The 69392-nt window shown below is 52.7% G+C and overlaps 3 protein-coding genes and 1 non-coding gene across 5 annotated transcripts in view; all 4 read right to left on the bottom strand.

Moving 5' to 3' along the window:
• DNAL4 (dynein axonemal light chain 4) overlaps window positions 1-8371 on the bottom strand; it is an 11831-nt gene extending 3460 nt beyond the window's left edge. For both annotated transcript variants that reach the window (XM_027540759.1, XM_027540758.1), the window contains exons 1-2: window positions 8273-8371; window positions 575-782 (exon numbers count right to left, since the gene is read on the bottom strand). In XM_027540759.1, coding sequence (XP_027396560.1) covers window positions 575-643 — 69 coding nt within the window. In that variant the 5' untranslated portion in view covers window positions 644-782; window positions 8273-8371. The remainder of the gene's footprint in view (window positions 1-574; window positions 783-8272) is intronic.
• An 8988-nt stretch (window positions 8372-17359) lies between these two features.
• Window positions 17360-17466, bottom strand: LOC113893884. Its single transcript, XR_003511397.1, has one exon. It is a non-coding gene; the product is annotated as a U6 spliceosomal RNA (small nuclear RNA).
• A 1228-nt stretch (window positions 17467-18694) lies between these two features.
• NPTXR (neuronal pentraxin receptor) lies at window positions 18695-48495 on the bottom strand. Its single transcript, XM_027543388.1, has 8 exons — window positions 48404-48495; window positions 48192-48242; window positions 47922-48046; window positions 39684-40795; window positions 27271-27496; window positions 26114-26361; window positions 23280-23459; window positions 18695-22922 (listed from the first exon to the last, which is right to left on the bottom strand). The coding sequence occupies exons 1-8, from the start codon at window positions 48493-48495 to the stop codon at window positions 22698-22700; spliced, it is 2259 nt and encodes a 752-aa protein (XP_027399189.1). The 3' UTR covers window positions 18695-22697.
• Window positions 48496-58182: 9687 nt separating this feature from the next.
• Window positions 58183-69026, bottom strand: CBX6 (chromobox 6). Its single transcript, XM_027540757.1, has 5 exons — window positions 68864-69026; window positions 68641-68684; window positions 68409-68474; window positions 68199-68265; window positions 58183-63808 (listed from the first exon to the last, which is right to left on the bottom strand). Exons 1-5 carry the CDS (start codon window positions 68930-68932, stop codon window positions 62810-62812), a joined length of 1245 nt encoding a protein of 414 aa, XP_027396558.1. The 5' UTR covers window positions 68933-69026; the 3' UTR covers window positions 58183-62809.
• Window positions 69027-69392: the final 366 nt, after the last annotated feature.

The raw sequence follows: 69392 nt of genomic DNA, 5'->3' as shown, positions 1-69392 counted from the left end.
GCTGGCCTGGCTGTCACACTGACACTCACGTCCTGTGCCCCCTCACTTGGCACTCATTCCAGCCACACTGGCCGCCTTCCTGCGCCTCCCAGATGCTGAGCTTGCTCAGGCTTTCCATGCCTGCTGCTTCCCCTGCCTAGAGAATGTTCTCCAGACTCTCATAAGGCGTGCTCCCTAACTTTATTTAGGTCTCTGTTCAGAGAACTCGTTCCAGAAGCCAATATTTACTCTCCAGCTCCTTACTTCTGCTTTATTTTTCTTCAGGGCACTTGTGACCTGAAATTATGTTCTTTAAACCTTTTTTCCACATGGGCCAGGCTTCTGTCTTGTTCACTCCCGTATCCACAGTGCCCAGAACAGCGCCCGGTATGTAGTAAGTGGCCTAAGTAATTGTTGAATGAATGAATGGATGAATGAATGAATCACTGTGGGCGCCCCCTCAGTCTCTAGACTGGCCAGCAGAGCCCGTCATAATCTCCTCCCAATGCTATCCTGCGGGGATAAGCTCCCCCTCACCTCTCTCTCTAAGGCGCTTGGGCCCTGCTGGCCACTGCCTCCCTCCCCCGGGCCTTACCCTGACCAGAGGGAAGGTCTGCAGTCGTTTATAATCAGCCTCATCTTTCTTCCCTTCTGTTTCTCCCATGATATTTCCACTGTGACCAGGAGGAGAGAGGGATGCTTTCAGGAGGTGCTGGGACTGGTAATTAAGACACACCCAGGAGATTCAGGAAGCAGGCCCTGCCAGCTTGGTGGAAGCAGAAAATGTCTTTCCCCAAGGGGTGCTGTAGAAAACAGGAAAAACCAGGAGAAACGAGTTGGCTTAAAAACTATACATCACAAATTAGAAATGTCTCAGTAACAATCTGACACCTCCCCGTCTCAACTCCTCCACATCCCTTTCCAAATGGCCAGCAAGTCTGGAGACGGGAGGATGAGTCAACATGAGATGCTGGGACCCAGTTAAGAACACGCTGGTACGATGCTGCAAGCCCACACTGTCATTATCAAGACAAATACTGACTGCCGGCCAGGCTGAGGGTGGAGCCTTCAGCCTGCAATTAACGAACTTGGCTTCTCTGCTAGGCTACTATGTAAATCGTCCTTGCTTCCCGGCAGATGTGGTCAGGAAGTGAAATGTCAGGTCGTGTTCAACAGTTCTGGGCTTATGGGCAAGCAAGTGCCTCCTTCTGCAGGTCCTGGCTCTAGAGGAGAAATGTGACCAGTGACGCTCTGCGCCCTCCTTGGCGTGCCAGGCAGCCCGCCTCTTCTCGTCCACTCCCTCCGGCCACCCTGTCCTATCCGGCTGGCCCAGGAGTTGGGAGGCTCAGGCCTTAGTTACTGGTCCTTCCGCTCACTAGTTATGTGGTTTGGGGCCTCAGATTTCTCATCAGTAACATGAAGGTGGTTATATCTACCTCGTGGGGCTGTTACGAGAATCAAATGAGATGGCGTAGGCCAGGCACGTAGTAGGCACTCAGCAAACACCCAGCAAACTGTTTTTCCCTCCCTCTGGCTCCTCGGAGATTCACATAAGGATATGATGGAAAAGTTATAAAGCCTAATACACATGCGTAGATTTCTTTTTTCTTTCCAAATCTTAAGGAAAAACAGATGGGGCTTTTCCTTAAAAGATGGGCCTGGATCCTAAATGACTGGAAGCAGTGCTTGAAACTCAGTGTTTCTCTCTATCCTACAAGTCAGTTTATCCTATAACTCAAAGAACTTTTAATCTCAGAAGTACAACTAATATAAATGAAAACGAACCACCACATCATTAAGCCCCTTTTAACTATCCTTACTGGACAAATGGGTGTCCCTGATGGCTCAGTAGTAGAGAATCTCCCGGCAATGCAGAAGCCGCAGGTTTGATCCCTGACTTGAGATGATCCCCTGGAGGAGGAAATGGCAACCCACTCCAGTGTTCTTACCTGGAGAGTCCCACAGACAAGAGGAGCCTGGCGGGCTATAGTCCATGGGGTTGAAAAGAGTTGGATAGGACTGAGTTGGTATGCAAATACAGCCAAATAATGTTATCATATTCCAGCATCGCTCACATTTCCAAATAAATTTAATTTTCATTGCACAGCCCCTGAACCCTGAAGATGCCCAGCGTAGTAACGGGTAGGTAATGACGGGTGACATCGGTTGGGTTTCCTGCGGGCCAGACACTGTTGCAAGTACTCCACGTGCACTTACTTGGTCCTGCGCCACCAATCACCCCGTGAGTTAGGTCCTGCACGTAAGGGAGGCATCACCACTCTGGAGGTCACTCAGCTACTGAGCGGCAGAGCTGCAGCTGACCTGGGATGGCCTCCGACACAGGTGATCCTAACACCGTCCTCACATTACAGGGCCTGCACACAGCAAGCACACGAGGTGGGCGCCCACACACCTCGCCCCGAGGCATGACCACTAGCATGGCTCCCACAATCCCAGCAGTGAGAGGAATGTTAAAGCGTCCCTTTCGGTGTCTCCCTGTCCAGCGCTAACTTGATCCTTGTTTGGTCAAGCCTTGAGCTTTCTGGGCACATTTTTTCTGGGCGGTGCTTTCAAGTTTATCCCTCTCTCTGGTGCTGCAGAAATCCTCAGTGCTACTCCATGTGGTTGGCTCCCTCGAGCGAAGCTGGAAGCCTGGCATCACCCTCTGCCCGGCAGAGGGGGGGGTCCTCCCCCCATTGCCCGGGTATGCTCTGGTTTCCCAGCAGACAGACGGCTTCTTATCTCACCATCCTGGGCATGAGATGGTGAGATCCTGGGTGGTGAGTACCACCCAGATATTAGCTGTGTCTGTTTGTCTCTACATATAAGCTGGCAAATGACCAAGTACGATCTCATTGTCCTTTCTGCTCAAATTTCTTTATTTCACAAAAGGCAGTGAATCAACTTGTCCTTTCTCGTTCCGATTAAGGCCCCATCCCCCGTCCTCCTTGAGGTATTTGGTAAAGGCCACTTTGTTGCCTCCTCCCCCACATCATCAAGGGGTGACAGAAGGTGGGGGCTACACTGATGTAAAAGGATTACATCCTTTGTAAGCTTTGCTGTCTCCTGAGACTTTCAAGTGGGAACAACTTATGATGCTGAAGCAGCTGCTTTAGGCCCCTTCCACCCGAATATTTCAATCCGATTCAATTCGGCCTCTGGGCTAACAAGAGCCAGCGTGGAGGGGAGCTCAGAGGCAACCGTGCACACGTCTGCCCTCGGGGACCTCAGGGTCCGTGACCACTGCTCGGACTCTGCTTCAGCATGTGGAATCCTGGATGAAACCACACTTCAGAGGTGTTATCAAAGCCCATTCTTCAGGAACAAAGTGGGAAAGCCACTGGGACAGTTTTTTTTTTGGGGGGGGTGGGGTGGGTGGGATATCACCTGATAGAGAAGATACAAGACTATGAGGTGGGGCATTGAGGCTAGAGTACCAGCTCTAAAACCGAAAGCAGTTCTGCCCTCTTCCCTGCTTTGCAGCCTGAGGCAAGTAATTTAACCTCCTGAGCCTTGGTGTCCTCCTCTGCGAAATGGGATGATCCCACCTTGTCCTTCTCAGGGAGCTGTCGTGAGCACCAAGTATATATGCACACGAGCGTTTGGAAACCGTAGGGCCCTCTGCACCCAGCACTGCGATGCTCTAACCACCACCACGTTATCAGCTGAGACTTCGTCCACATCTTTTGGCCACATTTATTAAACATCATGACTGCAAGTGGCTTTTGCTAACCTCTACACACACTTCTGGGGATCCAAAAGGGATGAGACTCAGAATGAAAAGGAACAGTTATAGACAAGGTGTCTCCAAATGTACGAAGGTAGAATTTTTATGACACTGTACCATTATAGTACAGCTATAGTCATTCAGCTCCGATTTTAAAACCCTGCTGAATGTTACCCAAAATAGCACAACTCAAGTTTTAATAACCTTATCAATCTTCCATGCAAACGAGTGTGTGCCTGACAGGTCCAGGCCAGAAAGCAGTTGCGTCAGGTCTAAAAGAGAGCCCTTTAATAATTTAAGTGTGCTCCCGGCCAGGGCACGCGAATCTGCTGGGTAGCAGAGCTCGACTCTCCCCGGGGCCCGTCTGGGCACACAGAGCCAGCGTCAGCCTTGCTCCCGCTCTGCCCTTTATTCTCCTTCTCACCCAAAGGCCCTTATGGAGCCTTACACAGCCTCGCCCATGTCTGACATGAGGCTTCTCCTCGGCAATGAGCTGGGCTCCTCATCTCATCATCTTGTCAAAGCCTGTGTCCTTTGTTCTTTTGTGGACACTGACCTCAGTCACTGTTTATTCTTTTGCTTCTGAAATGTTTGGGAAGAATCCTTAAGTGGGTTAGGGGATGTAGGAAGGAGGAAGGAAAAATGAATGAATTCTGGGAAACAAAGCCCCCTCACCACCCCCTCCAGCCACTCAGCACCTGGAATAAGCTTGGTTCGCAGACCACAGCTTGCCGCCTTGACCTCTTTCCAGCATCGGAGAGATGGGAGGACATGTGTGGAGCATAGCTTTATGGTTGTGAGTACAGGCTCCACAAGAAGGTCTGGCTTCACACCTCGGACTGTCTCAGATAAGTGTTTAACCTCTCCAGGCCTCATTTTTCTCATCTGGAAACTGGGTCTAAAAACAGACTCTACTTCACAGTCAATGTCAGCTTTTGTTACTGGCGCGGGAGGAAGTGTCCTTTGAATCCCAGCCAACTAAACAGCGAAATGCTCAGGCAAACAAACCAACACTCATCGAGCTCCCGCTCTGTGCCGTTAGTACTGAGGCAGGAAGGAGTCACAAGTGAATTCTGCAAACACAGGTGGGCTGGAGGAGCTCTGGTGCAGTGAGTGATACATTGCTTTCACACCTGCTGTCTCATTTCATCCCAGAACAACCTGTGGGGGCAGCACCCACTCGCAGTTCTCAGACAAGGCACCTCAGAGAGGTCTGGGGGCTGGCCTGGAGGGACACAGCCAGGATCTGAATCCTTATCTACTCTTCTCTACCTTCTGTGCTTTCTCTCCTGTCCCGAGCAAGTAGGAGGCAAGACAGTAACACAAACAGTGTCCATCCTTGGCAGCCAGCAGTCCAGACTCCTGCCCACACGGGCCTGCTGGTTCCGGCTGTAGTGAGGCCACACACACCCTCGGCACCTCGGACATCCTCCCGCCCTCCCCTGACAAGTCCGCCCTCCGCCTTCTGGCAAACAAAAGGTGAGGCTCGTAAGGTGAGGAGAAAGGAACGGAGGACTTGAAGGCTTTCACCTAAGATATCAGGGAGGTCCGGAAACAACACGGACCATCTAGGTTTCACCATCAGTTTGAAATGCATCATCTACTGTAAAAGAAAGTTTCAAGAGTAAGAAAGTGATGATTGCAGGATAAAGAACAGTCCTCGAGAAGACAATTACCTTTCATGTACACAAAGGGTTTTGGTTTGTTTTTTCACATCCCCCTTATATTTTTTCATTTCACTGATGTCTGGTGAAAACTTCTGATGTGCCTTAAACCAGGGGGAGGGAGGGAAAGAAAGATGGAGAGATGGAGAGATAGAGATCAAGACATTTTCTTTATGTATAAGATGATGTAATAAACCATACTGACTCATATGGTTCTCCCTCATGGACATGGCCAAGTTTGGATGCCATCCGCACACTTTAGTCAAGATACAAAGCATTACCTATCACAGCCATCACAAGGGGACAGCTGCTTACTACAGACAGTGGGTTACTAAGTCTCTTACCCGCCTCCTCCCCACCCCCGCCTTTCACACCTACTCCCCCGTCTCCCACTCAAGGGAACAGATTTGAACGTAAGTGACTAAGAATGATGTTATCACAAAAATAAACTGAAGTTAGCACTGAGTTACTTTTTAAAAAAATCATTCATAATCACTAATCACTGGTGACGTCTCATAGCCAGTCACGACTCAGCAGTGTGTCGTGAGTCCAGACAATCTCCCGGGGATGAAGGACTTGCTCTGCTCTTCTGTAGATGCCCCCAGAGCAGCGTCCAGTGTCTGGCACGTGGCAGAAGCCCAACAAATATCTAAACTCTAATTAAACTGTATTTCATTTGCCCCCTGGGAAGGGGGGCCCTATCAAATCCTTTCAATAATATCTATTGAGCACCGACCTTGAGCAAGGCAACAGGATGGGTGTTTTATGTAGAGGATCTCATTTACTCCCCCTAAGAACTCCATCAGACAAGCACTATTATCCCTACTTCCCTGATGATCATTCAGGCTGAGCAAAGCAAAGCGACTTCCCACCCAGCTGATAAATGGATGAGCCAGGATGCACTCGGCATATATGACTTTAGGACTAAGCTTTCTCAGCTGCTCTGCTATAAGCAAGAGAGAGTCTCCGCTTTCAAGGAGCATACAATCTAATATGAGGGAACAACACACATACCCAAGGAACTAACTATGGTTCATGGCAGAGAACAGGAAGTGCCACCAGACAGACATGGAACTAGAAGGAAGAGGAGAATTCTGGAGGACAGGGGAGAGGACAGTGAGTGTGTGGTGGCAGGGGCAACATTTGAGTCAGACCTTAAACAGTGAGTGGGAATCCTGACTGGTGTGCAAGGCGAGGAAGACATTCCAGGCAGAGTGATGAGCAAACACAGTGATGTCGAAGCAGAAAGCTCAAAGGGTTTTATGGGAAAGTCCAACAGTCCAATTTGGCCAGAGGACAGAACCTGGCAAATGAGAATAGAGGAGGCATGCTGGGAAAGAGGCTGGGATAGGGTTGTGGATGTGGAAAAGAGCCCTGAGACCCAGGCTTAAGAAATATGCATATTTTTAGTGGAGAAGGAGAAGTCCTTTGGAGGTCTCCTGGGGGCTGGTGACATGGCTGTGTTTTGACAATTACTCTGGTGGACTGGGTTAACAGGAGGAGAGACTGGGGGTAGGAACACCAGTTAGGAAGCTATAGAGATGGCCTGGGTGACAGGCATTAAAAACTTGAACCAGGATGATGGCTTCAGACATGGAGAGACTATGAGATCCTTGCAAAGGCAGAAACAAAGATGTGACACTGCCTAGGTGGGATAAGCACGGCAGAGGGGCAGAGGATGCCCCAGGAGGATGGTGATCTCACTGAGAGAGACAGGAGAATTCAGGTAGAACAGATGGACAGACAGAGAATGCGGGACACTTTGATGTTTGAATTACTGAGTTTAATTTGTTGGTGAGATATGCAAATGGAGGTATCTCCTCAGGAGAAGGGGATCACAGAATCATGGATATTACCAGGGGGAGGAGGGGAGCCATCAAGTCCAATCACTACATCAATAAAGCAATCTCTATTTCAACCCCCACCCCCAAAGTCTCACTAACGATGGAAGCCCAGGAGAAGTATCTGAGCTGGAGATGTGAATTGGAGGGTGAAACGGAGAAACAGGGTGATTCTCAGAGGGAGGGAAATGCGTGGAAATATGAGACAAAGGAAGGAAGTTCATATTATTCTCAGAATCCCCCGAGGAGATATGCTATAGTATCCTAATTCTGTATATACTCAGGCTGGACTCCAGGGAGATTAGAGAACTTGCTAGGGTCCTGTAGCTGGGAATCCAAATTAGGTTTGCCAAGTCCTTTTCTCCAGGAGACGGTGAAGGACAGGGAAGCCTGGTGTGCTGCAGTCCATGGGGTCGCAAAGAGTCGGAGGACACGACTGAGCGACTGAACAACAACAAAGTCCTTTTCACTATACTCCAAACTTCCCATGAAGATCACGTCCTCGGGGAAGTCTACAGTTGGGTCAAAGAATCACATCCTGGAACGTCAGAGTCAAAGAGACTTTAGGGATCATTCAACCTAACTTCTCATTTACAAATATGGAAACTGAGGCCCAAAGAGGGAAATGACCAGCCTCGACTCCCAGACAGTCGTCAACTGTCCAACTCAAGCGGTCTGGGAGGAGGCGATGGCGACCACCCGCCCAGCCGCGGGAGGAGGGGGTTACTCTGCGAATGATGGGGGATCAAGGTGCAGGGGGAGTCGGGTTAGAGAGGACGGGGGAACGTGAAGCTGGAGGGGATCTCAGAAGGGCCTGCAGAGTAGCGACAGCGAAACTGTCTCGACAGAGCTCGCAGGTCCCCGAAGTGTGGTGGCGGCGCGGGGGGGTGGGGGCGTGGGGAGGATGGGGGTTGGGAGGATCTGGAACTGGGGACCAACAGGCAGGAGGTTGAGGTGGGGCCTCTGCGGTGGGCGAGGCCCCGCCCGCCCCGCAATGCCTCCCGGTCCCGCTTCGGGCCGGCCCTCCCCGCCCGGTTGCCCGCCGCACCCCGTGGCCTCACCTGCTCCCGAGGGGGCCGGAGCTAAGGCCTCAGCGAGCGCACCCCCGCCAGGGTTGTCAAGGAGCGAAACAAGAGTGTCTTAGCAACAGCGAGGAAGTCCTGCCCCCTCACCGGACGTTACGGGACTTTTACTTATTATTGGTGAACCAAGATGTCAATCAACACTGAAGGGCCCTACAACGTAAAATGTAGGAAAAGAGGCGTGGCTTACAGATTGAGGAGGCGGGGCTTCACTTATAGTTGTCTTAAACGGGCCTGAGGAGTCGGGCATAAACAGAAGTTCTCATTTTAGAGAAATTTGGAAGAGCGGTATTATCTGGAGAGTGTATTTTAGTCATTTGAAACAGCAAATGCAACTTGTTGGTGTCCTGACACTAATAGGCCATACTTACGGCAGAAAGCGAAGAACTAAAGAGCCTCTTGATGAAAGTGAAAGAGGAGAGTGAAAAAGTTGGCTTAAAACTCAACATTCAGAAAACTAAGATCATGGCATCTGGTCCCATCACTTCATGGCAAATAGATGGGGAAACAATAGAAACAGTGACAGACTTTATTTTCTTGGGCTCCAAAATCACTGTAGATGGTGACTGCAACCATGAAATTAAAAGACACTTGCTCCTTATAAGAAAAGCTATGACCAACCTAGACAGCATATCAAAAAGCAGAGACATTACTTTGCCAGCAAAGGTCCATCTAGTCAACACTATGTTTTTTCCAGTAGTCATGTGTGAATGTGAGAGTTGGACTATAAAGAAAGCTGAGCGTGGAAGAATTGATGCTTTTGAACTGTGGTGTTGGAGAAGACTCTCGGGAGTCCCTTGGACTGCAAGGAGATCCACCCAGTTCATCCTAAAGGAAATCAGTCCTGGATATTCATTGGAAGGACTGATGCTGAAGCTGAAACTCCAATACTTTGGCCAGCTGATACAAAGGACTCATTTGAAAAGACCCCGATGCTGGGAAAGATTGAAGGCAGGAGGAGAAGGGTATGACAGAGGATGAGATGGTTGGATGGCATCACTGACTTGGTGGACATGAGTTTGAGTAAGCTCCAGGAGTTGGTGATGGACAAGGAAGCCTGGTGTGTTGCAGTCCATGGGGTTTCAAAGAGTTGGACACGACTGAGCGACTGAACTGAACTGAACAAAAGCCTAATATAAAGTAACATCATGTAGGGCTTTTGCATGAGTATTGCACCTGATTCTCTCCACAGTTCTTTTAGGTAATAGTATTCGTAACCACATCCCTCTGAACTAAGGTTCAGAGAGGTTACATAGTTTGTAAAAGGAAAAAAAAATCAAGGTTAGGTTCCTAGAGAAGGAACCCAGGGCTCTTGCACTGCGGCACACCCTCATAGAGCTGCCTCAACCTGGTCCGTAGGAGACACTGTAGCATATGACTTAAAGATATAGTTTTCCAGAGCCTGCCTTTTCTTTCCCTTAGGAGAAATTAATCTGAATGTATTAGTACAATTAGGGGGAAAGGAAGGGGGGGAAGGGAGATAACCCTGCAGATTCAAGGTTTTGACTGGTAGATCAAAGGGTCAGTGAAGTACTTCATATTTTAAACATTTACCCTCTCATGATGGGTACTCTGGGTGGATCTCCACTTCACATTCTTTGGCACTTGCTGGGAACTCAGCCCTTGCCAGGTGCTGATGATTCAGAGAGGAATGAGGGGATAAGGAATAAGGAATAATGGGGACCTTGGTCCCATAGCAAGCATGGTCCAGTGTGGGGAAAGCCATGTCAACAAATAGACACAGAGTAATTCATTCTACCTGAGTTCTGATCGAGGTGTGGGCAAGGTCCTGCTTCTCTCCAAGGAGGGAGTAGCTAACTCAAAGGAGGTGGTGTTTGAGTAGACTGAGTCTAAGATGACTAGTAGGCTAATGAAGGTGGGAGAGCAGAGTTCACTGGGAACTTCTGTGGCTCCAGGAGGCCTGGGTAGAGGATGAGGGGGTAGTGAAGACTGTGGAGGTGAAGATGCAGAGGGAAGTAGAGTTTTTTGTTTGTTTGTTTTTGGCTGTTCTGCACGGCTTGTGAGATCTTTGTTCCTCGACCAGGGATTGAACTCAGACCACAGCAGCAAAAGTACTGAGTCCTAACCACTGCACTGCCAGGGAACTCTGGAAAGTAGGGTTTTGAATGCCAGTTCAGGGAGGTGAGGTGAGAGTGGGGAAAGTAGCTGCTGGGGGGTTGTAGGTGGGGCGGAAGCATGGGCAGATTTGAGTTATGGACGATTACTTGGATGGAGAAGATGGCAGACTGGATTTGGAATAGGTAGATAAAGGCAGGTACAGCAGGTTTAGTTTTGAGACTTGTAAGTTTAAGTTTCCCTAGGCCTTTGGCGACTCCCAGCTTGCCTCCCTGGTGTGATCTGGGGTCCATGGAACATCTGATTCAGCCTCCAGATTTTCCCAATCCTCTTTGCCAAGTTCCTCCAGGAGATGGAAGGTGGCCTTTGAGGGGGATGAAGCTCTTGCTTCCGCCTCTCATCCAAACTTCTCCCCAAAGGGGTCCACGTTTTCTGTCTTCTCTTTCTCACCTCCCATTCATTCTGCAGCCCACTGCAATCTGGCTTACACTCCCACAATGCCACCAAAATTCTTTCTTCCATGGTTACCAGTGACCTCCTGAAGAGCAGAATACAATAGACCCTTGTAGTTTGTTTCTTACAGGACCCATCCACTCTGCTGGGATAAAACTGTTGACTAAACTCATCTTCAAAGTAGGCTGCAGAGCCACCGAACTGACAATGATTCTATTGTCAATGTCCCTGTAGATTTTGATGGCTCCTGTGTTTCTCCAGATTAGGCTTCTCCTTGGAGTTATAGGCCTAAATATCCAGCTGCCCCTTGACTGTCTCCACCAGAATGTCCCACAAACCCTCTATACTCAGTGTAATCTGAATCCATCATCTTCCTCCAAACTCCTCTCCTGCATCCCCATCTTGATCAATGGCATTAACCCCACTCCCAGTTGCCTCCATCAGAAATCAGGGAATTTGAGACTTCCCTGGTGGTCCAGTTGTCAAGAATTGTCTGCCTACCAGTGCAGGGGACATGGGTTCAATCTCTGATGGGGGAACTAAGATCCCACTTGCCTCATGAGGCAACCAAGCCTGCCCGCCACAATTACTGAACTCACATGTTCTGGAGCCCCTGAGCTGCAACTAAGACCTGACATGGCCAAAAATAAATAAATATTAAAAAATAATAGAATAAAAAATAAATCAGGGAATCTGGTCCTTCTCCTTTCCCACGACCGTCACCCACCTGAAATCAATCACGAGCCTTCTGATTCTGACTCCTGTGTTCTGCTTACATCCCCTTCTGATGGCACTCCTCATAGACGCAGAACCACCATCCCACCTGTATTATTGCAATAACCTCCTGATAGGAATGCCTGGCTGCAGTCTAGCCCTTCTCTGATCCACCCTCCATACCACAGTCAGCGTGATACTTCTAACACCCAAATCTCACCATTTTGCATTTCTCTCTCTCTTTTTTAAAGTATTTATTTATTTTGGCTGCACCAGGTCTTAGGTGCAGCATGTGGAATCTAGTTCCCCGACCAGGGCTTAAACCCAGGTCCCCTGCATTGGGAACTCAGTCTTAGCCACTGGACCACCAGGGAAGTCCCTCCCTTCCTCTCTTTAACAACTGCTTCCCTCCCTCCACAGTTGCCCATTGCCTACCAAATGACATCCAGATGCATGGCCTGGCATTTGAGGCTGGCCCCCACCATAGTGTGGCCTGTGGGCACCTCCATCTCCTCTGTGCTTTATGCCCAAGCCACCCCAGCTCTCATGGCTCTCCACACACTCCATGCCGTTGCTCACCTCCCTGCATCCTCTCTGCCCACATTCTGCCTCTAGCCATCCCTCCTTTTGACTCTAGTAGCCCATACATTTTTGGTCTTCTCTTGCACACGTTGGGATTCTATCACTTGCAACCAGAAAAGTCCTCTGTACTCCCTTCGCATCCAGGGCACGTGCCTGTCACTGCTCTTCTCCACTGTTTTCTACCTGACTTTAGTTCCCCGTCCTTCCCCGTGAGCTTCCTGAGAGCAAGGACTTTGTCTTGTTCATCTCCACATTGCTGTGTTTCACTCAGGACCTAGCAGAGAGTAGGTGCTTAGTAAATGTTTCATAAATAAATGAGGTAGATAGGATCCTACCCTGCTTCTTCAGACTCAGCTCACATTGATCCCCGAGATCCAGCCTGTGTTCTGGCTGTACCCTTTCATGCACTGCCCCTGCTGTTTAGGATGGTTAATGATGGACACCCTGGAATCAGCAATTGCATTGGCTGCAAGTCATAGATAATGGAAAAATCGTGATTTAAGATGACATACATTGTTATTCTTACAGTTCTGGAGTCAGAAGTCTGAAATGGGTCTCAGTAGGCTAAAATCAGGTGTCCCCAGAGTTGTGTTCCTTCCTGAGTCTCTGCAGAAGGCTATTTCTTTCCCTTTTCCGGTTTCTAGAGACTTCCTGTCTTCTTCTGACACGGACTCTTCAGCCTCTTTATTTCTGAGGACCCCAATGATTACCTTGCGCCCAACCAGATAATCCTCATTAATCTCTTTATCTCACGGTCATCTGATTAGCAACATTAATTCTATCCACAAACTTGTTTCCCTCTGCCACATGAGAACATAGCCACAGGTCCTGGGGATCACGATGTGGACATCTTTTGGGGAGAGGCATTATTTTACTCCCTATAGTCAGTATGGGTAAAATTTTCACACATAATTGGAAAGAATGTCTATTCTGTAGTTGCTCTGTTAGGCCAAGTCTGTTTACCATTTTGTTCAGATGTTCTATCAGTTCAGTTCAGTCTCTCAATTGTGTCCGACTCTTTGCGACCCCATGGACTGCAGCATGCCAGGCTTCCCTGTCCATCACCAACTCTTGGAGCTTGCTCAGACTCATGTCCATCAAGTCAGTGATGCCATCCAGCCATCTCATCCTCCGTCGTCCCCTTCTCCTCCTTTCCCAGCATCAGGGTCTTTTCAAATGAGTCAGTTCTTCGCATCAGGTGGCCAAAGTATTAGAACTACAGCTTCAACATCAGGACTGATCTCCTTTAGGATGGACTGGTTTGCTCTCTTTGCTGTCCAAGGGACTCTCAGGAGTTTCTCCAACACCACAGTTCAAAAACACCAATTCTTCAGCACTCAGCTTTCTTTGTGGTCCATTGGAAGGACTGATCAACAATACTTTGGCCACTTGATGTGAAGAGCTGACTCATTTGAAAAGACCCTGATGCTGGGAAAGACTGAGGGCAGGAGGAGAAGGGGACGACAGAGGATGAGACGGTTGGATAGCATCACCGACTCGATGGACGTGGGTTTAGGTGGACTCTGGGAGTTGGTAATGGACAGGGAGGCCTGGCGTGCTGCGGTTCATGGGGTGGCAAAAGTCGGACACGATTGAGCGACTGAACTGAACTGAACTCACATCCATACATGACTATTGGAAAAACCATAGCTTTAACTAGACAGACCTTTGTTGGCAAAGTAATGTCTCTGCTTTTTAATATGCTGTCTAGGTTAGTCATAGTTTTTCTTCCAAGGAGCAAGCGTCTTTTAATTTCATGACTGCAGTCACTATCTGCAGTGATTTTGGAGCCCAAGATAATAAAGTCTGTCACTGTTTCCATTGTTTCCCCATCTATTTGCCATGAAGTGATGGGACCGGATGCCATGATCTTAGTTTTTTTAATGTTGAGTTTTAAGCCAACTTTTTCACTCTCCTCTTTCACTTTCATCAAGAAGCTCTTTAGTTCTTCTTTGCTTTCTGCTGTAATGGTGGTGTCATCTGCCTATCTGAGGTTATTGATATTTTTCCTGGCAATCTTGATTCCAGCTTGGGCTTCATACTTATACTGAAATTTTTTTTCTGCTAGCCCTATAAATCATTTAGATAGGTATGTTAAAATATCTCACTACAACTATGGATTTGTCAACTTTTCCTTTTGTTTCTATCAATTTTTACTTTATATAACTATAAAGCTGTGTTGACACACACATGCAAATTTATAATTATCTCTTCCTAAGAGACTGACTCTTTACCATCATGAAATGGGCCTTCTATCTCTAGCAGTGCTTCTTGGCTTTAAGTCTACTTTGAGTATAGCTACATCAACGTACTTTGTTCATTTATTTGTTTTCGGCTGAGCTCTGTGGCATGTGGGACTGAAGTCCCCTGACAAGGGCTGGAACCCAAACAACCTGCATTGAAGCCCAGAGTCTTAACCACTGGACCGCCAGGAAAGTCCATAGACAAAATTTCTTTGAATTAGTGTTTGCATGGTACATATTTTTCTATCCTTTTAATTTCAACCTTTCTATAGACTTAAAGTCCAATTTGACAATATTAATATTTTCATTGGAATATTTATCTTTTCACATTTAATTAACCACTGATGTTCAATTTAGGTTTAAATCAATGACTTCACTATTTCTACTAATCCCTCCCTTTCTGTGTTCCTTTTTCTTTTTTTCCTTTTCTGGCCTTCTTTGGATTTTTATTATTCTATTTTATTCTCCTATAGTTAACTTGTTAGTTACATTTTTTTTTTTTTACAATCCTTTTACTGATTACCCTAGGAGAATTCAATATTGATACTATGCTTGTTAAAATCAAACATAAAATTAATACTTTAACTATTTCCAGGACCATGCAGACATTAGGATATTTTAGTTGCATTTACCCACTTTTTAATTCTGTTGCTGCCATGAATTTTAAAGCTCACGAGACATAATTTTTTCCCAATCAATATTAACTTAGATTTATCCACATATCCCCCCTCTCCTTTGTTCTTCATTGGAATTTCCATATTTCCTTTTCCTTTCCATTTTCCCCTTCTCCCTAAAGCAGTCTGTCCTTTAAGAGAAACTTTGTTGATAACAAAAAGCCTTGGTGATAAATATTCTGTTTGTTTTTTTTTTTTGTATGAAAACATCTTTTTGTCATCTTCCTTGTGGGATCTTAGTTCCTCGACCACTGATTGAACCCAAGCCCCAGCAGTGACAGCGTGGAGTCCTAACCAGTGACTGCCAGGGAATTCCCAATATCATCTTCATTTTTGAAGGGTCTTCAGTGAATGTGGAATTCTAGGGTGGCAATTACTTCCTTTCAGCATTTTATTGTCTTCCTTTTTCCATCCCTTCTCTTGAGAAGTTAGCTGTTGCTCTGGTCCTTGCTCCTTGGAAGATCATGTATCTTTTTTCTCTGGGATCTGTTAAGAATTTGTCTTTGATTTACAGCTGTTTCACTATCAAAGTCCCAGTTACGGTTTTCTTTGTGTTTCCCATCCTTGACGTTCCCCGAGATTCTCTTTATTTATTTTGGCTTGCTGGGTCTTCGTTGCTGCGTGCGGGCTTTCTCTAGTTTCGGTGAGTGGGAGGCCCTCTCCAGCTGCTGCGCAGGTTTATCGTTGCTGCGGCTTCTCTTGTTGGGATCACGGGCTCTAGGGCGCATGGCCTTGAGTAATTGTGGTGCAAAGGCTTAGCTGCCCCATCGTGTGGAATGTTCCTGCACTAGGCATGGAAAGTGTGTACCTTGGAAACATTGTCTATTCAGATTTGATTTCTGCCCTATTTGCTCCCTCCCTTTCTGTAGCTCCTCATATTAGAGCTTTTCATTACTTTCCATATGAATCTTGTGCTTTCCCCACCCCCTGTACTTTCTCTTCTTTCCCCTCCGTCTTCATTAAGGATTATTTCTTTTGAGATCACTGATGGAGTGCACAATTCCTTCTTCAGCTGTGTTTGATCTGCTGTTACACCTATTTATTAAGCTCGTAAGTTCAGTTAATGTATCTTTCAGTTCTGGAATTTTCATTTGATTATTTTTTAGTTTACAATTCTCTTTCGAAATTCTATTTGCCATCTGAATTCTTAGATATATTAACCATGATTATTTTCGAAGCGTGGGTCTCATAACTCCACTATAAGAATCTCCTATAGAGATTTATTTAAAATTAGACTTTTAATTTTGAGACAATTATAGATTCACATTAAATTGTAAGAAATGATAGAGAGAGCCTATGTTCCCTTTTTAGTTACCATCAGTGGTAACATCTTGCAAAGCTATAGTACAGTATTACCAAGATACATCGATACACTATTATTCCAGTTTCCACAGCTTTCCTTGTTCTCATGTGGATGTGTTCATATGTGCCTGTCTTGAATATAGTGTATTTGTTTACTTCCGTGCAACTCTATCACATGTGTAGGGCTATTAGCCCTTAAAAATGTTTTTTCACTCTTGATTTTCAGTCATTCAGTTTGTCTCCAGATATGTCTGATCATTTGTTATGTACTGCCAAACCTCATGTGGCAAAAATATGTGAGTTTGGTTTTTTTTTTTTCCCTAATTTTATTTTATTTTTAAACTTTACATAATTGTATTAGTTTTGCCAAATATCAAAATGAATCCGCCACAGGTATACATGTGTTCCCCATCCCGAACCCTCCTCCCTCCTCCCTCCCCATACCATCCCTCTGGGCCGTCCCAGTGCACCAGCCCCAAGCATCCAGCATCATGCATCGAACCTGGACTGGCAACTCGTTTCCTACATGATATTTTACATGTTTCATTGCCATTCTCCCAAATCTTCCCACCCTCTCCCTCTCCCACAGAGTCCATAAGACTGTTCTATACATCAGTGTCTCTTTTGCTGTCTCGTACACCGGGTTATTGTTACCATCTTTCTAAATTCCATATATATGCGTTAGTATACTGTATTTATGTTTTTCCTTCTGGCTTACTTCACTCTGTATAATAGGCTCCAGTTTCATCCACCTCATTAGAACTGATTCAAATGTATTCTTTTTAATGGCTGAGTAATACTCCATTGTGTATATGTACCACAGCTTTCTTATCCATTCATCTGCTGATGGACATCTAGGTTGCTTCCATGTCTTGGCTATTATAAACAGTGCTGCGATGAACATTGGGGTACACGTGTCTCTTTCCCTTCTGGTTTCCTCAGTGTGTATGCCCAGCAGTGGGGTTGCTGGATCATAAGGCAGTTCTATTTCCAGTTTTTTAAGGAATCTCCACACTGTTCTCAAAAATATGGAACGCTTCACGAATTTGCGTGTCATCCTTGCACAGGGGCCATGCTAATCTTCTCTGTATCGTTCCAATTTTAGTATATGTGCTGCCGAAGCGAGCACAAATATGTGAGTTTGGATGATGCTATCTTCCTCCAGAGAGAATTTACTAGCTGGAAAGGAAGAAACGCCCCTTGGAGACCTCTGATCATGAATGTAAAATGAGAGTCAGCACACATCAGAGCCCTGTGCTTTTCCCCATCAGTGTTCAGATGTGCAGGTGCTGGCAGGAAGCAGGTGGACAGCGGGATTTAACCATGGTTGGATGGTGCCAGTTGAGTGGGACAGAGGGAAAGAGGGTGTTGTAGGTAAACTGGTGGAAGAGAGGATAAACAAAGCATATCTGCCTGCAGCTTCATTTTGCTCAGTGCTAAGTAATGAAAAGCAATGTTTTAAAACAAATCTGGATTTGTTCTGGAGTAGAATGCAGAAAGCACAGGAGATTTTCAGATTACTCAGTGCACTTCAAACATGGTTTTCCTGTTTGAAGTGCTGCTTCCAGCTATACCCTTTGCTTCATGGGGGTGAATTCCTCTTGTTGGAAGTTTGGGAAACTTTGGAAAAGCCTGAGAAGGCTGTTCTGCTGGTGTGACTTCCTGTAACCCCAGACTGGCCCCCTGGCATTTCCCAGGGATCATCTGAGGACAAGGTCTAACTAGGAGCAGTGACAATATTGATGGGGCAGGAGGGTGGAGGCTGTGCCCCTGAGGTGGTCTGCACGGGGAGAGCTGGGGACCAAGTCAAGACCTCTCAGGGATGGGTTGAGCCCTGGAGGGGTGGGCGGGGGTCTCACCCTGACGCTGAGAGTCAGTCTAGTCTCTGACGCGAGTCACAGGGGTCCAGGTAGACCGCTGAAATACAACAGGACTCCTCCCACTCCACCACCCCATCTCCCCAGGACCCCAAGGGATGCTCTGGGGACCCAGGCAAGTAATTCAGGCAGATTGGGTCTCAAGGAACAAGTCAGGAACTGGGATCCCGTAACTGGGGCACGAGGTGGGGATGAGGTGTTAGGAATGAGGCCAAAGCCCAGTTATCAGAACTGGGACACTCTCCATGTGGGATGCGTGTTCTTTACATCCTTCCTGCAGAAATCCTGGAAACAGGGGTGTGTCTGTCCCTGGTACCTGGCAGAGCCTGTCAGGTTAGGGGGGCACAGGTGGAGTTGGGTGAGGCTTTGGCATAGTGGGGTGGCACCCCCTCTGTCTTTACCTACTGCCCTGCTCCAAGTAGTAGCCACTTCATTCCTGCCCAATACCCCCAGGGTAGCCCCACCTTTGCAAGAAGAGCCTCAGAGTAAACATCACGTTTATTTTGGACATTCAAATTTACAAAAACAAAAAGTAACAAAAACCATGACATAGCATACACACACGCGCGCGCGCACACACATACACACACATGTTGCATCTCATGTCACTTTATGTACAAAATCAGGCGGGATCAGGGAGGCGGGTTGCCAGTAGGATGCACTAATTTCACAGAGTCTGACAGCTTGACATGCTCATTCACTGCTCAGCCTGGGCCCACGTGAGCCTCTTCCCCACCCAGCAGGGTCAGGGGCCAGGGGGACGGGTTTGGAGTGGCAGGCAATTGGGACAAAGACGGTTAAGAGAATGATTCCATCTTTTGGGGGTGGGCTGTGTCCCTTCCCCGGTTTGCTCAGAGCAAGGATGCTGGGAAACACAGTGAAGAGGGGACCCATTTGAGGGGGGGGCTAGGACCGCTGCATCATGGAGCGAGCACTGAATGCAGAGTCAGAATGCTGGGTTCAGGTCTCCCAGTATTCCGGCTGGGTAACCCCAAAGACTGCTCATCCTCCCTGGGCCCTGGCATCTTCATCTGTAAAAAGAGGGCTTCGGAGCCCTTCCTGTCCACGCCTGTGGTCCCAGGTCTTGCACAGATGTGGCAAGATGATCGGCCTCTTGGGATGTTGGTTAGGGGCGCCATGTGCCACAAGGTGGGAAAGTCTGGCAGATAAGAGCTGTGAAGCACCTGGCGCAGGGCTGGGCCCAAAGCAGGGGTTTGAGAAGGGTCAGCTCTCTCCCCTTTGCAGCCTGGGACTCTTGGGAGACACCCAGCTTCCTCTCCCTTCAGCTGTCCTGGAAACTCCAGCCAGTGAGAGAAGGGCTGGGCTGTGAGCACCCCTCACAGGGACGTGCTCCCTGAAGGGGCTAAGAACCCTCCCTTGGACTCACTCAAGGGGACTCTGGCCCAGGGGCCAGTCCATCCCTCACCTCTGTGTTCCTCTGGGTCAGGGTGAACAGGCTCAGGAGCAGTAGATAGCCAAACCCCACTCCACAGGCAATGGTAGCGCCTGTCCCCTCAGGCTGAAGGGTGGGCCCTGGATGTCACTGGCTTTGAATGTGGGGTTCCATCACTTGTGGGTTGATTGACATGGGCAGGTTACTTAACCTCTCTGGGCCTCCATTTCTCTACTTGTACAATGGGACTAAGAACAGTCCTACTTAGAACTGTTGTGAGGGTGAATGAGTTGATCCCTGTGAGGTGCCCAGCATGGCAAGGTTACAAGGGTGTAACAGACATGGGTCCAGACTCATTTTCAGCTGGGAGTAGCTCGAGGATGCAGCTGAGCACCTCTCTCCTCCCCATCTTTTTGGCTGTGCCTGGAAGTAGCTGAAGGTCAAAGCTGGAGTCCAAACAACAGGCATTCAGCAAAGAAGGATAATCAGTAGACGGAGGAGTGGGGACTTAGGACATTCATCATTCTGGAATGTAAATAGGTACCCAGGCCACTCACCGATGGCCCAGACTCAGAGCCTACATGGCAACATCTCTGGTTTTGTTCCTGTTCCCTCTGGAGGGCTGACCAGGGTGATTCAGCACAGGTCAGAAGTCTCATGATCACCATGACAAAGCATAAAGGACTTGGGATAATGTTTCTGGGTGGGCTCGAGTGACCAAACAAGTTCTATCACCTCGTTCCTAAGATTCTTTCTTTCCCCTCAAGGCCTCCACAAAAGCTGCTCCCTCAAAGACAATACCATAAACCCAATAAAGCCCAGTGTTTCTGAAATCTAAATTCCAAATTTCACCGTCACCCCAGCAACAGCGTATGTCATCATGAGATGCTTGACCCAGCAGCGGGGCTGATGTCATTGGCTGTTACCAGGGCAACTAGATCTCGGCAGGTTCTGGCTAAAGCGCGCCATCCCTCCTTCTAGGGGGAGTTGGGCTGGAAGTGGTGAATGGTCTATTTGCGCTCTTGAAATGGAAACGAGGATCTGGGGGCTGGAAGCAACAAGTCTTGGAAAAGCCTCCATGGCCCTGCGCCCCACAGTCTGTAGCTCGGGCATCGTGCCTCAGGCTAAGTGGATGTGGGGAGCAGAGACAGGGAACTAAAGGAACAAAACGCCACCAGTGCCCATCTGACTTAAGTAGCCAACATCTGTCCAGACACCCGGTAGGTAACTGGGGAGGGACCCCAGTGTTCTCAGCTCCATTCCTGCCAGAGTGCCGGGAGATCACACTTCTCCCACCCTACCTTCCAGGGATCGGGGGTGGATGTCTGTATGTTTCATACAGGAAAGTGGTCCAGTGTTGGAAAGCATTGTTGGAATGTTGGAAAGCATTCTGACCCCTCAAATGTCCATCCTGTTAGGTTTAGGCTGGACTCAAAAGACTCTCACAGGCAAGAAGTATGGTGTGGGGGAAAGAGCACTGGCTTCTAGTCCTGGCTCAGCTCCATTGAGCTGTGTGATCCTGTGCAAGTCACTTGCCCTCTCTGAGCTCCTCCTCATATGAGCAACAAGAGGTCAGACTGGGGTGGCTTTTCTCAGCTCTGATATTCTTCCATTGTCTTGGGGGAGCCGGTGGGGACTCAAGGGTAGGGCCCAGGTTAGCCACCAGTCCTTTGAAACACTCAGATGGGCAAGGGTGCCAGGCTGGGGGTGATCTAGAAGAGCTGACCTTAATCTGTGTATGAGTTTGGTCTGCCTTGACCCTTCCCCTTGCCCTTGACTCTCTGGAGCCAGCTGCTGACCCTGACCCATGCCTGGCCAGATCCCATCTGCTGCCCAGTCCCAGGGCCTGCCCCTGCTATGCACCTTGACATCTAGGTAGGTTCTCAGGCTTGTCCCACCCTATCCACCTGGAATCACAGACCATCCTACTTTTGATCTGGAGACCTCTCAGAAATGACCAAAGCTCACAAATGAGGATCGCCAGCCAGGGGAGAGTAGGGACTGACAGCAGACTACACAGCAGGCTGGCAGCAGAGACCAGGAACCAGGGGCTCCTTCTTCTCATCCAGAGCTCTGCACGCCACTCCGTGCTTCTCCTTGCCCTCTCTGCTTCTTTCCTTCCCCAAAGGCTGCAGGGCCATGCAGAGCAGGTCAGTACTGTGGCTCTGCCAGAGCCTGGGTCTCCTGGGGCACATGCCTCTGTCCCACGCTGTCCCCAGCCCAGGCTGAAGTGTTCCATGCCCTGTTCTGGTCACAGAAGGGGCAAGGTGACCATGCCAGTGGACGCAGCCATGATGGGCCTCCTGAGATCTTGGTCCCCAACCCTCCAGGCTGGAGCTGGGAAGGGAATGTCCTGGAAATTGAGGTGGGGCTGGGCCAGGCATGGAACCAACATTCAAAGCAACCATTCAGCACACAAAGAAACAAGGAAAGAGGAGGAAGAAAGGGTGCAGGTGGGGGCAGGGGTTGGGGGGGAGAAGCTTCACCAAGATTCCCCTGCCTGTGACTGGCAGCTGGTGGAAAGAGGGAAGGGGGTGAGTCTGAGTCTCCAGTGTGGTTCTGTCATTCCCTCTCAGCTGGGGGACAGCTTCACAGCCCAAGATGGCCCTGAAGAGGAAGGGGGCACGCCTGCCTCACGGAGGAAAGGGGACAGATAACCATCCCTGCCACTGAGACAGTGGGCCCTTCGCCTGTACACAGCCCCATGGATGGTGCTGTGAGATCAGTGGAATCAGCTGTGGTTGATGGGTAAGGGGACATGGGGTGAGATACGGCTCCACTCTAATGCCAGCGGTGGGGCAAGAGTCATGGGTACTGCGATGCACCCCCTGCCAGGCCCTGGACTCACCCCAGGCTTGACCTTTTGACTCAAGCTGCTTGTCCCCATTCAAGTGGGATCAGGGGACAGCCATCAAGGGCAGGGCGTTCTGGAGGTGTGGGTACAGGTGGGGGAAACGGGAGGCATGGCCAGGAGTGGGGCAAAGAAGGAGACCAGTGCATGTGTGGATAGGCTAAGGAGGGAATGTGCTCCCGCCCCGGAAGGTCCCCGAATTTGCAGGCAAGGGAGGGGCCCCTGGACGAGGTGGCCCCTCATGCCTTGGCCCTGCCTTTACAGACATCAAAGGCGGCCTTTGTTGCACCCCCAAAGGCCTCCACTAGCTTGTCCTCCCATGGGAGGATGTTGCCCAGCAGTGGCCCCGTACAGTTGGCAATGCCCAGGACCTGGGCTGGTGTCAGGGCGTGGTCCCAGAGGTTAAACTGGGCAATGTCACCCACGAAGGCCTGGGTGGCATCAAACCGGCCGCCTAGGGTATCCTGGACCAAAAGAGCAGAAAGAAACAAGAAAGACATGGAGTGAGGGAGAGAAAAGATACGCAGGTGCTCAGTGAGTCAAAACTCCGTCCTTGCTGAAGCCCCGCCCCCTCTAGGTTCTAGCCCCGCCCCAAGGTCCTGGTCCCGCCCCAAGGTTCTAGCCCCGCCCCAAGGTCCTAGTCCCGCCCCAAGGTTCTGGTCCTGCCCCTTGGGCCGGTCTCGCTCAGTCTGCCCATCTGCAGAATGGCTGGGTCAGACTGAGTGCTCACTTCTGTGCTCTCAGGGACCCTCCGCCTACCCCTCCTCCTGAGGCGCCTGGAGTGGGTGGGATATCTAGTTGCATCCCACCCTGACCCTTACCTGCTCCTGGCCCAGGATAAGGATCCCATGAGGCTTGATGGGGTGCCAGGCAGCCAGGTTCTCACCAGAGCCCCGCAGCTCTCCATCCTGGTAGGCAGACCACAGGCCATCCCTTGTAGTCCAGGCGATGCAGATGTGGTGCCAGCCATTGTCCTTCAGGCTCAGGGGCAACTGGGCCACCTGGAAACAGGTCCCCCAGCCCCGGGTCAGAGGTGCCACAAGCCCCAAGGCTGAAGCAGTGGGATGGGGGATGGGGAGACCAGTGACCCTCCTTCCAGGGTCTGACCCAAGATCTGACCCTGCCTGTCCTCCCTGCCCAGTGTCTTTCCAGCCACTCTTTCCTCTTTCCCCACAATGTAGCAATATCATCAGTCACTTCACTCAGATCACAAGGGACTACTCAGTGTTGGGTTTTGGTTGTTTCTAGGTAGTTTATTCACTCTCTGACAGGCCTGTAAGGTCACGCTGGGTGGGAGTTGTATCTCACAAGCCTCCCTTCCCTGAATATCTCACATAGTGCCCAGCACACAGCTGGGCTCAAGAAGTGCTGGGAATGATGGAACAAGCCTTGTACTTGGAGGCCGAGCACTGTCAACCACAACGCCCTGTGGGACCCTGGGGAGGTTGGTCTTTCCTCCCTGGGCCTCAGTCTCCTCATCCATAAAGTCAGGGGCTTGGGCAAAGGATGGCAAATATGCAGCCACCTCTGCCTCCTACTCCACCCAAGGCAGACATGGCTAATCAATCATGAGCCTAGACTCACCCTCGGAATCTTTCTCATCGCAGTGCTTTTGGAAGGCACTGCTGATTGATTGGAGTTGGCCTGTGAGATGAAAGGTACTTGCTGCTTGTGGATTTGGGGCTCCCAAAGGGCTCTTTCATCTCCTAGGTTCTCTGAGATCACAATTTATTACAATGTTCTCTGAGGCCTACTTGATGCCAGGCCTTGTTCTGGACACCGGGGGATATGGATCCGGTCCTAAAATGAGCTGTGTCTGCACAGGAGGGGAGGACTTCAGGGACAATATCACAAGCCAGAGTAACATAGGGGCCATGTGGGAGACACAGAAGCCGTGAAGGCCCAGAGGCAGAGAGGAGTGTGGGAACAGAAGATGTGAAATCTAAACACATCTGGAAGTATAATGAACTCTGGAAATTCCACTGTAAGGCAAACCAAGGTTGGGGGAGGGGTCGGTTTGCACAGCAGGGGCAAGGGATTAGAGGCTGGAATAAAATGAGAACTGTGAGTAGTTTGTGAGGCTGGTAATCAAAAGGCACCAGAATGTCAGGAAATTGGGCTGCCTTGTGCCCTGTCCAGGGTGCTGAATTCCTTCTATTATACTAGAAGTGACTACTACCATGGGCAGAGCCAAGGATGGCATCAGGGGGGTTATGAAGGGGAACTGGGTAGCACGATCTAGATGTCATCCAGCTACTCTCTGATGGACTTAGAGGGTAGTGTGTACTGGGCCACAAGGGAAATTCATTGTCCCCTGGGCCTATCTCTTTCCTCCTCCTCCAGGATACCATGAAAGGCACCTCCTGCTGAGCAGGGTTCTGCTGTCAGCCACTCCCAGCAGCTCTGTGTGCCTGTGGGCTGGTCACAAGTGGGTGCAATATATGTTCTCTGCATTTCCAAGGGCATCTCAAAAGACCAGCATGCCATCAAGACCCAAAGCAACATGTCAGGCTGGGGAAGATATCCGTGGGGAATGGCATGATAAGATGCTCACCTTGCTTCCCCCTTAATCACCATGCCCCTGCTACATCACTCCCCCTGTCTCCCCAGCTTGTCCTGCCCTGTCCACTCCTGGGAGAGTGGTGACGGGGTGGGAGTCCTGGGCATAGGGAAGATTGGTGACCCAAGGGCAGAACAGTGGAGCCCAAGACCCCCACATCACATCATCACCCCTTCACCAGCTTTGTGGCCAGGGTGCGTTATTTGTCTCCACTGAACCTCAGCTTTTCCATCTGCAAAGTGGAGATAATAGGGTGTCTACTTCCTGGGGCTGTTGGGTCAAGGATGATGATATGGGTAAAGTACTAGCACGGGACTCTGAATGATAAAAATGGGGCACATTTATCCAAGTTTGTTAAACTCCAGGTTCTGCTTAAAGCCGTTTACATGTATTTAAGCCATTTAATTCTCACCATAACCATGTACAGTTGAGGTTATTGTTATTCCTGCTTTACAGATGAGGAAACTGAGGCACAGGGAGGGTAAGTGACTAGTCGAAGGTCACACAGTGGGATAGCAGCAGAACTAGGATTCAAATCCAGCATTCAGGCCAGAGCTTGACCATGGCACCAGCCTCCTCGCCACGTGAGGGGAGGGGCATGGGGCTGACTGCCAGGGGGAGGGGGACAAGGAATCCAGCAGCTCCTCTGCCCTTCCTTCCACCTCCCTCCCCAGAGAGGTCCTGGGTCCTCATTTGCTTCTCTCTTTGTTCAGGAGAATGAGCAGGGCCCTGGGGGCCCTTGAGATGCCCTGCTGTAGGAAGCACTTCCAGTCCTGCTCCCACTGCCGGGTTGCTGGGGAAGTCTCTTAATCTCCACGATCCTCACATGCTCCTCTGTAAATGGCACACCACCATTGAGAGCCTCTCTTAGACAGGAGCTCTCATCCTATCAGCCCCAGGTCTGGCTTATCTTGAATTCCCAGAACCCAGCCTGGCATGGGTTCATCCATCTTGGAGGCATTTCATGTGTGCTGATTCTGCTGAGCAGGAGAATGGAAAGGCCCTGCCCGTCTGGGACCAGCGCAGTGCAAATGCTCCTGGAAGGGTCCCCCCGCCTCACCCCCATCCCTCCGGCTCTGCCCAGCCCCCACTCACCTTGTCATTGATCAGCAGCTCCATGGGGTCGTGGCCCGCCTCCAGCAGCACAATCTCGTTGGCCTGTCCGGGCACCGAGTAGGAGAAGGGGGTGCCCTGGCCAGTGCCGCCAGACCTGGAGCGCAGCCACATGCAGACGGTGAAGGCGTAGAGCTCCGGCAGCGCCTTCCGCACGCGGGCGTACATGTAGTTGTTGCGGATGGGAATGCTGATCTTGAAGGCATCTGGGGGACTGTAGGCTGAGGACCCTGAGTGGGGTGAGCAAGGCGAACACGGTGGGGGTCAGTGGACACGGACTGGGGAGGTGGGCAGGGCACACTCCAGAATAAGGGCTACTAGCCCCCTGGTAACCTCAACTTGTCTATAAGCCTCAAGGGTGGTCCTCACCAAGTTTAAAAGATGAAAGCTCCCTGAGAGTTCACAAGTCCTAAATTCCTATTTTGCAGAACAGGAAAACGAGGCCTGGTGAGAGGAAGTGAACTTTGAAGGTCACGGAGCAAGCCGGTGACAGCTGAGGACCGCGGAGCCAGGGTTCCTCACGCTCACACCTGTACAATGTCCACATGCCATGATTTTATGACCCTTGTGTTGCCAGGCCCAGGTGTTATAAAATGACATTTTGATGGCAAAGGTACTCCTGTGGGGGGTAGTTAAGTGCAGGGGCTTTAGAGTCAGACCTGATTTAAGGTCTAGCTTCACCACTTACTCGCTGTGTGACCTTGGGCAAGTCACTTGACCTCTCTGAGCCTTATTTTCCTTATTTATTTATAAATATTTGCTTATACTCATTTATAAATATAATAATTTAATAATTATAATAAAATAAATATTATAAAATTTATTTATTTATTTATAGCCTTATTTATTATTAGGGGATAATAAACAAAGCCACCCCTGTATGGTCTGTGAAGATTAAACCAGCTGGCGTATCAAGTACTTAGCCCACCCCCAGAATACAGTGGGTGAAAATAAGCCAGAAAATGCTAACTGGTAATGCTGACAAAACATCCCAATCATTCTCTCTCAGACTCTTCCCACCAACCTATCTAGCTTTAACCTCTGGGAAACGTTTTCTGAGTGAATCTGCCACCCTGAGGACCATCCGAGGACCAAGGATACCCTCGCCCACCATGCCCTCTGTGGGGCCCAGGACCCACCATGCTCCAGTTCGGCTACACGGTCCTGCAGGGCGTCCAGCTCCTTCTCTACCTCCTGCCGCTGCTGCTGGCTGCTGTGACCAAGGGCCATGCGTTCCTTCTCCAGCGCCAGCACCTTGGCCAGCAACTGCCCCTCCAGCTCGTCCATCTTGGAGTGCAGGGCAGTGGGCACCACGGGCGCAGGGGCTGGGGCGGCTGAGAAGTTCACTCGGGCTGGAAGCTCCTGCTGCTCACGGACAGAGAAAGGGACATTCGAAGTCAGTCAGAGGGAGGATGGAAAGAGACAAAGTCCCAGAGATGTCCACTAGCCCTGCTTGAGTGACCCCTGTTGAGCCTCAGCTTCCCCATACGTAGAATGGGACGGCAATGCCTGCTTTGAGGCAGTGAATGTGCACTGGGTGTGCAGCAGCAGGCTGTCTCCAGTGCTGGTGTGTGACGGGAGTGGACAGCAGGCTGGCTCCTGTCCTCGGGACATCTCAGCCTATGGGGCTCAGCAGTGGAGAGCTGCAAAAGTCCCCCAGAGGGTCCGACATGCAATTGGGGTTGAAAGCCACTGCCGAGCACTTCATCACTGGAAGGCAGCACCTTGATGGGTCCTTGAAGAGGTGGGCTATCCTGATCCTCACTTACTCACATGCCAAACTTCTCCAAGATGGTTCAAGACTCTGTGTGGGTGCTGGGCAGACCCAGGGGCACAAACCAGGGGGCTTCTGGAATAGGGCTCCAGTGCTGCTGTGATGGGTGGTTAAGGTCACAGACTCCAGAGGCAGGCAGCCCAGGGCTCAAATCCAGCTCAAGAACCAACCTGCTGTGCAGCCTGAGGCAAATGCCTCCATCTCTCTGAACCCTTGCTTCCTCTCAGGCAATGTGGCACAACTGTGACTATTTAGAAGGGTTGTGGGGATGATTAGGTGGTAAATGCCTGTGAGCAGAGGCTGTTTACTCTGCTGTCTAGAGCAGGGTGTTCGAGGGTGGTCTAAGACACCCCCATCCCACCCAGGATGAGGACAAAGTGTCTTAGGGTCCTCCTTTGGCCCACCTTAAGACCCCCGTGGGAAGGAGAATTGGGACAGAAGCCAGGGGGTCTTTCCTTTCCCCTCCCCTGCTGGAGGAAACCCCTTCTGGGGTGGAGGAAGGCAGCTGAGGCCACAAGTCCTGATGCTGGGAAGGGACAGTCTCTGGTAGACACGTCATGGGAAGACGAGTAGGAAATGAATAATTCATTGAGCTTCTAGGAGCCAAATTAGACAAGCTTTGTCTGCTCTCCCCTCCTCCATGCTCCCTACTGACAGCCCGATGCTTCCTCACTGTCCAGGGGCCCTGCTGGCTCCCAGTTCACCTGCCCTGGGCCCCGACCACAGGCTTAGCCCCAGACCTGAGCTCACTGAATTCTCATGATTCCTTCACCGGGCAGATATTCCCTGAGCCCCTACTGTGGGCCAAACAGAAAACCAGGAGCACAACCAAGCATTCCCTGAGCACCCTGTGCCTACAGGGACGGCCCCACAGCTCAGGGGCAAGCACAAGAGACCCCGGTCAGATTCACTGGCCCAGCTCTGACCTTGTCAGTCATTTGCTGTGTGACACTGGGTAAGTCCCTTAACCTCTCTGAGCTCTTTTTTTTCCTAGCCCTGTGATGAGAGGATAAATGTGTCCCCTGCTTCAAAGTGCTGGGGGTGGGGAGGGCAGTGCAGGCAAAGCGTCACTGCCACACTCAGCACCAGAGAGAAGGGAGCTGCCGCCACAGACAGTGACGGGACCACGCACTTGGTTCCGCCACTCCACCCTGAGACAGAGGGCAGGTGGGTTAATGTCTCTGGGGTCATTTTTCCTCCTCTGTAAAGTGGGGACTTGGAATGTTGGACTTGCAGGCCTGTGGTCAGGATTAAAAGATGGCGCATAGTGGGAGCTCCAGCTTGACTTGGCGTGGCCACCTGTATGCCCTGCAGTGTCCCACGTCGGAGGGCACAGCCATCCACCTATGCAGACGCCTGCTTGGCCCACCAGGTGGGGAGCCCAGGTGAGGGGGGCGGGGCACGGATGGATGAACTGCTCAGTACACATGGCCCACTCTATTACACGAATCTTCACTGTCCACCCTCTGGAGGGCTCCTTGGAACTCCCCAGGTGCCCACGAATCCTGACTCTGGTGCTGACTAAACACAAAGCCTCAGTTTCCCCTTCTATAAAATAGGGACAACCGGCCCCACTCTGCCCATCCGCAAGACAGATGTAAGGATGAAACAGTGGAAGTAACAGATCCTTGTGGACTGTAAAAGCAGGATGCATGGGACTTCCCTGGCAGTCCAGTGGTTTAAGACCCCATGCTTCCACTTCAGGGGCCCTGGGTTCGACCCCTGGTCAGGGAATGAAGAGCCTGCACACTGTGCGGTGTGGCCAAAGAAGAAAAAACAATGCAAACTGTGAGGCTTGAATACATCAGCTGACGGGGAGCTTGCTACCTCCAGAATCTTTCCTTGACCACAGACAGCTCATGGAGTGACAGGGCCAGCCACCCACTGTATCTGAGGCAGTGGGACTTCCGGGAAACCTTAGGCTGAGGCAATTAGCTCATGAAGTGCCATCTACATCAGCACTGGAAGGGCCGGGGCTGGGTCTCCTGGAATGGGCCCCCTTCTAGCCTCACTGTCCCTACATCCACTGGGCCTCCTTGGGCATGAGGGGCACACCTCTGAAGGAGGTCTCCCCTCGGTACTTTGCAGGTAATTTTTCATGAATCCTCACAGCCAACTCGTTTTGATTGGCACTCTTAGTGTCCCCATTTCACAGATGGGGAAACTGAGACGTCCTTCTGAGGGGATAAGCAAAGCTGACCCCTCTGGAGCCAAAGCCTTCTCTCTCTCCCACAAAGCGTCCTCCTCCTTCAGAGAGAGAAAGACCTGCCAGGAAGGAACAGGACGTCAAGTGCTATTTACACAGATGCCGTTGCGAGGAGACACGGCACAGGCCGAGGGAGGTGGGCACACAAGCTGTTCTTTTGTCAGAGCCGCCAGCTCTGCCACCGGCAGGAAGGCCAGGGAGGAGGTGGGCTCACCGGATCCCATGTGGCCCCCTCCCCACCCTGATGTCTGCATCAGAAGAACATGACTCCCCCCACTTACCCATCTGTTGCGGGCACAGGCTGTGACGCGTGGGCTCTGGGCCTGATGCCAAGTGGGCCCCCAGCCCAAGATGGTGGGGAGACAACGCCATCACCCCACGCGGGTCCTGATGGGGGCTCGGAACCCACACTTGTCGTGCTGGGAGTCCGGGGTGGGGTTTGGTGGAAGTACGTGGGGCCTGGAGCCAGAGCCCAGGGTTCCGGTCCAACTCAGCTAACGTGCTGGGCTCATTAGCACTCGGTAACAAGATGCTAACGGAGGCAGCTGTCCTCACTGCCGCGCGCCGTGTGCCAAGTCCTGCACTCCGGAAGTACTGTGCAAACATTCCACAAGCCCTCTCAACTATCTGGGGAATTAAGGAGGGCTGCTTTTCAGAGGAGAGAGCAGAGGCTCAGAGAGGTGAAGTCATCTGCCTGAGGGCACACACTGCCAAGTCACAGAGCCAGGACCTCAGTTCAGTCCCTTCTGACTCCAGAGCCCCTTCTCCTTCTTTGGTCCTGCCTGAAAGTCTGGGTCTCAGTTTGTCGGTCTGCCAAATGGGCACATTGCCAGCTGTCCTGCCTGCCTCGAGGACCAGCAGAAGAGGTTTCAGTGGCCGTGAGAAGGCTGGGACGATCTGGCAGGTGGTGCCAGATCCTGGTGTGGGGCAGCTTTGTAGAGGGGCTTGGATAGAGGGACCTGCCTAAGTGGGGGAGCTCTGGTGCTGGGAGGGCGTGGGGAAGACCTTGCCACCTTGTTCCCAGGTGGGGTCTACTCCTTTCCTATGAGGGGCAGCGGGAAGGTGCCGGTTTTCATGGTCAAGGCTCCACCCTCTGCACAGTTCCCCTCCGCGCAGAGAGCACAGGGCCCAGCTCCAGGTACAGGAGGGCAGAGAGCAGGCTTGGTGGCTGTGGTGTGGGTCAGGCCACCTATCTCCCATACGGGCTCATCCCCTAAGTCCTGTGTGAGTCTGCCCCAGCTCACACCCAGGCTCCATCAGCCCAGTGACCTTGTTGTGGAAAGCCTCCCTGCCTCAGTTTCCTCATCAGCAAAAAGGGCACAAAAATAATAGCTCATAGCACTGCAGTGAGAAATGTTAACAGATATAATGCCCTTAGAGTTGGCAAATGACAGGTATGTGTCAGCTATTATTATGATTATTACTAACACTCCTTAAACATCTCTTAAAGGAGCCCATCCTCCTCCACCTTCAACCATTGATGTTTTTGTTTAATCATTATATTGAGGGAAAAAAGCAAGTTACAGAAGAACAGTTGGATATCATTCATACAAAGGTACAAAGATTCAAAGCCAGCTCATGTATTTATAAAAGCATAAAGAAATGCATGGAGTGATAAATACAAATTCAGGACAGCGGTGACCCTCTCTTGGGGCTGGGACAGGAGAGGCCCTCAGGGGCATCAGCCAGTTGCAACTGTCCTGGGTCTTGAGCGTCAGTGGGGACTTGGATGGTCGTCTTTACACTTTAGTGCATGTCTTGTTTTAAAAAGTTGTTTTGGCTGTGCTGTGTATGGTGTGGTTGTACCTTAATTCCCCGACCAGGGATTGAACCCACACCCCCTGCCTTGGAAGGCAGAGTCTCAACCACTGGACTGCCAGAGAAGTCCCCAGTAATTTTCTTTTAAAAAATGGGGGGGTGGGGGAGATCCAAAAGCAGAGTTTTGAGGGTAGAATCTTAACCACAGCCTCACTCGGCTCCTTCATCCTCCCCCACAACCCCAGTCCAGGCCACCGTCCCCAGGCTCCTACTCTGGCCTTTCTCCACACAGCAGCCAAAAAGGCAGGCAGCTCAATGCAAATCCAACCACGCTGCTTACACCCTTCGGTAGTCCTCCTCTCCCACCCTCGATACCCTGCCCCTCTACTCTCAGCCCTTACTACACACCCCTAGAGGCTACCCTTCACTCCAACTGAAAAGCCCAGCTGTCCCTAACTCCCTCTCACCCCTGGGCCTCCGCACATGCTGTTCCTTCTGCCAAGAACACTCTTCCCGCCCCCATTCCACCTCCTCTGGCCAGTGCCTCCTCACCCTCACCAGATGGCAGCTTCCTGACGCCTCAGCCAAGATGCTCCAGAGGGAGAGGGAACGAGGGTATCTCTGGAGGGACTGCAAGTCCTCACTCTGTTCATTCATTCATTCATCTGTACCCATGTGCTGTGGCAACACGATGCACAGCACCAGCATGACTCTCAGGTCAGACAAGCCTCCCCACTGACTGGATCTGTGGCCCTGGGCAAGCTGTTCAACTCCTCTGATCCTCAGTTTCCTCAACTGTAAAATGGGAATACTAATATCTACATCTTAGGATATATGTAATGACAAAAATGACAAAATATGTAAAGCCTGGTATATAAAAATGGCTGATAGAGAGTCATAACCATTATTATTACTTCCTATTATTGAGAGGCAGGAGAGCATGAAAGTGAAAAAAGTGTCAGTCGTTCATTCATGTCCGACTCTCTGCGATGACATGGACCTAGGCTGGCCGGGCTCCTCCGTCCATGGAATTTTCCAGGCAAGAATACTGGAATGGGTTGCCACTTCCTTCTCCAAGGGATCTTCCCAGCCTAGGGATCGAACCCGAGTCTCCCACATTGCAGGCAGATTCTTTACCATCTAAGCCACCAAGAAGAGCATAGTGAGTAGTAACTGAGTGGGATGTGGGCCAGGGAGCCAGACTGCTTAGGACTGAAATCCCAGCTGAGTGACCTGGCCAAGGTTCTTAACCTCTATGAGCCTTGGTTTCCTCATCTGTGAAATGGGGAGAGTAACAATCCCCTGGTTCTTGTGGGACTAAATTGTAAGGCTCTCAGAACAGGCTGGCAGAGAGGGTGAGGTGAGTCGAGGGAAGGTCTTTCAGAGGGGGCGTCCTGCTCCCCACTTCCTCCCCAGGAGCCCGCCTGGCAGGCTTCTCTGTCTCCATCTCACCCTGGCAGGGGAGGGGCAGGAGAGCAGGTGGCAGAGGCCAGACCGATCTTTGTCCTGGTCCCCACTGCCACTTTGCAGTTGGAATGGAAAACAGATAAATGGACCTCTGTACACTGAGGGTACAAGTCATGGCAGTCGGCATGCAGGAGGGGAGGTCGGGAGAAGGGGGAGCAGTTCTGTGAGGGTCTGTCCACACACCCTCCTCTGAGGCCTCAGAGCAAGCGACTAGACACGCCAACCCCAAGCCCCTTTCCCCTCCCTTCACATACTCCCCATCAAGCTGCCACAAAATCCCTTCCTGGCCCTGCCTGCCCACATACCTTCTGGGCCCTGGGCCAAAATCTGCAGCAGAGACTGAGGACCCCACCCTCAGCCCATTTTCATGGAAAATCCTAGCTGTCATCTTGGCTCAGCATTCAACATGCTGTGTGGCCTTGGGCAAGTCACTCAGCCTCTCTGAGCCTCAGCTTCCCCTGGAGTCAAATGTGGGGTGGGCGGGGGCACCTAAGAGCTTCCACTTCGGGTTGGCTGCCTCAATCCCTGTCTCAAGTTCTGTGGGGATCAAGTGTCTGACTGTCCTGGGGAAACCCAATGGCCTTGTCACTCGGGGGGTGGGGTGTACCAGCCCCTGACCTCGGTCCACCTCCCACAGGCAAGGACTTCACAAAATGGCCAATAAACATAAGAAAAGGTGCTCAACATCATGAGTCACCAGAGAAATACAAATTGAAACCACGATGAGTCCACTACACACCCACCAGAATGGGGAGTGTCTTTAAAATGACCACAGCAAGGTTGACAAGTTTCACACCAGGTGGGCGTGCGAACGCTTAGATGCCACTTTGGAAAAGCGTTTGGCAGAGCCTCCTAGAGCTAAATATATGCCTCTCCTGGAACCCAAGCATCCCACTCCTGGGGATACATCCAGGAGAAATGAGGACTTTTAGCCAACCAGGGATATCACAAGGACATTCACAGGAGCTTGATTTGTAATAATCCCAAGCCAGAAACAACCCAAACGTCCTTCCATCAGAGAATGGGTAAGTAAGGTGTTTCCACACGCTGACACACTACACAGCAGTGAAAAGTAAACCACTGACACACATACACCATGACTGAAGGTCAACGTGCAGCGAGGACACCGGACATGAAGGGCTGCAGCTTGTCTGAGTCGACCTGAGGGAAGTTCAAACACAGAGAAGACTGATCTACAGCGATGAAAACTGGAATCGTGCTACCTCTGGGGAAGCCTGGACTTTGGGGTCACAAAGGAGCCTTCTGGGGTGCTGGCAATGTCCTGATTCTTATTTGGATGGTGCTTCATCGGTGTGCCCATACATATATTTTCATGCAGCTGTACATTTAAGATCTGCGTCTTTTTCACAGACAGAGAGAACTGACTTGTGGACACGGTGGGGGAAGGAGAGGGTGGGATGAACTGAGAGAGTAGCATGGAAATATATATACTACCATGTGTAAAATGGATAGCCAGTGGGGATTTACTGTGTGACTCAGGGAGCTCAAACTGGTGCTCTGTGACAACCTAGAGGGGTGGGGTGGGGGGGAAGGTGGGAGGGAAGTTCAAGATGGAGGCGACATATGTATACTTATGGCTGATTCATGTTGATGTATGGCAGAGACCAAGAGAATATGGTAAAGTAATTATCCTCCAGTTAAAAATAAATACATTAAAAAATTTTGTGTCTTTTTAAAGTATGATATGTGAGTTCTTAAATATCTTGAATGTAAGATACACCTTAAAAAAAAGGGTCACACGTAAGCCCCTCCCTGTCTTCTGCCCAAGTGGCTCCTGCCAGGCTTGGAAAAGGCAGGAGGGGTCTCCTTTCTCAGGGGGAGTCCTGCCAGGGAGGAAAGGCCTCCAGGGCACAGATGACAATTCCTAATCAGGAAACATCTGCCCAAGAATTCAGAATTTGGAGCCCAAAGGGCTTGAACCACACCCAGCCCCTCCTTCTACCCATTTTACAGATGAGAAGACTGAGGCCCAGAGAGAGAAAGTGATTAAAGTCACAAGCAAGAAGAACTCAACTTTATGCCATACGGTCTTCCCATTTCAGAGAATATTTAGAGCTGCAAGGTGGTTACGGAGCATCTACTCACTGTATCATTTTACGGAGGGGAAACAGAAGCTGGGGGTAGGGAGGGCAGGTGGTGATTTAGCTCACTCTGGTTTCTCCAGAGTCTATGAGCCTCCATTTCTTTATCTGTAAGATGGGAATATGTACAGGCTGCTTCATAGGGCTGAAGACTGAATAAGCTAATATGCACTAAGTGCCTAATACATGTTACTTGTTGTTATTTATCGCTTCTGGCCTCCAGATTATCTTGCCAGCCATCAGGACAAACCTTTGAGGACTGGTCCTCATCACTCTTGCTCCAGATGCTCTGATTCAGAAATGGTCCAGGTTACTACACAAGAGGCACTTCCCTCACCCGTCTTCCTCACTCTCTTGGAGGAAGTTGAGGCCTGATCCCTCACATGGACCTAGAGTTAATGATGAAGAACAAGGACTCTGGAGCCAGACACTGACAGAGGCAAATCCAGGCTCCAATGCTGTGTCCCCTTGTGCCAGTTTCTTAACCTCTCTGAACCTTGGTTTCTTCATTTGTTAAAGGCGGATAGAATCGTACCTCCCTCATGGAAATTTTCTCAGGATTAAATGAGATAATGCTCAGCACCTGACACACGGTAAGCTCTCAGTAAATGTGAGCTCTAACTGTTATAATAGTCCAGGAACCTCTGTGACTATCATCAGGGTGCTCCTTTTCATCACTTCCACCCCAAGATGAGGAGAGGCCACTAGCTTGCCACATAGGGTTAAGAATGTGGTTTATGTCAAAGAATTGCTACTTAAATCAATTTAGAAATTCCGTTTTACACATAAATTAGTGCAAAAACATAACACTGCAACATACATACATGGCTGGTTGCCACATAAATGGCCCTTTTGGAAAGTGGTTTTTGGCCACAGCCATAAAAGTCAATATCATCTGACCCAGTAACACCACTCCTGGGAATTCAGCCTAAAGAAATAACTCAATTGACTTAAAAAGAAAAAAACAAAAAACAACTATCTGCATGAAATCGATCCTGCAATGAGCATCCAGAAGAAAAAATAATTAGAAACAACCTACATCTCCAGCAACAGGAGACAGCCGAAGGATTGATGCATGCAGGAAGCTGAGCTGGATCCAGGATCTTACAGTCATCATTAAAATGGTAATTACCAGCAACCCCAGCAACTCGGAAACAATGTCCACATTCTGATAAAGGACCAAAAGGGGGAGGGCTTCAAAAATGAATAAAATGGTGGAACTAAATGTAATTTCCCCCTCAAATCTTTTGACATTTTTTCAATTAACGACAACAACAAAGAAAAACACAAGACAAACGATTTCTCCTAAGCCCTCAAATGTGACTCCAACTTGAGGTCTGCAGGCAGAGGGTGGGCCAGAGAGACCTTTCCTCCCTTTTAGCAGTCAGTCCAGTGGGGTGGGGAAGGGGGTGATGCAGAGAGGTGGGAGGAGCAGAGGTGGGGACAGGAAAGGGACAGAGTGTAATCAGGGAGGACCCCTGGGAGGAGGTGTCCTCAGAGCAGACTTAAATGATGAGTATAGATGAGCTGGGGGTAATCTAGGCAGAAGAAGGAGGAACTGGGAGACACGTTGGAAATGAAATGGCAGGCTGGGAGCAGGCAGGAGTCTGCTATCACAGGAGAGCCCAATGGTGGGCTTAAGGAAGATCCCTGGGGTGGCCTGGAGGAGGATGGATGGAGGGGTGTGCCTGATCAGGTGGGAGACCAGCAAGGGGGCTGCTGCAAACATCCATAGAAAAATGAGGCTGACAGGGAGGAGGAGGGAGAGAAAGGAGCCAAGCATGGCTTCTCAGGGTACACCTGAGAAGCAAGTTGGCAGAGGACCTGAGTTCAGGTTGGGACATGATGAAGGGAGGGGGCTGGTGGGATGCCCACGGGGAGGTGCTCAAGAAGCAATTGGATCTCTTGATCTGAAGCTTGGAGAGAAACCTGGGCTGGGGACAAAGTTGGTTTGGGGGCACTTTAGTGGAATGGTGTTGGAAGCTTCAGGGTGTGGTTGAGTTCTGCTAGGGAGAGCAAGAGGAGGGTCTGGAGGGGTGCACATGTTAAAGGAGGAGGACCCAAGAGGGGACAGAGAAGCAGGGAGACAGGAGGGGCAGCTGAGAGGTACCTAGAAGCCCAGGGCATGGAGATTTGTAGGAGGGAATGATCTATGAGGTCAGATGTCAGAGAGGGGACCAGCAAGAGAAGGACTGAAATGTTCCTGCTCAATTTACCAACTCAATACCATGAGTATTTCCGGCAAATCAAGGTGGGAGAGACACTAGTGGTGATAAAGTAGACCCCTGAAGGGCATCCTTTTGAGGTTTCTGGATGAGAAGGGAAGAGGGAAGCTAGTCAGTGGCTGAAAGGTGCATGAATTGAGACCAGTAGTCTGATCCCGAGTCCGTTGGGCTCCAAGTCCCAGCCACTGTCAAACACCCCAAAGAGACCGGCTCTGGCTGCTGTCAGGCTCAGAAGACAGTCCTGGTGGGCAGGCACCCCCTCCATGTCCCCTGCACTCAGAAAGCAGGCATGCGTACAGGGAAGCAGGACTTCTTCCACCCAGGAGGCTGACCTGGTGCTGAACCCCAGCCACTAGGATCCCCTCAACCTCAGCGGGCTAACTGGAGGGGAGCCCACCCTGCCAAATGCACAGATGCTGGGGGAACAGGTCCAGGGCAAGCCCAGCCCTGCCAGCCCCAGACGTGGGAGGAACCACGGGAGCCATCTGGGTGTGGGGGCAGGGGCTAGGGCAGGCAAGAGGAAATTGATCGACGACCAAATTTTTTTATTTTTACATTAATAAACTCTATTTCCTAAATGGAGGATTTGTTCTCATTTTAAATTTTGGCTATTAAAAAAAATTAGTAATATTAGAACTTAATGATAAAAACAGCAGTCACTCAAATTGAGACCTCTGTGAGAAGTCTGTTAGAGGAGGTCTTCTCTGTGAGGAGGTCTCTGAACTCCAGGTTTGGAGATGGCTGTGATAGCTGCCTGGCTGTGCTCTGACACCCTGCGGGGTGGGTGCAGACACCACACAGACTTTCTGGAGGGCCACTGGGCCATGAGTAAGGCCAGGCTTCCACACCAGCATCTCCTGTGCTGCTCCGCCGGGGATTTAACTGCGAGAGCCATGGAGAGGGAAGAGTCCCTGCCTTTCCTTTCTTCCAGCCACTCTCCCCCCTTCACCAGCTGCACTCGGTTTAGGGGGAGGTAATAAAGGGGGCAGCCAGTGCTTGGGCCTCATTCTGCCCGCTCCTTCCAAGGATCCTATTCTGCTGTGAAACCCCTTCCCTGCAGTCTGGAAGTCATGGATGCTGGGAGTGGTCAGGGTCTCCTGGATGTCTGTCCTGACTAATTTGTCCAGCTCCCCCTCCAGGTGGCTCCAAATAGGTTCTCAGAGGGAGGCAGGGGTCTGGCAGCTTCAAAGGAGAAATGGCTGGTCCAGGATCACAGGACAGCCAAGGGTGGACTGCCCCTATTGGGTCCCTCATGTCTGACTCCAAGCCTGAGACAGGAACATCTGAAAAAGGTGACTGGAGGGGGAGAAACCCAGATGGGACCTACTCTCCACTCAGCCCCCAGCCCAGAGTGGCCGGCTTTCAGGCATCTTGGCAGGGCTAGAGCCATCTGAGCTTCTGCTGTCCATGTCCACGGTCCGAGCCCAGCTGGGGGCCTTAGGGGTGCAGAAGGTGAGGCGCATCCGGGTTTGGTTTATGAGACACTGTTCCCTGCGAATCTGCAGGAGAGGACGACCCCGAGTCCCTCAGACAGCCCTCCTATCTCCTGACCACAGGGGGCTGAGTGTGTGGCTGGTGCTGCTTTGGGGATGTCCGAAAGAAGGAAATGAAACGGACATTTAAAGAGGTCCTGGTACGTGCCGAGCATTTTCACGTATCTACATTTTAATCAATCCACACTACAAGTGGGCACCGTTATACCCATTTTACAGACTCAGAAACTGAGGCTTACAGAGGCGCCTGGAGGAAAAAGGATCGGGAGCGAGCTTTTCCCGCGTGCTCCCTGAGCCGCAGTGTGAGTTTCCGGTCCTACCTGACTCCTCCCTTCTCCCCTGGGAGGAAGGTCCAACCATCCCCTTTGCACAGACGGAAACCCAAGATTCAGAGACTCGACAGCGGCCCCGCGCCCCCAGGGTCCCTGAGCCGGCGGTGGCCGCGGGACCGGGGATGTCCTCGACTCCCGCGGGCGGTCCCTCCCACCTCCGGCCGGGTCCCCGACGGCGCGCGGCGCGGCGCTCACCTCTATGCGGTCGATGCGGTCCCGGAGGGCGCGCACCGCATCCTCTAGCTCGAGGATGAGCGCGGGCGAGTCCCAGGGCCCGTCGGCCATGGTGTCGCGGCGGGGCCCGGCTTCCTGGAGACCGCGCGGCAGGCCGCTCTCGCAGCGGCCCAGCTTGCCGGTGAGCTCGCGGATGGTGTCCTGGTCGGCGCGGATGCGCGCCTCCTGCTGCAGCGCCGTCTGGCGCAGCTGCTCCGCCGTGCTCTGCAGCAGCAGCAGCTCCTCGCGCTCGCCCGGCGCCGCGTCCCCTGGCTCGGCCCCCGACGGGCAGGCGGCCGCCAGCGGCGTGCACAGGAAGCGGCTGAAGAGGGGTACTGGCGGCAGCGGGTGCGCGCTGGCCGCCGGCGCCCCAGGCAGAGCCGGGGGCCCGGCCGAGCCGCCCGCGCCGTGCAGCGCGCTCAGGCTGCGCTGCGGGCCCGGGGACGCGGCGGCGGCCGAGGCGTTGTCGGCGCCGCCGGGCAGCGCCCGCGCGGGGCTGGCCGCCAGGGGCACGCTGGCGATGATGCAGATGACGGCACCGAGGAACGCCAGCATGCCCGCGGCCAGCAGCACGGCCAGGAACTTCAGCGTGAGGCGGGCGGCGGGGGCGCCCGAGGCCCCCCGGCAGGCGCGGCGGCGGGGTCGGGGCGCGGGGCCCGGGCGCGCAGGGCCGAGCGGGGCCCGGGCGCAGGAGGAGCCGGAGCCGGAGCCGGAGCTGTGGCCGCGGCCGCTGCTGCCGCCGTTCTGAGCCCCGGCGGCGCGAGGAGGAGAAAGCGGCGGGCGGCGGGGAGGGGGAGCGGGGCGCGGCGGCCCCGCCCCGCCGGCTCCCCCGGGCCGGCCCTGGCCCAGCCCCGCACCCGTTCCGTGCCGGGCGCCGAGTGGGGGCGCCGCCCGGGATGCGGCGAGGGCCGGGGGCGGCGCCGGGAGCCTCAGCCCGCAGCCGTCACCTCGCAGAGGGCGGCGACCTGGTGGCCGGGCGGCGGGACTCCTGGGCGACCCCCGCCCCACCCCACCACGACTCTCTGGCCCCCTCTCCGAGCCCACCAGGCCGTCTGCTAGCTTGTGGGGAGCTTTTCTCCACGCCGGGCTCTGTGCTGAGAGAGCCAGGGGCTTGATCACAATTAAGCCTCACCGTGGACACGTTCCCAGTACAAATGAGACCCACAGGGGTCAGGTCGCTGTCCAAGGTCACGAGGCTAGTATGCGCTGGAGCAGCATTTGAGCTCAGATGCATCTGAGTGGACCCAGACTATGCAATGGAGCTGGGGTGGGCCTAGGGAGAGCTAGGAAAGAGGCTAGTGTTAGAGGGGAGGGGACTGGAGATTTTGACCCAACCTCTAGTTATACTATGGCCACCCAACCGTCCTTTCCCACCCCAACCCCTTGAAAAAGCAGAGGTGACTCCCCTTCTCCCCATACAAAAAAAAATTTTTTTTTTTCCCTGTGATCTCAGAAGGTAGCATCTCTGAATCTTCAGGAGCACAGAACATCAAGGGTCACTGAGAAGACCCCTCTCCCACTGCAGTCTACACTGGCATGGCAAAAACCCAGTGGGCAGGTGGACTGGGCACTGGAACAAACAAGCAGGCATGGGAGCGGGCTGTAGTGCCAGGGTGATGCAGGAAACTTTTACTGTCTCCTGTTGAAAATGTATATATACATTTTGTTGCAAATTAACTCTCAATGAAAAATGTTTTAAAAAATTCTACCATCCTTCAGAATCCAGCTCCATCTCCAATTTTCCATGAAGCATTTCCTGGCCGTGGGTTTCCAGGACTTGGAGAGTGTTCAGAAGGCTGGGATAGAGGAGAGGGGCTGTGGTTCACTGGAGGACTGGCCAAGGCCACACCCAGTTCAGTCCTGAGCCAAGGCCACACCCAGGCCTGTCTCCCTGCCAAGCCTGCATTCTTGACTTGAAGGGAAGGCCCATGGTGGGGCTCTGGACCACCAGGGATGCAGTGTGGTCTCAGCAAAGTGGTGGGGAGAGACCAGAACATTTCTCAGGATCAACAGCCCAGGGAGGCCCTGTGTGGCTGCTGAGATCCTGCCCAGGGGTCCCTGGGCACATGTTCCACACACTTCATCCCAACCCCAGCCTCAGGATCATGTCTGCCCTGCTTACCTGATCTCTGGGAGTCGAGGGTTACCTAACTTGTAAAGTAGGAGCAAATCAAATGCCAGCTCTGTACACGATGAACCCCCAGAGCTGTATGTGCATGGATGTGAGTTAATACTCATTGGAGCAGTGACCTGGAAACCTGCCAAGCAGCACAGCTTGGAGGAAGCATCTCCCCAACAGAGAGGTGGGCCAGGCTCTCTGAAGGTGAAGGCAGACAGGCAGTAGGGGGCCTGAAGTCCTGCAGACACGAGAGGCGTTGGGACTCCTGGTACATCTACGTGTGTTCTATGAAGACAGAAGCACTGACATTCTATCTTGGAAGGGCAGAGAAGGCCAAGAGAGGGGCCTACTGCCCAGAGCAGCAGGCCTCTGTGGCTTGGGCACCAAATGGTGCCCCCTTTATGTGAGCTGCTCCATGAGCGATGGAATAGTTGGATACATGGGTCCAGAGGCTGGAGTTGAATTTTGCTCAAAGTGATCTGTTTATCCCCTAGAATGACTTTTTAAACCTATGATATGAACATGTCACTCTCCTGCTTACAAACCTATTAGTGACTCCCCGTTGCCATCGCTTTGGGGCTTCCCTGGTGGCTCAGCAGTAAAAGAATCTGCCTGCAATGCAGGAAATGCAGGGTAGAACCCTGGGTGGAGAAGGTCCCCTGGAGAAGGAAGGAAATGGCAACCCTCTCCAGTATTTTTACCTGGAGAACCCCAAGGACAGGGGAGCCTGGAGGGCTGTAGTCTATGGGGTCGTAAAGAGTTGGACACAACTGAAGGGGCTGAGCATGCACGCATCCCCATCCCTTTATGGAAGAAAGTCCAAATTCCTTAAGGTGCTAGTACCTAGTGGTTAAGGCAGGGATTCTGAAGCCAGAAGGCCTAGTTCAAACCTGCCTCTACCTATTACCAGTGGTGTGACCTAGTTTGCAAAGAGGGTAAAGTAGCAGGTCTTTGACAGCGCCTGACACCACCCTTTCTGTGCCTTAGTTCCACAATCTGTAAAATGGGAGAAGAGTACTAGCACATGGAAAGCTTTAATAAATGTTGGGCCTTATGATGTTAGCTTTTCTTGGTTTACAAGACTTGGCAGGGCTCACCCTCCCAGCCTCATTTCCCATCTTCACTCTTGGAGCAGCATTAAACTGTGCCTAACTTTCCCCACACACCAGACTGTCTCCCGTCTCTCCCTTTGCTCATGCTGTCCCCTGCCTGGAATGCCACCCCGCCTTCTTCCTTGATTCATCTCTATCCTCAGCATCCAGCAGGAGGCCACACCCCGGGCAGCCTCTGGGTGAATGTTTGCAGTACTAGATCCCCCCACAGATAGCACTGGCTGCTGCTGGAGGCAGAGGGGAGAAGTTAGGACAGAGAGGACTTGAAACCCATCTCTCTGGAGCTCTGGCGAGAGGCCCTCCTGATCCCAGCACAGAATTCCTCAAGAGATGGCCAGAATAGGATTCACAGGGGAACTTTCATAAGACTACAACAGTCTTCACATTTTCCTTCTGAAGCTCACATCTCTGAGGTTCTTTATTCCTTCACTTTCCTTTTTTTTTAAATTCCTTCACTTTCATTCCATCCTTATGGAAAGGGAATTCTGCCCTAAATGAACAAATATAGTCATTCATTCAAAATATATGTTTTGAGCCTGACTTTGGATGCCGTTAAAGTACTGCACTCAATATGCCAGCAAATTTGGAAAACTCAGCAGTGGCCACAGGACTGGAAAAGGTCAGTTTTCATTCCAATCCCAAGGAAAGGCAATGCCAAAGAATGTTCAAACTATCACACAATTACACTCATCCCACACACTAGCAAAGTAATGCTCAAAATTCTCCAAGTGAGGCTCCAACAGTTCATGAACTGAGAACTTCCAGATGTTCAAGCTGGATTTAGAAAGGGCAGAAGAACCAGAGATCAAATTGCCAACATCTGCTGGATCATCTAAAAAAGAAGAGGGAGTTCCAGGAAAACATCTACTTCTGCTTTATTGACTACTCCAAAGCCTTTGACTGTGTGGATCACAACAAACTGGAAAATTCTTCAAAAGATGAAAATACCAGGCCACCTTACCTGCCTCCTGAGAAATCTGTATTCAGGTCAAGAAGCAACAGTTAGAACTGGACATATTGGGGAATATAGGGAAGGAGTTCCATACTGGGGAAGGAGTACGTCAAGGCTGTATACTGTCACCTTGCTTTTTTAACTTATATGCAGAGTACATCATGCAAAATGCAGGCTTGATGAAGCTCAAGCTGGAATTGAGATTGCTGGGAGAAATATCAATAACCTCAGATATGACACCACCCTTATGATGCTTTTGAACTGTGGTGTTGGAGAAGACTCTTGAGAGTACCTTGGTCTGCAAGGAGATCCAACCAGTCAATGTTAAAGGAAATCAGTCCTGAATCTTTATTGGAAGGACTGATGCTGAAGTCGAAATTCCAGTACTTTGGCCACCTGATACAAAGAACTGACTCATTTGAAAAGACCTTGGTACTGGGAAAGATTGAAGACAGGAGGAGAAGGGGACAACAGAGGATAAGATAGTTGGATGGCATCACCGACTCAATGGACATGAATTTAAGCAAGCTCTGGGAGTTGGTGATGAACAGGGAAGCCTGGTGTGCTGCAGTCCATGGGGTCGCAAAGAGTTGAACACTCCTGAAAGACTGAACTGAACTGAACTTGGTCCAGGCATAGTGCCAGGCACCAGGGAGAGCTGGAAACAGGACAAAATTACAGTTTTATATTCTAGTGGGGAGGCAAGCAGTAAATAACTGAATAATTAAATAAGCAATAGTACTGAGAACTATAAGGAAATTTTTAAAGTAACATGATAGAAAGTTACAGGAGGTGTGTGGGGAGTGTGGGAGGGGTGTTGGGAGATGGGGATTGCTTATAAGGTTATCAGAAAAGGCCTGCATTTAGCTGAGAGTTGAATGACCTGAGAAACCAGCCATGGAGAAACTTGGGGAAGGACTGAGTGTTCCAGACAGAGGGAACAGCTAGTGCAAAGGCCCTGAGGCAGAAATGAGTTTGATAGATTCCAGGAACAGAAAGAAGGCCAGTGGGGCTGGAGCAGAGTGAACACTTGGAGAGAGAGGAAACTGGAGGGGAAGGCAGGGCAAGGTCATTTGGGCCTTTACAGGCCAAGGGGAGGGAATGGGTTTGATGTTAAGCTCCATTGGTCAGCTTTAAGCAAGGAAGTAACATCATGTGGTTTGTGTTTGTAAAAGATCAATGGCAGTTGTATGGGGGCTGGGTCATTAAGGGATAGGAGAGGAAACATGGAGACCAGGTAGGGGCCATGCAACCATCTAGGTGAGAGGACCGAGTGGTTTGGAGGTCATGATAATGGAGAAAATTGGATGGATCATGGATTGATTTTAGAGGTAGAGTCTCTTAGTTGGGTCCTTCGGGAAGCAGACACTAAGATAGCATTAGATATGCAAGTGGTTGATAGGAGATTAAGTCCTGTGAAAGATAAAGAGGAGAAAGAAGAATTGGGCAGGTTGAACCTCAGACCTCCATGCAGATCTGACAAACCCTTGGCCATCTTAACAGGGTATTCTGGATCCAATGGGCTTCCCCAGTGGCTCAACGGTAAAAGAATCCACCTGCCAGTGAAGGAGACAATGGTTCCATCCCTGGGTTGGGAAGATCCCCTGGAGGATGAAATGGCAACTCACTCCCGCATTCTTGCCTGGAGAATCCCATGGACAGAGGACCCTGGCAGGCTACAGTCCATGGGGTCGCAGAGTCGGACATGACTGAGCACGCATGCACTCTGTGGCCAACAGTGCCCATCAGGGAAGTTTGGCATTTGGCAGAAATGCCCATTCCCCAATAACTTTTTCATGCCCAGTCATTAATTGAGTACTTCCCCAGAAGAGGGTGGCTTTGGCTCAAAAGCTAGGGTGATGTCCACACAGAAACCTGCATGGGGACGTTTACAGCAGCTCTGTTTATGATTGCCAAGACTTGGAAGCACCCAAGATGCCCTTCGGTAAGTGAATGAATAACTAAACAGATATATCCAGACGATGGAATATTATTCAGCAATAAAAAGACAGGAGCTGTCAAATCATGAGAAAACAAGGAGGTACCCTAAATGCATATTACTAAGTGAAAGAAGTCAGTCTGACAAGGCGGCATACTGTATGACTCCAGCATATGAAGAGGCAAAACTATGGAGATGGTGAAAAGATCAGGGCTTGCCAGGGGTTACGGGGGAGGGGAGGATGAATAGGAGGAGCACAGAGGATTTTTAGGGCAGTGAAACTACTCTCTATGATACTGTGATGGTATCATTTATCAAAACCCACAGAATGTACACCACCAAGAGGGAACCCTAATGTAGACTATGGACACTGGGTGTAATGATGTAGAATCAGTCATAAAAATCAGCTCATCAGTCATACAAAATGTCCCACTCTGGTGTAGGATGTGGATAATGGGGGAGGCTCTGCATATGTAGGGGTGGGAGGGGATATGGGAAACCTCTATACCTTCTGCTCAGTATACTGCGAACTGAAAACTGCTCTAACCACCCAACCAGCAAAAGCTGCACCTACAGGCGCCCCCCAAGGCTGCCACATCCCACCCCTTGCTCCATGAACATTCACTTCTCCATACACAACCCAGGAGCAGCCCCTCTGAGGTCCCCTGGGCCCCTCTTCCTGAGGGTACGTTGAGAAGTAGGGGTTGGTATGATGAACCACAGTCCCCATCACAGCTGGTCTCAGGGCCCCAAGAGGAATTCACGGCCTCCTATCTCTGCCACCCAGTCTAAATTCCCTCTGCCTTCTGTTAGTACCTCTTGCTGAGCAAACGGCGGCGAGGAAGGGCTGGAGAATATTCTTTCCTCCCCCAGCCTAGTAAAGTCCATGCACAACATATCTGCAGGCGGGGAGGGAGGAGGCAGGATTGTGCAGGGAGAACTTCAGACTATAAGAAAGTCATTTCTAAAAGAACAGGGGAGTGGGCGCTAGTCAGGCAACTAGTTTCTGTTACAGGCCTGTGGCAGAACCAGACTTTGAAATCAGGGCTGAAGGTGACCTGATTCACCCAGTTTCAGCATGGCAGGTCCTGTGTCCCAGGAAACCTCTCAGTCCTGGGCAGATCCGGCTGGCTGGTCAACCGAACTGTCCCTAAACTACACTCCCTCAGTGCTGGTACCTAATGGACACTGAATAACACACGACTCTCTTTCTTCCTGCCTTCCTCAGCCCCCGGGTTTCCCTCCTCTACAGCCTCTCCCCCTTTACCTGTTTATCAGAAGACTGTGAACTCCTCGAAGGCAGGAACCAGCTGTGTCGTCCTCATCTCTGGGTCTCCAGGGCCAGCCCCTGTGGATACTCAAACTCCCAGTGACTGGAGACAACGTCACCGGGGCTGTGCTCGTGAACCAAAGAACTTCCTTTCCCCAGAGGGTGGAGAGGTGGGGACTGGGGTCAAAGAGAGCTGCCTGCATCCATTCCAGACATCCCCATCCCAAGGGGCTGGTCTCCACCCATGGATGGGCTGTCCCTGGACCAGAGCTGCCTCGGTCTCCTCATCTATAAAATGGGGCTGTGGTACCTACCTCATAGGATTATAATGAGAATGAGAAGACCAGATGAAATGTTGCATGTGAAACCTCCCACAAACTCGGAGGTAGGGATCAGTTCTTACCATGCTGCTTTGTATTTCCAGGGCACTCAGTATGCCTGGCACTCAGTAGATGCCTGATACCTGCTGCATGCATGCTCAGTCGTGTCTGACTCTTTGCAACTCCATGGATTGTAGCCTACCAGGCTCCTCTGTCCACGGGATTTCCCAGGCAAGAATACTGGAGTAGGTTGCCATTTCCTTCTCCAGGGGATCTCCCCAAATCAAAGATCGAACCCACATCTCCTGCCTTGGCAGGTGGATTCTTTACCACTGAGCCACCTGGGAAGCCCCTCCAATACATGCTACCCTCTTCCTTATTTATTCCTAGTGTATATTAGATGCTCAGTAAATGTTAATTTCCCTTTCTACTTCTTTTCCTTGACTCCCCAGGAGCCTACACTGCCTTCCTCCATAGTTGCTCTGTCCTTTCTTCGTTCCCCTCTCACCCTCTTTCTGAGCAGCGTTGGGGAATCCTTCAGACTGAGGTTCGTGTATGTGTTCCATCAACACACCCCAATCTGGGGCCTTGTAGGGGGAAGCAGGGCTCAGGTAGGGCCCGAAAAGCTTAGGTCTGAGCATCAGATGTTGGGATGAGGAGCCAGACCAGAGAGGAGGGGCAGCAGCCAGGGAAGAGGGAGCTTTCCTCTCTGGGGAAGCCCAGAGATTTCCATCCAGGGTGTTTACTTCCTTGGAAGCGGGAAAAGGAGCCAACTCACCTCTCAGGCTCAAGCAGGAAGCGAGGACATCTGTTCTCAGCTTGGGAGGAGCTGAGAATCAAGGAGGAAACGGGTGTCCTCCTTGTGGGGGGCCTGGGAGTTGGCTGGAGCGTGTAAGCTTGAGTCCAGGTCCAGCCAAGAAGGACCAGAAGGAGTGGCTGCCTAATAAGGCTGTGTCCTCTCTCTGAAGACGTAAGGGCCGGGGCTCTCACTGTTTCATCAGCATCCCAAAAGCCCCCGGTTCCTCCTCCCCTGAACTTTTTACTCTGCCTAACCCTGACCGGTGGCAACCTAGGAGCTCCATACTGTAACCGTCCCCATTTAACAATAAGAAAGTTGAAATCAGAGGGATTCGTTCATTTCCCCAGGGTCCCCTAGTCAGTGGGTGTCCATCTGGGAGTTGAACCATGTCGCCTGTTCCACTGGGCCAATCAGCCCCACCCAGTGAGGAAGCAGTATGTCCTGGGAGCTTCCTTCCGCCCTTGGCTTAGTCCCATCCCCTTCTACCCTCTTCTCCAGGCAGTTCCCAGGCAGAGCCCAGGAGCCCACCTAGATCCGCAGCGCCCCTCCTGCCCTCACCAGCGGCCCCAGCACCAGTTTTCACTGCATTCGCCTGTAACTTGCATTCCCCAGCTCAAGAACTTCTTGAGGTCTGGTACCACGTCTGCTTCGTATCTGGGTCACTGGCTCCCTGCCTGTGTTCAGGGTGTATTTCCATCCAAGCACAATGGAACCTCAGGGCTGGTGGCTGTGACTCCAGCTCCTCTAGAAAAGGCTATTTTCCTTTTTTTTTGGCGGCACCGCATGGCATGTGGGTGGGATCTTAGTTTCCCCGACCAGGGATCAAACCCTCGCCCCCTGCATTGGAAGTGTGGAATCTTAACCACTGGACTGCCAGCGCAGTCCCCAAAGGGCACTTTTCTGATGGTCCCTGACTCTGTAGCTATAGCACATGGAGGCAGGAAAGCTGAGTTTTAGGGAACATTCTTTCCTTAGTCTGTAAAATGGGTAGGAGCAGTCCTGTGCTGCCTACAGAGATGGTGAAAGACAAAAGGCCGGCTGCTGAAGGAGGGGCAGGTGGACACTGCAGGGCCAGACAGAGGTGTGTGATGGGGCTCAAGACCAAGGGGGTGTGTACCTGGGACCTCACCTGGATGGCTCTTCACTTGTATCCAGCGAGGAGCCAAGGGTACCTGGCAGCTACCCCTCAAATGCCATCTGTTTCCTGATCTAGCCCAGGGTACCCAAGGTGATCCCTATGGGAAGAGGGGGCAGGTTGGGGAGACTCTCTCAGAGGCTAGAAGAAGGCAGAAGGCATGAGACCAGGGTAGAGTGGGCAGTCCTGCCTGCTCGACCCTCCCCTGCTCCTGCCTGCAGAGCCTGCTAGCTCTCTTCTCGGCCCATCGTGGGGTGGGTCCAGGCTTGGATCTCTCTCCTCACTGAAGTTTGTCAGCCACCAGCACTAGCTGCAGCCACAAAAAAATTGTACCCACACACGGTTTATTTTTCAGAAACTGAGAAACAGGGAGAAAAGGGACTTTGCCAAGATTGCACAGCAAGGAGGAAGCATTTGAGAACAGTGTTGATCTCTAACACTGGGATCCTTCTTACAATGTTCCTAAGGCCTTTGTAAGTAATCATTAAGAGCCTCACAAGGCCTCGGTGGAACAGGCGTGTGGCTATCACGATCCCCCTGTTGCAGCAGTGATACTGAGCACAGAGAGATTAGGCAACTTATTTCAGATCACACAGCTGCAAGTCAAGGAGCTAGGGTCCTAACTCAGACATCCAACCTCATGATCACTAGGATGGACTGTCTCCCTGGCTGAGCAGGGAAGCCCTGGTAGACTGGGATGGGGTCAGGGTATGGTACGATTGTATTGTATCGTATTGTTTAGACGGGAAGTTATGTCTGACTCTTTTGCCACCCCATGGACTGTAGTCCGCCAGGCACCTCTGTCCATGGAATTTCCCAGGCAAGAATACTGGAGTGGGTGGCCATTTCCTTCTCCAGGGGATCTTTCCAATCCAGGGATTGAACCCACATCTCCTGCATTGGCAGGCATATTCTCTACCGCTGAGCCATCTGGGAAGCCCAGGGTAGGAACAGGAGAAGAAAGTAAAAGGGCCTGTTAGGAGGCTGAGGGGAGAAGGCAATGGCAACCCACTCCAGTACTCTTGCCTGGAAAAATCCCATGGACGGAGGAGCCTGGTAGGCTGTAGTCCATGGGGTCACGAAGAGTCAGACACTTACTGAGCGACTTCACTTTCACTTTCATGCATTGGAGAGGGAAATGGCAACCCACTCCAGTGTTCTTGCCTGGAGAATCCCAGGGACGGCGGAGCCTGGTGGGCTGCCATCTGTGGGGTCCCACAGAGTCGGACACGACTGAAGCGACTTAGCAGCAGCAGCAGCAGCAGGAGGCTGAGGCAGTGACGGGACACACAGAATGAGCTGTGCTTCGAGGGAAGCAGCAGAAAGAATTTTACTCTCAGTGGCTGCCCTGTTAACCTGTTCTGTTGACCCAAACTTCCCTACCTCTGGATGAGGTCTTGGGCATATTTCATAGCTTGTTCAGTCGCTTCGGGGCTTTATCCTACTTTTAGATGTTGAAACAGTTGGGTCTAATGGCAAAGCTCTAGGCTCTAGCCAAAGCTTCTCCTCTCCCCCAGCTCAAGTCTGCCTTAAACTCAAAGACCTATATAATGCGGAAGGAGGCACGGTGGGATTCTGCTCTAAGACCCCAATTTGGTCTGCTCTCCCCTTGCCCTTTCCCCTACTAGTTGCCTCTGGTTTCTCCAGGGTGGGAGATTGGGGCAGGGAGGAGAGAGAGGTAACAAGGTAAGTCTGGCTTGTCTGGTTCAGATGTTCTCAGGAGATCAGTGTTTTCAGGTGGGTCAGATGATCACCTGAAAGCTGGTGCTTTTTCCATTAGGGGCACTTTTGTGGGTTCTTCATGGGTCCCTCCATCACTAGGAATGTCCCACCTGCAGTTCCCACCTGGGCACAGCATTCCTTGGCTTGCACAACCCCTCTTCAGCGCCTATCATCGAGGTCCACCCACCCAACATGAAGTCTTCTGCTAAGATCATGTATCCCTTCCTTGTTTCTCCCCACCCCCAATCCTCTTGGGGTTAGATCCTAATCCAGTGACCTCAAACCAGCCACCTTCTGCAAAGTTCCAGGCATGGACCCCAGGAGATATGCTTGCATCCTGGCCCCCAAGTGCTGGGGGTAAAGACCATCCCCAAAGCAGTTCAGTCTCTTCCTGCCTCGCAGAAACAGGGGACTCAGCCAGCCTCTCACCTTTCCCCAGTCACCCACCTCCCAAAACCCGGTGGACACCTGCCACTGTGCTCTCCCACTCTCTGAAGCCCCCTCACCTGGCTTAAGTTGGTGAGTGATGTCAACTGTCTCTAAAGACAACTCCCTTTCCCAGCTGTCTCTAAACCCCACCTCCACGTGGCTTGGTAGCCCCATAGCCTGGGCGAGCTGAGGGACCAAGAGCATTTTTGTCCAGCTCCGTTGCAAGTCTACACTCTAGAATGGGCGTTCTTGGTATCCATCATCCTCACCTTTGGAGTCTGGACTGAGCAGGGCAGCAGAGTTGAGGAGGAAGGGAGGGATCAGAATGGTTTTTTCCATTCAGGGGTCAATTAGTCACGATGCTGAGGACTAGCTGGGAAGGGATGAGTCAAAGAAGAGATGCAGGGTTCAGGCCCCCATCAAGGAGGGTGGTGAGTCAGGCAGACCGTGGGGGGGCTGCCAATTTGCAGTCTGGAATTTGGTTTTGAACCTGGAGTCTGAGGGCCTCATAGGAGGTAGAGCAGGGTAGTTAATAGCACAGACTTTGAAGCTGGGGCTTTGGGATTGAAGTCCAGCTTCGCAAGTTTGTACCATTTGGAGCAAGTGACTCAACCTCTCTCTCCAGCTGCCTTGGCTGCACTGTGGGAGGGTTCAGACTGGACTGAAACCCGAGTGTGCAGCTCAGAGCCTGGCCCCTGGAGTCCTCAGCAGAGTTCCCTGCAGTCCCAGGAGGAAGGGAGGATTACTCTCACCCCCCATTTTATAGATGGGGAGATAGAGGCACAGAAGAGATAGCAATGTGCCCAGGGTCCCACTCAGACAGGCAGTCCAGCCCCAGTGACTGAGCCCTCACCAGGCTACACAGGGAGGATGCTGGCCTGGTGGGTAAGTATGACTGCATGGGTTCACACCCCAGCTCTACCACGTAGGAATTTTTGAGCAAGTTACTTTGCCTTTCTGAGTCCTCAGTTCCTCCCTCATCTGTGTGTTGTTCTCACTGTGCTCTCTGGAAGCTGAGGATTTAATGAGTCAGTCCTCAAAAGGTCCACTCTGTACTCGTTAGTTACCCTTAGAGTCATTCTGAGTTGGAAAAGATAATGAGAGGAAGCGCTCCCCTCCACTTTACAGAAGAGGTTACAGGGGCTCAGAGAGCATGAGTGACCAGCCTGAGATCACACAGCTGGCAGAGCTCAGACTCCTCCACTGTTCTTCCACCACTGACAAGCTGTTCCATGGGAGGAAGGCATCAAGAATTGGCAAGCGGGAGGCTGGAACGCCAGGATGGGAAGTCAGAGGAGTGGTCAATCCTGGCCAGACAGGTCAGGAAGATCTGTGTCCCTTCTTACCCATGTGGTGCTTGAGCAAATGCTTTTCACACTCACTCCATTCAGTCCTCCCAAGGAACCGTGCCAAGCAAGGAGTCCTGGCCTCTTTTACTGCTGAGGAGCATGGAGACCTTGAGAAGGGAGTGACCTGGCCACCTGAACCTGGACAAGGGTCTCTTTACAGTGCCTGAGTTGTCAAAGGCAGGCAGGCAGATGAGCACGGGAGGGAGCCAGGGATGGTGAGAACAGCAAGCCTCCATTAGGACACCACTGCGTGGAAACTGAGCTGTGAGCACTCGCACGGATGGCCCGGGGAGCCAGTGAGATGATGATCACTGTAATGAGTCCCCGTCGGGGACAGAGGCCACGTGTGCCTCTTCCAAAGTGTGTCCTATTTTGTTGCTCACAGATGGGAGTATCCAAGCCTTCACAGAGAACCCCTGGGACCTCCAAATCCATCCCAAAAGAGCATGGGGCTTGTTGGCAGCGGGGCTCGTCTTTATGAGACAGCACCAAGAACCCCCACCACCTGCTCTATCCCATTCCTAGCAGCCCACCCTGGCTCTGCAAGAATGTTTCCCAGACCCTCTGGCTCATAAAGGCTGATGGCTGTCTTTTAAATGCAGGCTCGTGTCTTTGTCACCCGCTGAGCCCATTTTTTGGAAAAGACAGAGAGGACTTTGGTCTTTGGCTCTAATGATCACATCCTGTCTAGAGATCAGAGGGGGACCTGTTCCCATATCCAGCTTCAACTCAGACTGGCTGTGACCCTCCCGTGTGCCTGCCATCTGACCAACACTTTCACATCCATCCTGGAATCTCACTGTTCCAAAGAGACTTCAGAAGTTTGGGAAGGGACAAAAATGCACAGGAATGAGAGATCTGGGCTTCTGTCTAAATACATGAGGTTTTGTCTTTAATTAACAGTTAAGTTTTTGCTATTGATTTTTAAATTAAACGTGATCTGTGACACCAATTTCTTGAAATTTATTGGGACTGGCTTCATGTCCTACTACATCCTGTATTCACGATCTTTTTTGGAAACCTTCGGTGTGTGCTTGAAAATAACACATCAGATGCAGGATTCTATATGTGCTGTTTGTTGTTCTGCGGTTTGTGGCTTGCCTCTTTGTATGATTTGTAATTTGGAATTGAGAGCTCGTGTTAGCAAGGCTTTATCTGTGAGTAGCCCACGTGGCCTTTGCTGTGGGAATGTCTCTCCAGAGAGGCTTGCCTTTGCTGTTGCCACCTGCTCTGTGGGTGTAAACCACCCCGTGTTTGCTTTTTATATTAATTTCCAGACTTAGGAGTTCTGGGACCGTGTGGGCAATGCAAATTCAAACCTCAAATTTTGTGTGAGGGAACGCCTAGAGTTAGAATTTCTCGAGAGAGACTCGATTTTTATTTTTCCAACAGAGCCCAAAATGAGCCAACTTCTTTGACAACTTCTTCTGCTTTTTTGCAAAAGGATTATTTCTTTTCCGTTTGCTCTTTCACTGAGGATATGGATCCAGCTTTACTCAGGTGTCTTAGTTCCAAAACTCTCTCGGCAGGGACCCAAGGCCTTGTCTCCCATCCCAACATAGATGTAAAATCCAAGCTCCTCAGTTACCAAGATCAGCAAAGGTCAACAACCTCTCCACCCTTGTCCCCAAGTCACCACAGACCCCCCCGAAGGATTGGCAACCGCTCGTCACCCCGATTTTGGCTTCCTCTTTGTTTGTTTTTAGTCCCTGGGGATTTCTTTACTCTCTTGGAAGCTCAGTTGGGTATTTAAAAGAATGTTCTAGTTTCTTTGGTGTCTCCAGTACTGTGCAGCAGTTGGCTCTTAAAGGTTCCATCCATCATACCCAAGATCCAGCTTCCATTCTTCTGCTTCTGAGTGACCCTGGGAAGTCCTTTGCTCCACCTCCTCGCCTATCTGATGGGGTTCATCATCCCCCAGCCACCTACTTTATAACCTCACTCAGATGAAAGGCATAAAGTTGGGAGGGTAGGGGTGGCAGGCAGGGGCTGTATATCCCAATGGCTTCAGCAGCTAAGCACCTAAGTCCCCAGTGGTCCTTCCAGAATGTCTGGTGATCAGTCATCTCAGAGCTGAGGGCCACCTGGGGGCAAAGGCTCTTCAGCAAAGGGACCGATTTCTCCAGCAGCACCTGGGAGGTAGGTGTGCGTGCTCAGTCCCTAAGTTGTGTCCAGCTCTTTTTGACATTATGGACTATAGTCCACTGCTCTTCTGTCCAAGAGAATTCCCAGGCAAGAATACTGGAGTGAATTGTCATTTCCTCCTCCAGGAGAGCTTTCCCAACCTGCATCACAAATTGAACCCACATCTGCATTGCAGGCAGATTTTTAACCTGCTGGAGCTACGGGGAAAGCCTGAGAAGGAACTCACTCCATGTCTCAAACCTCTGCATGAAAATTCCTCCTGGCTCCTCTGCCTGATATCCATCCAAGGTGTCCCAAACTACACTCACCTCCCTCCCAGGCTGACTCCTTCGCCGGCCCCCCAGCCCGTGATGACAACACCCACTCCTTTACCTGCACCAGATACCCAGGAGGTATTTCAGAGGGTCCCTCTCACAGCACTTGAAAGTGAAGTCGTGTCCAACTCTTTGTGACCGCATGGACTGTTGCCTACCAGGCTCCTCCGTCCATGGAATTTTCCAGACAAGAGCACTGGAGTGGGTTGCCATTTCCTTCTCCAGGGGATCTTCCCAATCCAGGGGTCGAACCCGGGTCTCCCACATAGTAGGCAGACCTTTACTGTCTGAGCCACCAGGGCAGTCCACACTCAAACCCAATCACCAAATCCTCAATATTCCAAATCTCTGTGCCCACTTCCTGTCACCCCCCTCCCACTGCCTGGGCCACGTCCAGGCCTCATTAGAGCTCACGCAGTGATTTCAAGTCCTGGCCTCTGTCCCTCCTCTGACTCTCAAAGGCTCAGAGCGCATGAATGCCCAGAGGCCAGGACCCCCGCTCACTTCTGCTCCCTTCTGGGTTCCGCCCTATGGGCGAGCTGTCCCTGCTTGGCCTCTCCCAGCAGAGACCTTTTGAAGCGTGAGCCCTCAGAGGATAGCAGCCTGAACAAAGAGGGTGCAGACAGGCTTGGGCTCCAGCCTCGGGGGTGCTCGGCATTTAGATGCTGCCACTCTGACCCCCTTCACCTCAGGTACAGCGTAACAAGGACAGAAATAGCAGCACACTTTCAGCTTCTATGGGATGACAATAAATCTGCAAAGTTGTCATTCTCACTGCATCTCAACCCCTCCGCCTTACCTGGCTCCTAAGCTGCACCCCACGGCTGACCTTCACTCCCGGTGACGCCCAGGAATAGGGTGGGGTGAGGGGAGGGGGCCGCTCGCCTGGTGGACGAGGCACCAGCTCGGCAGGATGCCAGGGTGCTGATTCACCTCAAGCGGGGCACGCTGGGCTCCCTGAGCCCAGCTGTGTGGTCTTGCCCAAGCTTTGGCACAAACCCTCCCATCCTCCTTAAGAAGCTGCCGAGGTCACACTCATTTATCCGCAGCTAATAGGTGGACTGGGCTGCTGAGACAAGGCCCCCAGGACTTGTGACAAGGGGCAATCGAGATGCTAAGCCCTGAACATGATGCTTGCAACGAGATGCTTGCCCCTCACAAGGGCAGCCCACATGGTCTCAACCCCAGAGAGAAAAGGGTGGGGGTGGGGAAGCCCCCCTCTGCTGTGCCACTGAGGGGGCCAAGGAATTTCTTTTTTTTTTTTCAAGGAATTTCTTCTATCCTTGGCCCTCCTCTGTGACACTGGCTCATCACCCTGGGCACTGGGGAGGGTGGGCAGGGCGTGAGAGGGGAAGGCAGAGAGCTCACAGAGGCCTGACAGGCAGCCGGTGTGCTGACTACTCAGGTTATTGCTGTTTAAGTACCAAATGGGGGTTTTTGGAGGATGGAACCCTGAACTGGGCGAGATGACAAAGTGGGAGCGGGTCTCGGAGCCCGGACTCGACCCGGGGTCCCATCTCCCCCCGCCCCCACCTCCCCACCCCCCTGCCCAACTTCTGTTTCTAGACCATTCTCAGACAGAAACACACTCCTGTCGGACCTCGGCCAGCTGGACGAGTGGCACTGGGGCCCCACGTCGACCGCTCCGCCACTCTCAAGCCTCGCTGACGGTGCTAACAAGGGAGGAGGCCCGAGCTTGGTGACACTTAGTAGAAAAGGTGTCAGGCATGGATCCTAGGGGGTGAGGCTGGGGATGAAGACCTCGCCCGCCTTGAGGGACGGGAGGGCCAAGACCTCAGGCCAGAACAGGGATGGGGGCTCAGGCAGGGCACTCTCCCTGGGTACAGTGTGTGTGTGTGTGTGTGTGTGGCCGGGGGGGTGGGGGACACTTGGGACATGATCCCGAGGGCAGTGGGCTTCCTGAAGACTCTCAGCAGGGCTGCCAGCCCCCTGAGGTGAGGTGCCGGGAGGGCACAGCAGATCATGGAGGTTTTGTCAGAGGAGCTGGGGTCAGGACAGGTGGGGTGGGGACGCAGGGTGGGGACACCTTGGAGAGGCCAGCCTTGGGGCTTACACAACAAGGGGGTGGGGGCGGTGGGGAAGGGGAGGGCTGGAAGGCAACACCTGTTTCAGGCCTGACAAATGAGTGGCTACAGATGGACAGAGGTGCTGCTCACAGCAGACCCGTGAGGGCTCCGGCGTCTGCAGGGGGTTGATGCTTTCGCGGCGTCCGACACGCTCCTCAGTCCACTATTCTCATTAGAGAAGGCGCACAAACACCCAGCAAACAGGTTTCTCTGAACTGAAGCAGCTTCTTGTTAACACTGGTTGTTACTGGCAAAGGAATTACACGAGTCTGGGCAAGCTCTGGGAGATGGTGAAGGACAGGGAAGCCTGGCGTGCTGCAGTCCATGGGGTCACAGACTCGGGTACAACTTGACTGAACCACCACCACCGCTGGCAAGGGTCTAGCTCGTGCCCCCTACCCTAGCCTGCTCCCTCCCAGGCTCTGTGGTGACCCGCTGGCTAGGGATCCAGCCCCCGGGGGATGCCCTCTCTGAAGGTGCTGTGAGGACCTGGGGACTGGGCAATGGTGGGACCCTCACCACCCCGCCACGTGCCCGCCGACCAGGTAGTCTCCAGGTTCCAAGATGTGGCACACACGTCGCTTTACCTGTGTAGGGGGCACTCCCTTCAAGTTTAGCTTACTTACAAGGTGGAGGCGGGGTAGGAGAGGGAGAGCTTGGAAATGGGCTGGAGCACTGGCCCACCACTGCTGAGGGCCAGGACCCCCTCTCCTCGCTGCAATGGGGGAGGCACGGCCTGAGCTTTCTAGATCACAGTCCCAGCCAGAAGAAACGAGACAGACCAGGGGCTAGAGCTTAGCTTCGGAATGTGACAATTTATTTGGGGGGGGGCCAAAGAGGCTTTCCGCGCCCCCTTCCTGGCATTGATACGATATTGAAGAGCAGCAGAACAAAACATCCAAGACGAGAGTAGCACAGACCCCCCTCCCCCGGCCCAGAAACAACCAATGCCCGAACAACAGAACCGAAACCCACAGCCCACACGAGGCGTTTCTCCACCCGTGACCTCTGGCAGAGGAGCAGGTGGCCCGGAGGCCCAGCCCGTGCTGGGGTGGCAGCCCCGCCCCGCGTCTCCGGCCTCCCGCTCCCCCCACTAGTTTCCTGTCTTGAACCACTGGAGGCAAAGTTTAGCCAGCTGGGAGCTGGATGGTTGAACCACAGACAAAGGCAACAACACTTCATTTTTAAAATGAGAGAAAAAAGAGATAGCACCCCTCCCCAAATATAGAGCTATATATGTATATTTTATATATATAGAATTCATTCGTGCACAATTCATTAAATGAGCTTTTCAAAAATTAAAAAAAAATTATAAGATACATTTCTTTAGGCTTTTGCGTTTTTAAATTAAAACCAACAAGAAGTCTCCATCTCTACTCCACCCAATAGCAAGGGGAGGCCCCAGAACCCTTGGTTCCTTGTACTGTGGCCTCTTGCAAGGGGTCCCTCAATTAGACCACCAGCCCCTCTTTGCCTAACTGAAGCTCTGCATACAACAGGCACTCACCCACTGCTGGAGTGGGGTGCTGACTCCTTCAAGGCGGGATGGGGTGACCCCACAGGCCTGGGAGATGGGTACCTCGGTCTCCACCCAGCCTGTCCCCATCTTGGTGTCTTGGCAACTATCAGTAAGACAGGGCCAGGATGGGGACACCCTCCCTCTCTCCTGGAGTGGTAGCCCCTAATTCTGGGCTTTCTCAATCTGAGAGGAGATGCAGACAGAAAAAAAAAAAGAAAAAACCCTTTAAACACTTTCCTTTTTTTTTTTTTCAAAAGTGATTCCTTAAACCATACAAGCCCCCAAGAGGCTGCCTTGGGCTAGTGCATGGGAGCCTGAAAGTGGAACTGACCAGGCGGGTCCCACTGTCCGGCATGGGCCAAGTGCAAAAAAAAAAAAAAAAAAACAGAAACGAAAAAAACCCCCCAAAACACAAAACTAACAACCACCAACAAAACCCCTAAAGACACAAAAGGCAGTGTGTCCACTTGGGTCCACCCGGAGGCTAGAAAGGCTGGTGGTGGCCCAGTTCCCCGAGCCAACAGCTTCCTCCTTTGGGCTGACCTCTCACCCAAGACTGCCTGGCTCAGGGAAAGCCCCTGGCTTTGTGGTAGCTCCAGGGCCCTGGACTCCACCTTTCAAAGGTTGTCCCCGAAAGGCCAGAGCAGCTGGGCTCTTCATTCCAATGAAGCAGCTTTGCCTCTCAGAGGCCCAGTTTCCTGGCCTTGGAAGTGGGGTGACCCTTCCCACTCTGCCTGCCTCACTGGGCTCTGCTGGAGCCCATTTTGATCCTGACCCCCTTGCAGGGTGAGAATGAAAAGCAGCTGTGGGAGTAGAGGCCCCAGTGCCAGCAACCTCCACCACCACCTAATCCTCAGCAGCTGCCTGGACACCAACAGGTGAAAAGGCCATGCTTTAGGAAAAGGCCATGCTGCCCAATACACCCATTTCACAGATGGGCAAACTGAGTATCTGGGAGGGGAATGAGACAGGGATGGGTTCCAAGTTCCCCCCTCAAACCAGACACCAGACCTCATCTGTTTCCTATGTCATGGGGGCGAGGAGAGGGTGGCATTAAGGGGAGATGACCCCAACCAATATTGAACAAGGAAGAAGACCGGGTCTTGAGGGGTCTTTCACATACAAAAAATAAAGCCAACCAAACTGCAACTTCTGCTTGGTAATTAGGCAAACGGAAAAGCAGCAGCAGGGGAGGGAGGGCCCATGGGAGGCTGGTCTGTGCAAGTGTGGTGGGAGCTACTGGGCCCGGCTCAGAGCCACCCTGGGAGAGAGGTAAGGAGGGCTCCGCTTGCTCTTGACCTGGTGCCCACTTGGGCCCCCAGGGGAGCTGCCCGCCTGGGAGACAGCCATGCGCATGCGTGCCTCTGCTGGGGCATGGCTGCACAGCTGGGGGTCCAGGGCAGCGACTTGCCTGTGGAAAGAGACGGGGCGGACACACCCTCTCCCTAGGGTTACCCCCAACCCACCATGATCACCACCGAAGGCTCTCCCAGGGGGGCAAGGAACCCAACTGTACCCACTCACCAGCCTTCCTGGAGAGTCACCAACGCTGGGTCCCGGCAACAGTGGAACCCCTGCTGACCCCTACCTCCCCCAATCTCAGCTCTACCTGCCTGGCCCCTGAAGCTTCTGGCAAGTTCCTTTGGGAACAGGGGTCATCCTTCCGTCTGAGCTGGGACAAGAGTGGAACCTGGGCAGAGCACAGGAGGGAGGGCTTAACTTGTCTAGGGCCAAGGAGAGGGGCTGTCGCTGGGGTGGGGGTGCCCTCCCAACTGGGCCTAGGCCTCTGTCCACGTTCCTAACATTGCCGCCTCAGCTGTGCAATCGCTGCGTTACTAGTTTTTCTTTAAATATCTTTCTCCCCACCCTCCCCAACCCCATAGGAATCCCACAATATTTTTTTCTATTTCTTCCCCCCCTTTTTTTTTCTTTTTTTTGTTTTTTGCAAAACTAATTCTTTCACTTTCCTGTCATAAAATCACCTCTGAAAACACAACTTCTTTACAAAAAAGGTCACGAATGACAAGGACTCTCAGGAAAACACATTTCTATGGTCTCTGGAAACACCTGTAACTGGCACCCAGGTGGACACGCACCTGGGGTGGGGGTCGGTGTGTGTGTGTGTGGGGGGGGGGGGGGAATCCCCTCTAAGGACAGAGGAGAAATACCAGCCCTTATTTGGGGCGAAGCCAATTGGCACTTGGACGGCCACGGAGCCAACAGAAGGGCAGGATGGGGAGGGGTCAGGAGCTCCAGACACCCAAACCCTGTGACCACCCTCGTTCTATCAATGTTTCGGGGAGGGTCAGAGGACCCTGCCACAATCTGGCAGGGAGAGTCGGAAGACAGAGTCCTCCCCATGCTTAGGGCCAAGGCGTTTGTTAACCAGCCGGAATTCCCTTTCTGCGTCCTCCTTCTAACATCACTGGTTCTAAGCTGACACACCAGGAAGCCACCTCGAGCCACCAGTAAGGACTCCGACTCGTTGCAAACCGCCCAGGCAGTGCCCCAGGGCTGGCCAGCGGGGTTGCATTCCCTGTGCCCCAGACCCCGGGTCCTGCACATGCCCGCTATCCTGAAGGACACCGGGCCCCCTCGTCTATCCCCCGCTTTGGCCAGTCTGTCCTCCCAACACCCGGCCTAAAACCGGGGTTTTGGTCTCTGCCACTGGCGTGGACAACTCGTTTCCAGGCTGCAGCAGCAAACGAAGCTGCCTAGAGCAGTGGAGGCCTCCTGCTGCTTGGAGAAGGCTGGGCTGTGACAGAGCCTGGGCGATCACAAGCAAGAGAGAGGGGGCAGGGAGGGGAGAAGCCGGAGACCCTAAGAACGGTGTCCAGGCTTCCAACTCCCCGCAAACAGCCAAGAGGAAGCAGCAGCTTGGGACGGGGGCCTGTCTCCCCTCGGCCTCAGTCCCCATCATGCTAGGTCCGACCACCCCAAAGGAGAAAGGCAGGGGTCGGGCGCCCCGCCCCTGCACACGCGCGCCGGGAAGCTAGGCCTCCGCAGCAAACTCCTCGGACCTGGATCAGGTCCCAGGCCCGGCTGATGGCCAGGGAAGGTCCGGGGCCCCACGCAGACACGGATACACGCGGACGCGCCTGGGGCGGCAGGCGCATGCGCAGCCGGAAGTCCGCGCTGCAGGTTCTTGTAGCACCTTTGGTTGAAACTGAGGGACCTTTAGACGCCCGGAGGCCATGGCAGGCGAGGTTCGTGCCAGCCCCTCCCACCTTCAAGACAGAAATTAGGAAAGAGACGGGTGGGCGGGGCCCACGGGGGCCCGCCTGGGTGGTCCAAACGTGGGCCCAGCTCCTGCCGCCCTCGCACGGGAGGGGAGAAGGGGAAGAGAGGGGCCACGGCCGCCTTCATCTCCACCTCTGTCCTGGCTTCCCCATCCCTGCCCCTCCTTCCCGGGTTATCTGGAGGAAGGAAAGGGACGGTGCCCATGCTGGGATGGGGGTCCCCTAAGGATCCCCGCAGCTGCCGGGGGTTAGCACCGAGAAATCAGATGCTGTGCGCGAGAGCTGGAAGCAAGCTGGGGAGACACAGGGCGGGATGTGGGGAGGGCAGCTGAACCCCAGGTTCTGAAACTCCCCAGGAGCCACCCGGCAGGCCCCACCGTGCGTGGGTGGGCAAGGAAGGTGCCAAGAGGTAAGAGGGAGGACTTCCCGGTGCCCTCGCCCCCACCCCAGCCCCACCCCGTTTCAGGCCTGCCCCTCCCACTGGGCTTCAGGGGGTCTCCAACTACCCAGCCCCATCCCGGGGTCAACACCGAGCCTTTTGAAACAAGCAAAGCACAGGCGGGGTTGTCTGAGGGCGGGGAGTGTGGGGGGCGGGAGCAAGAGTATGACTTTGGGCAGGAGGGCGCCCCCCAGCCCCCCCTCCTTGGTGGAGCCCCCCTTACTTGCTCGCCCCGCTGCTGCCACCCCCCGCTGCGGCGCCTGCTACTCCAGCAGCCACCTTCTCGAAATCCTCTGGGTTGCAGAATTCCTTGATAGTGACCGTGAGTAGGTTGCTGGTGACGTCGGTGACGACCACGTTGGAGCAGGGTGACATCTCAGGGCGCCAGTCCCCCGCCTCGGGCTCGGAGGCGGCGCCGGCCGGCTCAGGGACGGTGGGAAGGGCCTGGCTGGCAGCTGCAGGGACCTCGGGAGGCGCCCGCTTGTTGGTGGCCGCCGCCTCAGGCGGGAGGGACAGGTCAAGCACCTCGGGCTCCCGCCAGTCGGGGGCCGACGGGCTCGTGGTCTCCGGGAGTAGCTTGGGGGGCGCGTCCTCCGGCTCGGAGGAGTGCGGGACGGGCGAGGGGCAGTCGGAGGAGCTGGAGCTGCGCGCGTCGTAGGGGGCACTGGGGGGCGCCAGGAGCAGCCCCTGGCCGGGGGAGGCGGTGATGTCGGTCTTGCCGGCAGGCGGGGGCTGCAGAGGGCCGGGCGGGGGCTTGTTGTACAGCGCGAACGTGCCGAACTTCATGTGGCGGACCTGCGTGCGCAGGATGCTCTCGCTGAACTTCTTGCTCTTGCCGATGACGCGGTTCCGGGACGGGACTTTGGGGCGGGCAAGAGCCCCAGCCCCCTGCCCGGCGCCGCCTGCGCCTGGGCCCTTGTCGATCACCTTCAGGTTCAGGATAATGCGGTTCCGCTTGGGCTCCCGCGGCTTGACCTTGCGATTGATGATGCGCACCGTCTCGGAGAAAGGGGAGATGGGCGGGCGAAGGCCGGGGCTGCCCCCCTGGGGGTCTGGGCGGGGCAGGGGGCGGCGGGACATGCGATGGCAGCGGCGGATGTCCTTCTTGAGCCGGTGCACCGCAGCGCTGGAATGCAGCTTGGGCGAGGAGGCGCTGGCGCTCGGCTTGACGGAGAAATGCACGTCGCTGATGCGGAGGGCCTCCGCCTGGGCCCGCGCCTGTGAGACAGAGGGCGGCAGGTGGCTGAGGGCTTGGGCTGCCCGCTGACCTCTGGACATCCCCTGCCTCGGCCACCCACGAGTACTGGGGTCAAGAAACCATCCTGAGGGCACTTAAGAAAATCAGCCTGTGCTCCTACCCCTGCCTGAGTGATAAAAAGAAACAGGTTCAGACAGGTGATGCAAAGTGCAGAAGGCTGGGGAGCAAGGCAGACCCTCATCCAGGCCCAACTTGCAAGGCTTGACTTTCCCAGCTCGGCTGTGGGCCACAGGGACAAACTAGTCACTGGCTGTCCTTGCTGACACACAGAAGTGGAACTGCCAGGATGTTGCATGCAAAGAAGCCCCGGACCACTTCTGCCCTGGGAAGATCCTGGCCCAGCCTGGCACTCCTCCATGGACTAATTCTTGGTGACCAAACGCAGAGGGTGATCTCTCCCTGCTCCACCCCACACCCCAGCCCAATGGACCTATCTGTAGATGCCCTGAGCCCTTTCTCTGCCTCTGAACAAGCTGCACCTCCAGCTCAGTCTCACCTCCTCAACTCTGGGGGCAGACCTTTGAGCCCTCCTCTTCACTCCCAGCCCCTGGCACTTCCCCTCCTGGGTCTGATTCATCTGTCTGCCCAGGGTCTGGCTCAAGGCCTGGGTCTGAGCAAACTGGTGCCAACGGATTTCAAAGCCAGCACCTAAAACCTCCTTGGCATCGGTTTGGTGGGGATGGGCTAAGAGGTGGGATGGACCTCGCCACAGTCTGTGCCAAGATGGCCTGGGGGCAGGACGGCTGGGCAGAAGTCTGTGGGGAACAAGCGATATTTACTGCACCAGGCTCCTAAGCCCAGCTGCACACAGTCCCAGGTGTGAAGTGTGTAAAGCCCCAGGACTCTGCAGCAGCTCACCTGCTACCTCAGGGAAGGTGCAGGATGTGTGTGGCAGGGCCCTCAGAGACCCCAGGTCCAGGGCAAGAGACTCACAAGGTTAGGTAAGCCATCCTCCAGGGGCCAGTCCTTCCCTCACTAAGAAAGTGCTAATGAGTCACCTGCCAGCTGCTTGGGGCTACCGCTGCGACCACACACAGCTTCTACATCCTGGGGGCAGCAATCCAAGGAAAAGACAGGTAACAGGCAATTAGGGTACAGGGTGATTCAACGCAAGAAGTACAGGTTCCAGAGGAGCACAGATTAGGTCCCTGTCTTGGAGGATGAAGCATCAGTAGGAAAACAAACAAAAAACACCCTTGACTTTCCTGAGCTATGCCCCAAGCGTCTGTGGAGGCCCAGGTGGCCTGCTGAAGGGGTACTGCTAAGACCAATGGTGGAGGCAGAGAGGGCCCAGGGAACGGAAAGCCATGGCTGGACAGAGGGTAGAGATGGGTGACCAGTCTGGGTTCTGTACAGATACCCTTGCTCCTGGTGGGGGAGATTGTTAGGCAGTGACTGTCTCCAGCCAAGAGAGCTGGGGTGGCTGAGAGGAAGGGCACATTCCCACGGGTCAGTCTCTGGGGTCCCCAAGAGTGTGATCTGTGGTTAGGGGTCTCTCCACCACCCATCCCCACGGTGCTGGACGCTTAATCAGAACCCCGGAGGTAGCCTGGTAGACAAGACTAGAGTGTATCTGACCACAAGCCCCAGAAGGAAGTTATTTGTGGACTTAAATGCTGAATAAGTGAGGATGTCATTTAGAACGTGGAAGAGGCACATGTCCTCCAAGTTCTGTCTCGTCTCCTGGGGTGGCTTAGTTAACAATCCCTCCAGCCACTAGGTGGCAGCATATGTGGGCCCAACCCCCCTGTGCCAGGGCTGCCAGTTCCTCCAGCTCAGAGCAAGTGGAGCCAGGGGCTGGTTCCCTCATACCCCTTCCCAGACAAAGGCAGGGGAAAGCCAGCCTTCCTTGGCAAGGCAGTAAGGGCTTTTTGCAGCTTCATCCCCAAGGGAGCTTAGGGGATTCCCCACTCTTTCCAATACCCTGGGGGTTAGACTTTATTCCCTCTGAACGTGGCTGGGGCTCCAGGACCTCTGTAATTACGATTCTGCCGGAGTCCAGCAGCGATGCATGGTCCCTGGGGACTGGTGAAGCATGTAGGCAAGGCAAACGTCAGATCCAGGATGAAACCCTGGCTGCTTGTGGGACTCCTGGGACCATGAGATAGTATATGTTACCTGCTTAGCAAAACGCCTGGCACACAGCAATCACTCGAGAAATGCTAGACTTGTCTATCCAAGGGGTAGTGCTTTTGAGAGTAACCTTTTTCTAATGTATGGCTTCCAACCTTTCTACAAAAAAATTTCTTACTTTGTAATTTCTAAATGTTTTTTCAAAGGGGGTTAGTTTATGCTCCTCCTCCTCTCCCCTCCCCAGGATGAGAATTCTTTGAAAGTGAGACCTGGGTCTGCCTGTGAATTAAAAATGGTAACCACAGCCAGTGCATTTATTGCACTCTGACGGGGTGATGGGCATAGCTCCCAGGGCTTGGCATGTACTACATCTAGATAACGTGGAAGATAAAGCCCTGGACTCTACCACTCCCTCTCCATGATCACAAGCAAGTTATTTAACCTCTCTGGTCTCAAGTTTTTCTATGTATAAAATGCAGATAATGCAACCTACCTCATGGGCTCTTGTTCTCTTCAGAATAGTTCCCTGCAGCAAGTGAGTGCTACCTGAGTGTGATTTGTTTATTAGACACTGCCTCTTGGGTTCAGACCAAGCTGATCTCCATCACCCCTTGCAAATCTCTCTCTCATGCTGAGTATCTATTTCATCTCGTCTCCAAATCAAGGTCCTCTCATCTGCCTCTCTGTCCCCTGCCCCACCAGCTCTGCAGCCTTCATAGTTTCCTGTGTGTGTCCATCTTTTCTCCTTAACCTGATGTATACTCCCTGAGGAACAGGGTTAAGAAAAGGAGACATGATAAAGCTAGGAAGCTGGGTGATGGGAGCTCAGGTAAAATCACGTCCCTTCCTTGGGCCTTGATTTTCTCATCTGCAAAAGAGGGATACCATTCCCTACTTCGTAGGGGGGTTTTGAGCAATCGAAAGGAGATAATCCATGTCGGGGCTCAACACTATGAGGCCCACAGCCAGAACTACAGCTATTTAAAAAAGAAAAGCATTCTGAATCAATGCTTATGGCCGTTACCCGCTTCCCCGCTAGAGGGCACTCCAGCTGCACTGTGAGAGGCTGTCACACAGCCCACTGGCATCCTGCTGCTCTGCCCCATCCCTCCCGAAAAGAAACATCAAGGGTTAAGATTGCTCCACGAATCTCCTAAGATGTGTGTAATTTGGAGACAAGGGTCACAGAAGGATGTAATTCTGGAAACCATTATTTCTTTCACTTCTGCTTTAAGTCCGAGGCAAACTTTATACACATGTACAGTCCTTTTGAGGAAAGTGGGGGGCTGGAGAGTTCACCAACTGGGCTTTGAGCCTTTCGGACAGATCGGAGATTCTGAGGACCTGCCATTCTGAACAGCCTTTTTTTCTGCAGAGTCCCGTCTGCCCTGCTCATGCCAACTGCCACAAAGTCATAGGTTGTCAGGGTGGGACGGGGCCTTGAGAAAACCTTAGCACCAGGGGGGAGACAGTGCTTGCCCACGGAGACTGCCTGCAGCCTTGCCTGCCACCTTGGGTCATCTCGACTTTCCTTTCCCAGACTCTGTTCTCATTTAAAAAAAATAAATAAATAAACACCAAAAACCTCTAAGATGGCTTCCTCTGGAGCTAGGTCTCCCTCCCTTGCCAAGGCCAATGTGCCATGCTTTTACTCTCTCCCCCTCCATCCTCATTAGAACCTCCAGACACAGCCAGAAGTGGGGATAACTGGAAACCAGTGGCCCAGTCTGGGTGATAAAACTCAAAGTGAAGTGACTTAAGGTCAAATTTAAGTTCGATCCTCCTGTCGGAAGGGAAGGCATGCAGAATAAATCCTGAGAGGCAAGCTAGAGACAGGGAGGCAGCCCCCCACCCCAAAAGCCTCTCCCTGTTCCGCACCATGAGGGAGATCACATTCACTCCTGCTCTGGACGTGAATTCCAGGTAGAGCCCCACCAGCTCAAGGCTGGGGGACAGCAGAGCTCTCACGTGCAGAGGCCCCCACCTGCCTCATCCACCCTCTTCCTGCTGGCCTCCCCAGACCCTGGTTTTGTGAGCAAGGATCATCCTCCCTCCTCGTCCCCATTCCCAGGCCCCTATTGCAGAGAAGCTGGAACTGGCCAGGGCCGCCTGCCAGGGGCTCGTCGGGGGCTCAAAACCACCCCCTGCCCAGCTGGGGCCCCCCTCTCGAAAGGCCCGCCCGCAAGGGCGGCCGCGGATCTGTCCCTCCCCTGCAGGCCCCGTGTTGCGCCCGGGCTAGGGGCCCGAGAGGGGGCTGTTGGGGCTGGGCCAGGTTACCTTCAGGAGGAAAGTTTTGGGTTTGGGTCCCCTCTTCTTGGGCCCATACAGCTCACGCTCCCGCTCCCTGCGGCCGAGAAACACCCGAGGTTAAAACCCAGCCCCTTCCCGGGCCCCACTCCGCGCTGCCCTCCCCGGCCCTCCCGCTTCCCCGCGCGGCGCCCCAGCCGAGCCTCGGCCCCACCGCCCCTGCCAGCTTCCCAAACTCACTTCTGTTCGAAGGCTGCAATGAGCCGCGAGTCCAGGATGTTCTCTTCGGGCTCCCAAGTGCTGTACCTGCCGAGTTACACATGCACAAAATAAAAAACAAAACCAGAGAGGCAGAGGCACATGCGAGGGACCAAATGTGCGCACCCCCCAAGGTAAAAAAAAAAAAGAAAAAAAAGGCCCCGATGTCCGCTGCCTCCCTTCCCCCCTCGCTCCTGGATCCCGTGACACTCACTTGATGGCCCACCCCTTCCATTTCACCAGGTACTCGATGCGTCCCTGAAAAAGAGAAGGAAAAAAAGAGGAGAGTGGGGGTGGGGAAGATGCGGGGACGCGAGGAGGCGACGGCGCGGGGGTGGGCGAGAGAGCCCAGGTTAGCGGGACCGCTTCACCTAGCTGGCCCACGGACTCGGGCCTCGGCTGCGGGGCGAGGCGTCCCGCCCTGGGAGGCGGCTCACCTTTCGGATCCGCCGTTTGATGATAGATTCGGCCGCGAAGACCCGCTCGCCCACTGCAGACAGCTCCATCTTGCTCAGCGGCACCCACAGCCCATAATACTCCCTGCTCCCGCGGCCGGTGCTGCACCGCTCGCGCACGCGCCGCAGCGCTCAGGCTCGGCGGGCGGGCGCGCGGCAGGGCGCGCGCTCGCGTTCCAGCTGCGGGCCGTCACGTGACCCTCCGGGCTGGTGCGCCGTTGCCAGGACCTCCTCCTCCCCCGGGGCGGTTGCTAGGGAAAGTGAGCGCACGCGGGACCAGGGCGCGCGCTGGCTCTTAAAGGGGCCTAGCCTGGCTCGGGGAGCCGCGGCCCCGAAGCCGGGGAAGGAGATGCTTGGCCTGCGGGAAGCCGGGTTGTGGACACCCCGGCTTCAATCCTACAAACACTTTCTCATTCTCCCCTCCATCTTCCTGGCCCCCGACCGCTGACTACCTCTCCCTCTTAACCCTCCCTTACAGTCACTCCTGGGCCCTGGGCGGTGAAGGGGGGGT

Source organism: Bos indicus x Bos taurus, chromosome 5 (genome assembly GCF_003369695.1).
Source record: "Bos indicus x Bos taurus breed Angus x Brahman F1 hybrid chromosome 5, Bos_hybrid_MaternalHap_v2.0, whole genome shotgun sequence".
Classification (NCBI taxonomy): Eukaryota; Metazoa; Chordata; class Mammalia; order Artiodactyla; family Bovidae; genus Bos; species Bos indicus x Bos taurus.
Note: the sequence above shows the minus strand (reverse complement) of the source record. Positions and strands in the feature narration are given on the sequence as shown.

Coding starts and splice junctions, on each gene's coding strand:
- NPTXR (XM_027543388.1), bottom strand. CDS start 48,495: ATGGAGCTCCTAGGTTGCCACCGGTCAGGGTTAGGCAGAGTAAAAAGT. Junction 48,047..48,191: donor TTCCTGCTTGAGCCTGAGAG/GTGAGTTGGCTC, acceptor TCTGATGCTCAG/ACCTAAGCTTTTCGGGCCCT. Junction 23,460..26,113: donor AGCTGCTGATCAATGACAAG/GTGAGTGGGGGC, acceptor ACCTGTTTCCAG/GTGGCCCAGTTGCCCCTGAG.
- CBX6 (XM_027540757.1), bottom strand. CDS start 68,932: ATGGAGCTGTCTGCAGTGGGCGAGCGGGTCTTCGCGGCCGAATCTATC. Junction 68,685..68,863: donor TCAAACGGCGGATCCGAAAG/GTGAGCCGCCTC, acceptor TCTCTTTTTCAG/GGACGCATCGAGTACCTGGT. Junction 68,266..68,408: donor ATTGCAGCCTTCGAACAGAA/GTGAGTTTGGGA, acceptor TCTCGGCCGCAG/GGAGCGGGAGCGTGAGCTGT.